General features: G+C 30.0%; 3 protein-coding genes and 1 pseudogene across 9 annotated transcripts; 2 read left to right on the top strand and 2 right to left on the bottom strand.

Moving 5' to 3' along the window:
- Nucleotides 1-12,761: 12,761 nt before the first annotated feature.
- Nucleotides 12,762-16,985, top strand: LOC114177538 (glutamate receptor 3.6-like; annotated as a pseudogene). Its single transcript, XR_014993569.1, has 7 exons — nt 12,762-13,134; nt 13,224-13,502; nt 13,577-14,922; nt 15,019-15,296; nt 15,408-15,439; nt 15,563-15,969; nt 16,258-16,985. The product of XR_014993569.1 is annotated as a glutamate receptor 3.6-like (transcript).
- Nucleotides 16,986-32,584: 15,599 nt separating this feature from the next.
- On the top strand, nt 32,585-37,661 carry LOC114177784 (glutamate receptor 3.6-like). Of its 5 annotated transcripts, none has more exons than XM_028063307.2 (9): nt 32,585-32,860; nt 33,023-33,085; nt 33,216-33,345; nt 33,430-33,735; nt 33,857-35,211; nt 35,290-35,567; nt 35,731-35,762; nt 35,866-36,272; nt 36,937-37,661. In XM_028063307.2, the coding sequence occupies exons 4-9, from the start codon at nt 33,468-33,470 to the stop codon at nt 37,414-37,416; spliced, it is 2,820 nt and encodes a 939-aa protein (XP_027919108.1). In that variant the 5' UTR covers nt 32,585-32,860; nt 33,023-33,085; nt 33,216-33,345; nt 33,430-33,467; the 3' UTR covers nt 37,417-37,661. The 5 variants fall into 5 exon arrangements, with proteins under 5 accessions (XP_027919108.1, XP_027919107.1, XP_027919111.1 ...); XM_028063309.2 differs by having other exon boundaries at nt 32,606-32,749; XM_028063306.2 differs by lacking the exon at nt 33,216-33,345.
- A 981-nt stretch (nt 37,662-38,642) lies between these two features.
- On the bottom strand, nt 38,643-46,773 carry LOC114178198 (serine/threonine-protein kinase/endoribonuclease IRE1a-like). 2 transcript variants are annotated; one of them, XM_028063959.2, is made up of 7 exons: nt 46,393-46,773; nt 45,722-45,965; nt 43,696-45,026; nt 42,912-43,084; nt 39,826-40,072; nt 39,212-39,515; nt 38,643-38,928 (listed from the first exon to the last, which is right to left on the bottom strand). In XM_028063959.2, exons 1-7 carry the CDS (start codon nt 46,554-46,556, stop codon nt 38,785-38,787), a joined length of 2,607 nt encoding a protein of 868 aa, XP_027919760.1. In that variant the 5' UTR covers nt 46,557-46,773; the 3' UTR covers nt 38,643-38,784. The 2 variants fall into 2 exon arrangements, with proteins under 2 accessions (XP_027919760.1, XP_027919761.1); XM_028063960.2 differs by having other exon boundaries at nt 45,730-45,965.
- A 15,260-nt stretch (nt 46,774-62,033) lies between these two features.
- Nucleotides 62,034-66,159, bottom strand: LOC114176051 (protein PIN-LIKES 7-like). Its single transcript, XM_028060956.2, has 13 exons — nt 66,038-66,159; nt 65,813-65,899; nt 65,546-65,619; nt 64,931-65,169; nt 64,677-64,756; nt 64,267-64,391; nt 63,890-64,011; nt 63,628-63,807; nt 63,262-63,381; nt 63,074-63,174; nt 62,916-62,968; nt 62,625-62,810; nt 62,034-62,494 (listed from the first exon to the last, which is right to left on the bottom strand). Exons 4-13 carry the CDS (start codon nt 65,066-65,068, stop codon nt 62,370-62,372), a joined length of 1,230 nt encoding a protein of 409 aa, XP_027916757.1. The 5' UTR covers nt 65,069-65,169; nt 65,546-65,619; nt 65,813-65,899; nt 66,038-66,159; the 3' UTR covers nt 62,034-62,369.
- Between the last annotated feature and the right edge of the window lie 5,930 nt (nt 66,160-72,089).

The following is a 72,089-nucleotide window of genomic DNA, read 5'->3' as shown; positions in this document are numbered from 1 at the left end:
TTTTTGTGAAATGCTAGCATAACGTTGCCCTTGTCTTCTTTATCTTTCTTTCCTTCTGTATTTTGATTTGATCCACGATGGGTTTTCAAGCAACCGATCATCCTTTTCCTCCATGAATTCCCATAAATTTAGCCCCTCTAGATAAGTTCGCATTCTTACCATCCATAGACCATAGTTTTAACCATCAAAGAGTTGAATAACAACTTGTGAGAAATTTCCTTCCATTCCAGGTCTCGTGAGAACAATGGCTTTTGATACCAGTGATGGGATATTTACAGATAAAAGATATATAAGAGATATATGTTGTATAGAGGAACTTGCTCTTTTGTTTTATTCATGTACTCTATGTATAAAGTAAAATGTAACAAAATATCAAATATTTACAATATGTCAATCTTAATTTTCTAAATCAAAAAAAAATAACCAAATGTATTTTTTTTATTTTTATATGAAAGATATTTCTAAAACTAAAAGATTTACTAAAAACTAATCTAAATAAAAAAGATATTAAGTAAATATTTTCTCAACATATCTGACAACTTGAAATGTGTTAAAAAGCTCTATATACTCAAATCAAACAATTGTTCACATATCATCGTAGATATCTAACCACAAAGAATCAATATAAGTTCATTACAATTTAAGTCATATATCATGGTGTCATCATATATCATCAACCGTACATACTTTTTATCTCAATTTATTTCCAAACATTATCATTCATCAATCTCAGTAAGTGTTCATGGTCCTATGAAAGGTCCAACTTTTCCAGCAAGTATACTAAGTCAGTTGTAGTGCAACAAGGTCATATCCACAGGGAGGAAGTGATAACTAGATCAATAGTCTATAGTTTGATTCAATGTTATGCAATGGAATAATAATGAGTTTTGGTTTTCATATTGATAAGGATAAACTAAATAAATATATGAGAGAGGTGATGTTGATTAGGACGTTGGGATTAAACTTAGCCTCTTAACTTCAACTGTATTGCCCTATAATTATCTTTATATTATGGTCTTTATCTTACTGTTCATGGAAGTACACGTGCTTGTAGAACTAACCACATCTTTGTGTCTTAGAACCTAAGGGTATCAGACGTAGGATTTCACAATCCAGGTGGAGGAACCCTTGCTTTGAAAACAAGACTCTTTACACCAATTGAGCCCGCATATCCATGTTTGGTATATGCCAAGGGTCTGGATACTTGATTAGATCTAAACACTAGACCATATGTCTCTGCATCTAGTATTGATGAGGTTCGATGATTGGCCAAATCACCACCGAGTGAAATACAAACTAAGTAACCAACACGTAAAACAAGAACACAATAGATACGTAATCAAGTGCAATACATAAAGAGTTTAGAAGTTACATTTAATCTCAACTATAGAAGAATTAGTTGTTCATGATGATGAATACAAGATGAACTTGGAGTAACATCATTTCTTCCATAGCTATATACATTATACTATAATAACTAAGCTAGTTTAAGAGTATCTCTCTCTAGAATAGTATAGAAAACCAGCATACAAATAACAGGGGTCATGTCTTGTATTTATAGAACTTTACATGTTGCTCTAGCATCCAAATCTTGAAGTTTAGCCATGGAGGTTTCCTTCCAAAGTGGGTTTTCTTCCCAAGCTTGGGCATCTATCTTTTGCATGTCAGCAATGGAGGTTTCCCTACCATGGAGGTTTTCCTGCCATGGAGGTTTCCTCTTCGTGCTCAGCTTCAAATCTGGAGCTTCATGTTTCTTAAAATGTGGCTTAAGCGCCAAATTTCGCTGCTCAGCCGCAAGCTCAAAGTTTAACTTTCTGAGTTCATCTTTTAGCTTGAGCTGCAACTTTTAGTGCTCAACACCAACTTTATAATTTACTTCATTTTACCTAGAAAACAACACAAAATATATTAAATTCCACTTTTTCTATTTTATCACTACATCATTCTATAATTATGTAAAATTAGGACAATTCTAATTATTTTTATAATGATTAGAGCAAGATAAGTGTCTAAATGATATGCAATTTAACTAATAATTAACACTTATCGGTAAGCATGATACAACAACCTAACTCATTTAAATAAAATCATAAACCAATCACATATAGGCATTAAAATTCAATTTGTGTTTTAAGAATACAACTTCTAACCAACTCAACTAATTAATGTAGACCATAATTTGCTCAAACATCATTATTTACTGAAATCAATCTTGGTCCCTTAGCTTCAAAGTATACATGTTTAAACTTATATCAATTTCATAAACTATCATAAAGAATAAAGAAATATATACAAATTTACTCTACTTATCTACTTATCTAAATTATGCTCAAAACTCAATTCACAAAAATTCTATAATTCACATGTATAATATGGTCATCAAATCAATATATCAATAAAAGTATCTGATTCAAAACATGTTAAACAATAATTTACTAGACAAAACTCAACAACATTCAAACTTCTTCTCAATCAACCACAATCATTATATAGAAACAAAACAAAAAAACCTAGCAAGTCACCTTTACATATATATAATCTATCTTATGATTCTATCAAAATCATAAATAACTTCCCTTACTTGTAGTCCTTTACTCCAATTAAATCTCTAGTTTTAGCATAAACTTACTCAAAATTTAGGGATATAGAGCCAAGTATTCAAATATAACCAAATTTTAGTACATGATAAAAGCAAGTTGAGAGAATCACTTCTCCATATTGGTCCCACTAAAATTGATGACAAAATCTTGAGAAAAATAAAAGAAAAAAGAATTCATAGAACAAATAAAAACTTACTTTGTTTAAAAATTTAATCAATATAAATGTTTAAACCACGATTTTTGAAAGAGGAAGGAAAAAAAGAGATGGAAGAAGAAAATGAAAGCCTGAGGCAACAAGAGCATAGTCTTAAAAGTAACATGTTTAAGAGTTTGTCATCCGCTGCCACGCATGTTGCTCACCACACACACAAATATATCTATTAAAGAGAGAGTTGTCTTGATATCTCCTTTACTCAAATTTTAAAATTTTTCATAAAGACAACTATTATAACCATTTTCCTAAATTTAAATATTTAGAAATATTTGTTTAATAATAAATAAACGTTAAATTTATAAATGTAAAGTATCAAAATTGTTAGTTATTATCAAGAAACTATTTTTCAAGTAAAACATTGTATTTTACCATTTTATACACGGACAGATATTAGAGATATAAATTTCAATTTTCTTAAATAAACTTTTTTAATTAAACAAATAAATTCTCTAAAACTTTGTTTGGATAAATAATTTCAGTTATTGTTCACATATTTGAATTTTGTTTTCGGGAAATTAAATTTCAATCCGGTGTATTCTTCTATGAACAATACTTTAGATAAATTTTTCAACCTGGATGACCACTGTTGACAGGTCGGAATTTGTTTTTTATACTTCACATGAACCATAGACAAGTCTATGTGTTTAAATGTAGTTTGAAAAAAAAATGTTTATAATTTAAAAAAAAATCTAATTATTAAAGAAAATATTGATTTAATTAATAAAAATGAGTCAATGAAAAGTTTGTATATTAAAGTATGTTGGAAGGAGTTGAGATCAGTAAAGTTTATTAACAAATTTGTTTTTTAAATAAAATCACAAAACTCTAATTAACATTAAAATATAAAATATCGTAAATGTAATTTAATTATGTGAATTGAATTAAAGTACGAAAAATAATTAAATTTTATGAATTATAATCATAAAAAAAAAAAGTTGATGTGTATTTTATGCAATTGATCGCGTTGTTGTGTGGAAGAATTTATTTTGACGATAAAGTTACAACTTTACAAAAGAGTCTTTTAAAAGTAATTTCTTTCTTAAGGAAAAAGTTATTTTACACAAAAAAGAAAAATACTTTAAATAAATCTTGTTTCTTTTGTAATTAAAAGTACTACTAACTCATTGGGTGTGAATGTGATGGCATTCATATTTGACAATAAGAACATTTATCTTCATATGATTCCCTAGATTTCACTACTCACATTAATAATTGAATCCTTTATTAAATATCATATCAAACTGATGATTTTTAATTAATTTTTAATTATTTTAAGTACTTAAAATATCTTTTACTTTTATTTAATTAACTTTTATTTGATTATATTATTAATTGAATTATGTATTTTTTATTTTTGTTTTTCTAGGTCTCTAAATCATCAATCAATCCTTTTTTCTTTAATCTCAATAAAAAATAATCTTATAATCTTATTAATAAAAATAAATAAAATAGAAAATAGTGAAATAAAAATAAAAATATTTTAAAAATTTTATAAAATAAAAATTCCTAATAAAAACTCAATTACAACTAAAGTTACAAGACAATTAAGATTTAATGAATTGATCTTTCGAATTACTTTCTAGTTTTAATGTATACTCTTAAATTGGGTATTACACATAATTAGTTCACAGCCAGACCTTTTGCTAGTATTTTATAAAACGATCTTAATTATATTTGAAACAACCAAAATCATATTTAGATGTGCAATAACACTACACTCTTAGATACAATTTATTTATAAAAAGGAATTGCACAAAAAAAGAAGATAAATTAGCATGTTTGCAAAGAACTGAAGATATTTAACAAATACAAACAAGGAGTTAAGACACCTGTTTCTCCTTTTACACCATGACTACTCATTATTTATATTATACACCTATCATTCTCTTCTTACACTTTTTAAAATAATATATATATATATATATATATATATATATATATATATATTTGTGTAATAATTTTTTCTTAAAAAATATCATGAGTTGAATATATTTTTAGTTTTTATATTTTCATAAAAATTAAAGTTTATTTTTATCTTAAATTTTAATATAGTTTAATTTTAAAATTTAAAAAATAAATAGATAAAATTCTTCTAATCTGTTTCTAAAAATTCTTCTAATTTAACTTTTATACAAATCATACAAATGATGAAATATTTCTGAAGGTGAAATTTGGATTAGGCAATTGTAACCTATAAAAAATGATTTTAACTTAAATATAGTCTTAGCTCTTAAAATATAATTCTGTTTTAGTTTTTGTTTCTATATTCTTTTTCCATTTTGACGTCTGTGATTTTTATTTTTTTAATCTCTGTAGAATAATTTTGTCTTCTTATTACTTTTTACTGTGCATTGGTCTCGTTGAAAAATATTAAATAATCACTGAAAAATAATGTATATTACAAGAACAAACAAAAGAAAAGTATTTAGAGAGAGCAAAAGAAAATAATAAGAGCCAAAGAAAAAATTACTCGCACCAAAAATTTGAAAAAAAAAACATGAAATATATTTAAAATAATTATTTTTTATAAAATATTTGGACTTATTTAAATTTTGGATGTAAGCTAGATTAAGCTCTTTTTAATTAAAAAACAAAATTTACTATTTTTTCTGTTTATTTTTGAATTATCATTCATTTGATTAAACGTGTAAGGAAAATTATATCTTACAAACCACGTCAAGACAACAAGGTTAAAGCTACTTGCTGCCTTTATTACTTTTCATAAAAAAAAAAATCACTTTTTCACTTTTTTAAAAGAAAAAAAGTGACATGTATTAAAGAAAGACGTTTTATACAAATAGTCTTCTGTAAACATTAAAAACTTACGATGTGATTTGTTACTTATTTCTCAAAATTATATAGACTTTATTAGTTTTTCTTTGGCCCTTAGGTATTTATTTATATAACTCAAACTTGAAATATTAATATAGGAGCAACATATTTTTTTGGTTACCAGGTATAGTACAATGAAAATGATAAAATATTAGATTAAGCCTTTTTTTTTCTAATTTCTAATTTGTTTGTTTTTGTTATCGAATTATCATAGCTTGTTGTCTTGATCAATATAAGATAATAAAGGCTTTCACTGAGGGTGACGATGACATGAAAAAAAAATAGAAAAAATAGTTTACTTAAAGTTTAAAAAAACAACTTACCTTATGCCACAGAAAGAAAGAAGTTCACAATATTCCTTCTCTCCCCAACTAATCAATCATTATTGAATTCTAAGTTACCACCCTTATTTGTAAGTAGCAAAAGTATATTGTAAAATTTTATTTTTTTTAATATAAATTTTAAATGAATAAAGAAATAAATATTTATAAGTAAAGGGCAGAGTTTATTTTATTTTATTTTATTCATAATTTCATCTTTTTAAAAAGAAGTATACATTTTTTTCTAAGTCCAGAAAAGATTTCTATGGTTGTTACTCTGTCAAAATCTAAAGTAGTCAACTAGATAACAAACATATTTGACCAGTCAAAATGAAATTTTGGTAAGTGTTTAATTCATACTAAAGTTTGTTTTTCTTTTTTTGTTTGGATGTTTGGTGAAGGGAGATGTTATTGATGTAGTGATTAACAATGAATGGTGATAGATTATATGGAATTATATGGATTGTTGATAATTCACTGAGAGTATTGGAAGAAACTTAACAGGCAATTTTCACTCCAAGTGTATTTATATAATGTTTAGATCTTTTAAACGTGTGAAAGATGTGATGATTCGATTGTAAAATATTTTTTTTATTGAATTTGTTCGAGATATCTTTGAGGTAGATTAATCTAATAGTTGACATGTGTATGATCTTTAAATCATCATGAGAGGAAGTTTACTTTTAAGGATTTTTTAAAGAGTATATAAACAAAAGTGATTTTGAGATGAAAGTATTTCCTACAATAATATGTATTTATAACCATTTTAGGCTCAGGAGCCAACAAGTGAATGGATCTCATTCTAAAAAATGACAATTCGAAGGGGACAATCTCTTGACCTTCGACTTGGGTCAATCTATCTCGACCTTTAGTTTAGGATAACCCGTCTTCGGCCTGAAAGGATACATTTAAACCTTCGATTCATGCCGACCAATCTCGACCTTCGACCCAAACCAAGTCATCTAGACCTTTGATCCCCGACAACTTGTGTTGGTCTTCAGTCTGGACAACATGTCTCTACCTATAGTCCAGGACGACCCATCCTAAGCATTAACCTGAGACGGCTTGTCAAGACCTTCGACCTGGGATGTCGAACATCGACCTTTGACGACACATCTCGATCTTAGCCTCGATTTGATTAGTCTCAACCTTTGGCCCGGGTTGAAACATCTCAACCTTCGAACTTGACCAATTTGTTTTGGCTTTCAGCATGAGATGGCTAGTTGACTTTTGGCCTCGCATGGTCACATTCGACCTTTGACTCGAGACAACCCATGTTGGTCTTTGACCTGAGACGACACGTCTTAAATTTCAACCCAAGATGGCCCAAAGACAACTCATCATGACCTTCGTCCTAAGATAACACATCGCGACCTTTGACACGAGTAAGCTCGTATGGGCTTTCAAATCGTGTTGGCCTACTCGAGCTTCGACTCGAGAAACGCGTCTCGACCTTCAACACGTGTCTCAATCTTTTATCCAGACCGACCCGTCTTGAACTTCGATCCAACTCGGTCAATCTTGACTTTCGGTTTGGCTCAATCTGTCTCGACCTTCGTCTCAGGCCAACATGCCTTGATCTTTAGGCTTGGCTGGACCTTTCCTGGCCATCAAGTATGACCAACCTGTCATGTTGTTCGGCCTGATCTAGCCTGTCTTATCATTCAGAATGGGTCGACTCATCTCGACCTTTGGCCTAAGTCGGCTCGACTCGATCGTCAATCCTTGATTATGCCTGTCTCAACCTTTTGCCTTGGTTGACTTGTCTTGACCATTAGGTCTGGCAGACTTGTCTCAATCTTTTGGCCTAGTCCATCTTGTCTCGACTTTTAGCCCAGACCGGTGTTTCACGATCTTTCACTGTGGTCGATTGATCTTTACCTTCACATAGGCTATCCTATCTCAATCTTCGAATTATGATGGATTGTTTTGGATTTTGGCTTGAGTTAGTTCATCTCGAACTTTGACCTAGCCGACTTGATAACCTTCGTCCCATGTTAGCTCGACAATAACTTTTGTGTGGGTCGACTCGGTTCAACCTTCTATTTGGACGACTCAAACTTTAGTTCAAGCGGACTAAGGTTAACCTTCAAGACAAGACAACACAACTCGACCTTTAACCTAGGCTGAAAGTGTTGTTTTAAAGAATTACCTAAAGTTTTGTAACAGAGTCAAACTCACTTTAGACCTAATCCTAACCCTCTTTGATAGGAGACTTTTGGAGATGATTTTTCTTTAGGACAATGATAGTTTAACCCACTTTTTTTGACTCACTTTTAACCCACCACTTCAATCACCATTAGATCATCACATCACATTACTTGAAAAAATCAAAATAAATGATCTAATGGTGATTGAAGGAGTGGGTTAAAAGTGGGTCAAAAAAATGGATTAAACTATCTTTATTCTTTTCTTTATCCTCCCTCATTTGGTGGTCTTTTAAAAGAGAACTTATTCTAGGATGGGTTTGAATTGATCCAATGGACCATAGGTCAAATTGACAAATCTATGTATACATTGTTTCGTATTTTCTTCTTTGTGTGCTTTTTTTAGGGACTCTTAGGTTGGATATCGTTCAAATGGTGACACTTCGCTACGTAACGTGTAGTCAGAGTGTAATGTTTACAATGACCTCTCACCATTGATTGATTGATAATTTGGACGCTTGGTCAAGTTAGAAATTGGAGGAGGTTTATATATAATACTTTAAGTATATATGAATGGATTATCACGGTTGCATAACGTATATTAGTTTCTAGGTGAAACATGCTTAAACAAATGAGTCATTCCTAATGTGTCATAAGGTGGTTAAGCAGTTCATTGGGAAATGTGGCTAATATATTGTTTTCAATGTTTTAATCTTTATTTGTTAACTGATAAAATGTTGTTGAGGAATATTTTTCATCTTATATAAGGTGTAACTTGCATTGTGAATATTTATGTTATATATATATATATATATATATATATATATATATATATATATATATATATATATATATATATATATATATATATATATATATATAATCTTAACTGTGATACCCCTTTTATTCTCTTTCTCTTCTCCTTTGCACTTTCATAGAAAAACCACCCACCAACTCAGAAACTCTTCTTCCTTCCTTCCTGATCTCTCTCATTTCTCTCTATTTAGAGGACTTAAGCTTCTAGTCTGGTTCATCCTCCCTTCCTGTTGTTGTAAGCGAGCCTGAGACCTGAACGAAACCTCCTCCTCCAGCTGAATTTTCTTTTCCTCCATGTAAGTTAATTCCAGCTTCCCCAATTCTCTTCAATTTCGAATTCTAGAGCTCCATTCTTGCTAAGCCAAATTAAGATCCTATTCTCACTTTGTGAACCTGTATTTCAGCTCCTTAGGTTGTGCAATTGAGGTGCCCCCTGTTGAAAGTGTTCTTGCTAGTTAGTGATTTCTAGAGGTAAGGGAAGCTGACTGTTTTGCTTAAAATTTCATATATAATTATCTTTGATACCTTTGATTGCATGAATTTGTGTTTGTTCGATGCTTGGATCACCTATTTGTGTTGAATTAGGGTTGTTGGCATAAATTTCATGGATTCTGCATGTGGGAACAGATTGGAAATCTGGTATTTTCCGCTTAGGCGAGCAACTCTCCTCTGAGCGAAAAGGCCAGAAAACCCACCCATGTTCCTGCGCGAAACCTCGCCTAGGCGAGCTGGCTTCGCTTAAGCGAGAGTCACTCTCGTCTAAGCGAAACAACTTAGCCTGAGTGAGAATTTGCCCAGATTTCAATTTGCCTTTGTTTGGAGTCTCGCTCAGGCAAGTGTGAACCGTCTAAGCGAGATAGCCCTCTCGCCTAGGCGAGATCCTCTACCTTGAGCGAGAACCACTATAGAGTTATGATTAATTCTCTATTTTAAATGGATGAAGTTGTATTTAAACGAGATAATGTGGTATTTGTTCATATTATGTTTGGTTTGTTATGAATGGTAGTCTAGGTGGTGAAATTGTATGAAATTGGAATATGAGAAGTGTGGTTGAACTAGGATTTCAAGAGAAATTCTAAGGGAAATGTTTTAGTATATGTAAGGACATGAGGACTCAGTTTTGATTGGTATCATGACGCTCCAATAACCATTAAGGCTCATGTAGAGTGTAATGAATTATGTCGTGAAGAGTAGTAGAAGGTCCTAGTCTGTGGACCCGATCTGTCATAGACGCGAAGGGGACTTATCTTGGGAGTGGTTGGGTGATAACCCCTTGAGCCCAAACTCTGCAGAGTTTGGGAACCTTCACAGGTGCAAGCCAACAAGAGATCCAATGTCGCTTAAATAATCTGGATATTGAGTCTAGAGTCATGTATTTGTGTTGTGTTGTGGTGGTTTAAATAATTCTGATGGATGTGAAAATACTTGCTCATAATTATAATTGAATTGCATGATTTCTCTTCTTTTAGTTAGCTTACCCTTCTTGTTTATGCTTGTTCTTCTTGTGTATGTCCTCTTTTGCAATGATCACCTATGAATTGGTGTGAGCAGAGAAGAATCCAGGTGAAGATACTCCCCTCTTGGACAAGAGTTGACCCATGGCTAGAGATGTCTGATAGTAGTTCTTGTTCATGCTTTGGAATAGAGTTTTTGGATGTATATGTTATCTCTTCCTTAGTATAGGCTACACTCATAGTTTGCGACTTATACGGTTATTTTGGATGACTATATTAACATTATGTATGGCCTATTATGACTATCTGCTTTGCTTGATCATGATATAATGTTTTTTTTAATAGCTTAAAAACTATTAAATGGGATGTTACATTAATTAATATATGACATTTAATTACAATATTTTTTTGTTTTACAAAAGAAAACTAAAAAAATATTAAAAAATTAATAAAATGTTCTACAATTTTATCAATAATATATATATATATATATATATATATATATATATTTCTTCCCCCAAATATATTCAAATGTAATAATATTTTCCACTATAATATTCTTAAGAGTAGTAAATTGATGTCTATAGATAATCTATACTCCTTTACATTAAATTATATTTAGACATAATAACATTTACCATAAAGAAAATTCTTTATTTCTTCAAAATACTAGGAGGGATATAATTAAAGATGTCAAAATGGATAATCGATCGACTCGATCCATAACAGGTTGATCACTTAGTGCGTCAACCTAACCCGGATCACTTAGTGAGTCAATCCAACTTGGCTCACTTACCAGCGAGCCAACAAAAAAAATTTGAACCCAGTTCGACCCACCATGGGTTGGCTCATGAACTCACTTAATTAAAAAATCACTAGTGTAGTAAGGGCTTTCGGCCCTGGTTGTTTTTGTTATTCTGCCTCGGTTTTAGAACCGAGGCATATAAGGACGAGGTAAAATGGAGATATGATTGGTTTTGGGTGTGTTAACCGAAGCCATAAAGCGTTTTTCTACCTCGGGTCACGCTTGAACCAAAGCCATACAACTCGCTGCAGAACACTGGTACTTGTTCGAACCAGCATCCACCATTGCAGAAATGCGAGCTCCATTCTCGCACCAAATCTTGTCCACCACACTTCGTCATCCTGCATCCACAAACCAGATCTGAAACTGCACCTGCGACTTCTTCACCATCCATGCCCACGTCGCCAGAAGCACCACCATTCTTCACCATCTTCTTCCACTTCCATCACATTTCCACCATTGCAGCACGCACCATCGCAAATCTGAATCATCAGCATTCAACCATGAACCACCACGATTCTGTCGGAAACGCGTCTGGGAGAGAACCATGGAGCAGCAGCTTGCGGACTTGCGACCACAGATTGGGCAGCGGAAGCGCGGCCGCCATTGGTCACGGTGGTTTGAGCGCGACTCGCGGAGGCGGCAAGCTCTGGTTCTACGAAAAAAAAGGTTGAGGGGATGGTGGAGGTGCACAGGGCAGGGAGAGAAAAGAGAGAAATGGAGTGGCAGAGAGAAATGGAGAGCATGGGGAAGAAGAAAAAGAAAAAGGGTTCGCGTTTTGAACCCTAAATAAGCTATATGGCCTCGGTTCAATTAATAACTGAGGCATATGATTGGTTTTGGCACTGGTCGTTTGTCACCCGAGGCCAAATATGCAAATTTTTTGCTTCGGGTCTCCATAATCGAGGCATATGCTAGCTTTTAGCCCCGGTTTTTTATCAATCGAAGCCTATAACCGTGTTTTGCTTTGGGTTTTTTCTGAACCGAGGCATAAAAGTTGTCTGGAATTGCAAAAATGTCACCGCACCATTATAGGCTTCGGTTTCTGGACAACTGAGGCATATAAGACGAGTTAAAATGTAAAATTTGCACTAGTGAATACACTTTTTTATTTATTTATAGTCAAAACTAAATTTTAATTTTAATTAAAATCTAAATAAAATTTAATATAATCCAAATACAAACCAAAATCACAAAAATACAAATTATCTATGTGTTAACTAAACAAATAACCTAACGTGACCCAAATGTAAAATCCAACTTAACAAAAATCCTTTATTTGCGAGTTGGTAAGTGAACCTAACTTCCCATAATTTCAACTTAAATGAACCGTGTTCTAGGTGAACTAGATTAAAAATCAATCAATATTGAAATTGGTAAACAAATTTCAATCAAGTTCGGCTCAAATCCATAGTGGACCGTATTGGCGTGGGGATTCAACCCACTTTCAAAGTTCTAGATATAACTTATGATATTTCGGTCCCTTCCCGCCCATCTAACCCCTAACCCCTTAACGCCTAAAAAACTTTATATACTTACTCTTTTATTTAATTCTTGGTAAACTATTTTATATTTGAGAACAAAAATATAATTGTATTAACGTTAAGTAGGTGTAGAACAAAGATGGGAGAGTCCATGAATCATTACCCTGCATATAAACAGTACGTATTACAGTGTTAAAGGTGTTCTGGATGAGTTGTTTAAGAAGAGTGTGACTTCCGGATTAGTTTGTAAGGAAGGTGAAAATGGTGAATTAAGTATTAACCCACCTTGTAACCCATGATTAATGACGGAAATTAAAGTTATGAATAGTACTATATATTTCAAAAGAATTTGCATTGTTGAGGAGAACCAGAAGATTTCAAGGCACCAAACACCTCATGCATGACACTTCCTATAAAAGCATTAACGCCATGCCTCACCTGGGGACAGCAAGGATATTCCATGTACTTCCTTTTCTTTTCTTTTCTTGTAGATACACAAATACTAAAATGTTACTAATATTTTTGCTTTCTTTTCCCCATCATGTTGGCAGTGAAAAAATATAACATGAGCAAAGTTTGGATTCTTGCCCTTCTCATCCTCTACGGTGGCTTTCCCTCAAAAGGAACCGGCAATGTTTCTACAAGACCAAGTGCCATTAATATTGGGGCAATTTTATCTTTCAACTCTACAGTTGGAAGAGTGGCTAAAGTTGCCATACAAGCAGCAGTGGATGATGTAAATTCCAATGCAACCATTCTAAGCGGAACAAAGCTTAATATCTCAATGTTGGACACCAAATTATCCACTGGATTCCTGGGAATCATTGCTTGTACGTTCTTCACTTACACATCATAAACATATTTCTTAGTCACTATCTTAGAGTTTTTCTTTTTTTAATTGCAGCATTGCGGTTGATGACGAGTGAAACTGTGGCCATAATTGGTCCCCAGTACTCGGTCATGGCACATGTGATTTCACACATAGCGAATGAGATGCAAGTGCCTCTGCTTTCATTTGCAGCAACAGACCCTACACTGACCTCAATGCAGTTCCCATATTTTGTGAGGACGACGCAGAGTGATCTGCGTCAGATGGCTGCTGTGGCAGAAATTGTTGATCACTTTCAATGGAGAGATGTCATAGCCATTTTCGTAGATGATGACCATGGAAGAAACGGAGTAGCTGCCTTGGGAGATAAGCTGGCAGAGAAACAACGTAAAATATCACACAAAGTGCCCTTTAGGCCATATAATATCACCCGAGAAGAAATAAACAGTGCTTTAGTTAAGATAGCAGCTTTAATGGAGTCAAGAGTGATAATCCTTCACATATACCCTTCTTTTGGTGTAGAAGTACTTCATGTGGCTCAATCACTTGGCATGATGCAAAGTGGTTATGTGTGGATAGCCACAGACTGGCTAACCACACTACTAGATTCAGACCCATCCTTGTTCACATCTCCAGCCATCAATGACATCCAAGGTGTTGTCACCCTGCGCATGCATACACCAGATTCAGACATAAAGGACAAATTTATTTCTAGATGGACCAAACTGAGCCAGAAAGAAAATCCTAATCAGGATCCTTTTGGATTAAACATCTTCGGTCTTTACGCGTATGACACTGTTTGGGCACTGGCTTATGCACTTGATGCACTTTTAAAGGATGGAGGAACTTTGTCGTTTTCAAATGCTTCGAGTGTAATAAACATGTTAACTGGGGACATCCTTCACCTAGATGCTATGAGGGTCTTCGTCAGTGGCAGCATGTTGCTTAAAAAGATTTTAGAGTCTAACACAAGTGGTTTAGCAGGCCAGATGATGTTTGACTCAGATGGAAATTTAATGCATCAATCGTATGAAATCATTAATGTGATAGGCAGTGGAATTAGGAGGATTGGTTATTGGTCAGAAACCTCTGGCCTCCACACTGAGGAAGCTCCTACTCATTCCAATTCTAGCGAAAGACTATACGATGTCATCTGGCCTGGTCAAACAACTCAAACACCACGTGGTTGGAGTTTTGCCAGCAATGGAAGACAATTGAGAATTGGGGTGATAGTTAGAGTTACATTCCCTGAGATTGTGTCAAGAATTGAGGGCACCGATACGTTTAGTGGTTATTGCATAGATGTGTTTACTGCTGCAATGAACTTGTTGCCTTACCCAACACCATTCAAGTTTATTCCATTTGGTGATGGTAAAACCAACCCGTCACATTCAGACTTTCTTCAAATGGTCACAATTGGTGTGAGTATTCACGTTTTCTTAATTTATCGTCTTTTTTGCATCATGTTACTTTGTTAGTTTTAAATTCCTGCATTGGAATTGCTTCTTTATGTGTAGGCATTCGATGGTGTGGTGGGGGACCTGACCATTAGTACAAACCGAGCAAAGATAGTGGATTTTACACAGCCATATATCGAGTCTGGGCTAGTTGTTGTTGCCCCTGTCAAGAAGTTGAAATCCAATGCTTGGGCTTTCCTGAGACCATTCACTCCAATGATGTGGTTTGTGACAGGAATGTTCTTCTTGGTGGTGGGAGCTGTTGTGTGGACTTTAGAGCGTGGTACAAACGATGAATTTAGAGGCCCCGCAAGAAGACAATTTGTCACCATTATCTGGTAACTAAGTTTGCAACACAGTTTTAAAATATGGTTTACTTAACTACTTTGATTGGTTCATCGTATGTCACTTGCATACTGTTGCTGAATCTTATTCATCTATCTCTGCAGGTTTAGCTTCTCAACCCTATTTTTCACACAGAGTAAGTGGTTGGAGAGTTCCTTGTTTTTTAGTGCTTTAATGCCATATCAATAACAAATCTTGAAGGTGAAAATTGGTGTTGTAAATTAAAGTCTTACATCTAACGAGGTCCCCTTGTATGCAGATGAGAAGACTGTTAGCACTCTTGGTCGTTTCGTACTAATCATATGGCTGTTTGTGGTTTTGGTACTGACCTCAAGCTACACTGCAAGCCTGACCTCCATCCTAACTGTGGAACAGCTTTCATCCCAATTTAAGGGAATTGAAAGCTTAATAGCAAGTAATGAACCCGTTGGTTTCGTGAAGGATACATTTACTGAAAATTATATAACTGCGGAACTACACATGGACAGATCCAGGCTTGTTCCTCTGAACTCCATGTTAGAATATGAAAAAGCCTTAAAAGATGGACCAGCTAGAGGTGGCGTTGCTGCAATAATAGATGAACGTGCATACATGGAGCTCTTCCTAGCAACCAGATGTGAATTTAGTATTGCTGGTCAAGAATTCACCAAGAGTGGATGGGGTTTTGTAAGTATAAATCCATTTTTCTTCTCTCAACTTCACCATATGTACAAAACTCGTCATTCAAAGTAGTAAGACAGATGGTTATAAACATATATGCATATATTCCTTTCTGTATACCTCATATTTCAACATCTCATAGCTCATTATTCCTCCCACACACTGCTTTTGTATAGTGACTATCTCTATCCACTTTACTACACCATGTGTATCTTAGAAGTACTAAATTCATAGTTATATATGATGATCATATTGTAGCCAGGAAGTTGAACAAGTTTTAAATGTTGCATACAGGGCTTCCCAAGGGAATCTCCCCTAGCAGTTGACATGTCAACTGCCATACTAAAACTATCAGAGAGTGGTGATCTTCAGAGAATTCGTGATAAATGGCTAACAAGAAGGGCTTGCAGCTCAGAAGGCGCAATACAAAGCAATGATCGACTTGAGCTGAAAAGCTTTTGGGGGCTTTACCTGCTGATTGGCATGGCCTGCTTCGTTGCTCTCCTTTGCCATGTTATTAGATTGATGTACCGTTTTAGCAGGCATTTTAACAGTAACCTTGAAGGCTCATCATTCTCTTCTCATCTTCGATCGTTCCTTTCCTTTGCTAACAAAAAAGAAGCAGAAGATACAAGCCAAAGGCAGGACAAAAGGAGAAGTGCCCTTGTAGAAAGGTAGTAGTGCATGAAGATGTATCTTATGATGACTCGGGTGTTTGTGTCCATTTACAAAATAATGTCACTCCCTAAGGTTAAGTACCAAATCATGTGCTAAATCTTGGACCACGTTTAACTTAATTGAAAAATGCAGTACAAAAACTTGTATCACTTGAACAAATAGTACCTGCAATCATATCTAAATCATCCTTCTAAATAACCTTAGCTTTTTGTATTAGACGAGCCATGACAGTTAGCAATATTATCAATGTTATTTACTTGATAAGGAAAAAAATATGACAATTCCAACAATTTTTGTAGTAGTTGGAATCCAAGTGTGACGCCTAATAGAAATGAGAAACTGAACAAACGTATAGAGAAAAAATTATATATTTATTGTTTTCTTTCTCCTTTGTTGCGGCCAAAAATGCCCAAATTTTCTCCGACAACTTTTGTTGGGTTCATTTGATTCAAACTTCGAAGTTTGAAACGTTTCCTCAAGGTATATGTCTTAAAATATTTGTATTTCCGTATATAAAACATAATGTAAGTCTTTTTCTCTCATATTCAATTGGAAAATTTGTACATTTCATTGTAATTGACATAAGCTCACACCAAAAAAAAAGTAAGATATGGTGTAACTCATGTTTTCAAAACACAAGGAATAATCCATTTCTAGCATTTGTCCCAAACTAGAAAAAACTTGGACATGTAGGTGCTGCTAAAACATATGAAATGTATTCTTTAGCTATTAGAGTTTCAATCGCAGCAATTCTTTTTCCTTTGAGATTAGCACTTTCTCCATTACAAATGATAGTACAATAGTAGGACAAATTGATTTACTTGAAAAGTCCACCATTGTGAATCATATAATTTCTGGGACCATTGTTTATAAGTCACAAACAACAAGTTGTAGTAAGTAAAAGTTTCTCAAATTGTTCCCCATGCTTAACAACTTGGACTTATTGTACTGTTAGTTATTTTATCTTACAAACGTTTTAAGTGACCAAACCTTATTTTCTTCTCATCTTTATTTAATGTAAGATCTTAATTTTATACTTGAATTCCAACATGTCTAAGAGCTCTACAATTAATATTTAAAACAAACCTTATTCTCTTCTTCTAAAGAGAATAATTTTTATTCAAACTTCTCCACAGATTTTCCAAAAAATTTTCCACACCCAGTTTGTAAAAAGTTGTTTACCAAACAATTTGATTTGTCTAACCACCTAAGAAAATTAAGTTCAAGATTTACATTATTTCAGTTCCTTGCAACGTATCCCATGCATCTTTATATAGTTTCAAGATTAAAAATCTTTATGCATACATCCTCATGCAGCATTCCGAGTATACTGACAAATATTTTCCCATCCTTTACCGATTCATCGTTATGACTCCTAATTTGGGTACAATTGAGCCCAATTGTTTGTTGAAAGGGATATTTTTGTTTTTTTGATGGTTTTTTCTCTCAAAATCTGTTACCTTTTTCTCTAGGGAGTTTTTCCCTACACCTCCAAAGAGTTCTATTACACTTCCAAAAGAATTTAAATTTCCTATAATACCTTTCTGAATCCTTTGACTATTAAGCAGTAAAAAGTTAAAAAAAATTCTTAACCGGCTTTCGAAACCCGGTAAAATTCTTAACCGACTTTCGAAATCCGATAAAATCCTTAACTGGCTTTCGAAATCCGGTAAAATCTTTAACCAACTTTCGAAATTCGGTGAATAGTGTCAAACGGATTTGAAATTGTGAACCGGTATTTAAAGTTCGGTTAAGTGATTTAACGAAATTCGAAATCTATTTTCTTTGTATACCGACATTCGAAATCCGGTTATGAAATTGTTTAAATCAATTTTTTTTTAAAAGCGACATTCGTAGTAATGTTGGTGATTTTAATTTTCTTATTTTTTTATTTGATTTGTTTATAAAATTTAACTTCAATTGTTTTATAATTTATGTATTAATTATTTAATTTTAGATTATTTATATTTTATATAACTACATTAAATAAAATTTTATTAATTTAATTTTTGTAGGTATTTGCCTTTATAATATCTAGATTAATTTTATTTAATTATTTTCAAATTATTTTTACTTATTTATTATTTGTTAGTGTTTTTATTTATTTATTTAATTTATTTATAAGATTTAATTTCAATTTGTTTATATTCATATATTAATTATTTAATTTTAGATTTTTATATTATATATAACTACATTAAATAAAATTATATACCGATAATGGAAGTCCAGTTCAATAAACTGATTTTTTATTTAAAATTTATATTTATATACTGACATTTGAATTTCGATAGTCGTAATGATAATCACAAATTTTATTTTATACAAATCGAAAATGGAAATCTGGTTTTTATTTTAATTTACTTATTTTTTTGATTTTGATTTTTAATTTTGAAATGCTTTGTATTTATTTTCAGAAAATGGATTTGGATTTCCATTTTATCTTGTTACTGGTTTCGATATTCGTAATGTTATAATAAATCTTTTCAATTTTTAAATTTTTAACTTTTTTATATTTTTTGTGATTCATTTTATATTTATTTAATTTATATATTTGTTTTACAAACTTTTAAAAATTAAGAATTTCGTGAAGTCTTTAATTTTTATTTTGAAATTGTTTTTAATACAAACCGACTTCTAGTCGTAATGATAATCAGTGATTTTATTTTATACAAACCGAAAATGGAAATCCGATTTTTATTTTGCTTTACTTATTATTTTTGATTTTGAAATTTTTTGTATTTATTTCAAATATATAAAACTTACAAATAAACAAATAAAAAACTCATTCATCAAATAAATAAAACTTTAAAAAAAGTGTAGAAAATGATGAATAAAAAAAATTACAAATAACAAAATTTATAAAACAATAAAGTAATAAAATGAATAAAAAATTAAAACAAAAAATAATAAAAATAAATAAATAAAAAACTCAAGTTCATAACTAAAAAAATATTAAATATTAATAAAATATATTACAACAAAACAACAATTTAGTAATATTAATCTAATTGAAAACAAATTTTTTATCGGATTTCGAAAGTCGGTTAAGGATTTTACCGGATTTCGAAAGCCGGTTAAGGATTTTACTGGGTTTTGAAAGCCGGTTAAGGATTTAACCGGATTTCGAAAGCCGGTTAAGGATTTTACCGAAAATTTTTTTTAATTTTTATCGCTTAATAGTCAAAGGGTTCAAAGGGATATTATAAGAAATTTAAATTGTTTTGGAAGTACAGTAGAACTCTTTGGAGGTACAGGAAGAAACCCCTTTTCTCTACCTCAGACCCTTTCAGGTCAATGGAACTCTCCGTATCATGTTAATAACTTCACTAAGCATGAAAGATGTAAAAGAGAGGAGCAAGTTTTTGATATTGTATTTTTTCAAACAAATTTTTCACGCTTTTGTAATTTTACAGGAGTGTATATATGAAATTTCTATTTGCCACACCAAACGGGTAAATTGTGGCTAAAAAGTATACATCATATTTATAGATTTTAAAAAGCAACTAAATAATAATATAATATCTTTATTTTATATTATATTATATTATTTATTTTTTCATACGTGGAACTTTACTCTATTCCACCTTAATATATCAGAAAAATATTTTTTCCCCATTTTATTTCTTTTCCATTATATTTCAGTCCAGCCTATCAGATTTTAATTCTCTTCCTACCAATCCAAAATAGGAAACACTATAAACATGATCATTGTCACCTTTTGGGAATAAACAACCAACCTCCTTCAACTCCTTCACTGACTAATGTTCCTTCAAATTTAATTTTTGTTCGTATGCTTTCAATTAATGAATTAGTCCTCAAGAAACATTTGAAAGTTGTTTCAAAAAACATATTTTTCATTTTTTATTTTTAAAATAATCCATCATAATACCTATTTTTACCATTTTAATTTTTTAATTTTTTTATCAGTAATAAAAAATATTAATTGGAACACACGACAACAATAAAGAATTACCCTGTCCTGTTGCTTAACTCCAGCTTCTTTTTATATAATTCAGTACGATAAAAACCTTAAATAATTACCAAATTTAATAATAAAAAATAATTAATGACTATAATAACTAATTTAGATATTAATTTATAAATTAAAAATTATTAATAGTTAAACTAGTTTCAAAAAATTATAATTAATTTCTAAAATGATAACTAAAATATTTTTTATTATGAAATGGTCTCTAAATTGATCACTAACATTAACTACTTAGGTTTTGGCTACCAAATCAATGGTCATCAAATTAGTTTCTAATTAGTTATTTAGAGATCAATTCATAATAAAAATTAATTTAGTTACCAATTTAGAGATCAATTATAATCTTTTGAAACTAGTTTAGTTATCTATAATTTTTAATGAATAAATTAATATTTAAATTGATCACTTTAGTGACTAATTATTTGTTATCAATAAATTTGGTTGTTTTTTTAGTGTTGGTAACTCTCATTTCATTTCTTAATTCTATAATTTATCTTTTAGTATAGATAAAGATATACATATCCTATAAAAATGGATTAATTATAAATCTATTTTTAGATTCAATAGAAGGTGTTCTGGTGTTGTTGTACTTAGGGATGGCAATGGGACCGGGCGGGACGGGGACGGGTTTCACTATCTCATACCCATCTCCGCAAAAGAAATTCATCCCCATTCTCATACTCAAACCCAACGGGTATCAAAGTTTTATCTCATCCCCATCCCCACCGGGTAACGAGTATAATCTCGTACCCATACCCATACTCATTTCCTTACTACATCAATATAAATTTTAATTAATTTTTATAAAATAATAAAAAATTACAATAAAGGAAACATAATATTATCAACTCTTTAATATTAGGAGGATGGTTGTTTCTTCGATATCAAATACTTTGAAATAAATTATAATTGTTTACATTCTAGATTGGAATACCAAATAAAATTTCATGACAACTAAAACATTTATTAAATTTGCAAACTGCAAACATTAATGAAACCTAGTTGATAACATTTAAAAATATTTTTTTTAAAATTTAAAGGAAAACAAATATTCAAATTAAAATATATTTTAAATGTTTGTTTACTTCAATTTTTTAAATTCTAGTTAATCTCTTTTTTTATACATTAATTAAAATGATAATACATCATTTAATCAAAATGACGCAAATAACAAATAATAAACATAATAAAAAAATTAACATGGATATTGTATCTTTTGAACTCCAAAATATATTGGATGATGATAAAAAATATTCATGACAATTACATTAAATTTTGATATTGTAGCAAATAAAAGTTATTTATACAATTATAGTGAAAAATTACAGTATGACTGATATAATGAGTTAGAAAACAAAAAATAATTAGATAAAATATTGAAATAGTATTCTACATGACGAAAATAAACAAGAAATAAAAATATTAAAAAATTAAAAAATGTATGTCTTAGAAATAATTTGAGAAACTATTGAAAGAAATCGCACAAAGGAAAATAAATGTATAATTAAAAGTATGATAAGATGAAAAATACCTTAGATATCTAAGAACATTTTTCAAATATCAACATATATATATACTCAATGGTTGAGAAATAATTGTTTTAGCGAAGCAAAAGAGTTCTTCAAATGAAACAACAATTAATAAAAATAAGTAAAGAATTTTTTTTATATTACCTAGTAAATGAAAGGTTTATGCTATTAAACACTTAAATTGAGAGTATTAAACATACTCATGTGAAAGGAAAATATACAATAAATAAAAATATTAAAAAATAATAGAAATATTCAAATATGAGACATAAAATTTTTTTAATTGACATATATCATTTTAACATAATTACATAAATGTTATGATAAGATGAAAAATATATTGGAGATGAGAATGAGTTTCATGATAAACCAAATAATTAGAATAAATAAAAAATTGAATATATATATATATATATATATAGGGTTACTTAATTAATTGTGAATATTTTAATAATTTAAATGATGACGGAGATATGACGGGGACGGGTATTATAGCGGGGATATGTACATCCCATAACCATCCACATACCCAATTGAAAAAGTCGGAGATTCCCCATACCTATACTCATACCCAGTCAATGCGGGAATTTCCCGTCAAAATAGGAACGAGTTCGGACAATATCTACGGAGACGAGTTTATTTATCATCTCTAGTTGTAATTCAATGTTGTCCATCATATTTAGATTAAGTATGGTTAATTATTTAATTAAGAGCGATTATAATATATACAACGGATAGAATCCAATACTTGAATATATTAATCGATTGGTGGCTCTCTCATGAACCATATTCTCCATATCGTAGAAAGTGCCTACTGTGTGTCCATCTACCTAATAATTATTGCTAAAAGGAATAAAATATCATAAAAGTATTTTTTTTTTATTTCGTCGATTACACTAAAATATCTAATGAGACTTCTTTGCACATTCTTCAGCGTACTTTTCTATGTTGCAAGTTGCAGGATTCGATGCCATTGTGATGAGCACAAAAGAAAGCCACCCAAAATGGACACTGTGCCCCAACAATTGTCTTCAGAAAGGGGTGAGTTTTCAAACTACAACAAAATAAAGTACCAAATTTTGGATAAACATAAACAAACAATTGGTTGGTACGGTAACTAGTTTGTTCAAACGTGAAGACATCAGCTTAGATATTTGTTTTAGTATTAATTGAGTGTCACAAAATTCTACAAAAACCAATTTTTAATATTGGTAGTTTTCTTGTATTTCATGATTGAGTAGATAAAGAATGTGGAATAAAAAGAAAAGTGAAAAGTTAACATTTTTTTTTTTAAGGGAAGAAATTTCCGAGTTGAGATCACAGCTACTTTAATATTTAGGAGAGTAAAATAAATAAATATTTAATATAATATTTTTGTATATCAGAATTATTTAATATAATTTTTTAATTTTTGTTAATATAATTTTTATCTATAACTATGTATAAAGGGGATTCCCTCTTTTGTGTCCATATTTCATAATTCCAACTTTACCCTTTATAATTTAATTATTTATTAAATTTTTAAAAGTTAACGGTTACTTTTACAAGTTTTTATAAAATTATTTACTTATCTCCTTTTTCTTTTTTTCTCTTATTATTCATCAACAGTTATTTTTCTCTTATTTTCTCCGTACATTTTATTTTATTTTTTATAAATATACTTTTATTTTGTTTATTAAATTAATAACATTACAATATCATCAATTATTAATATAATTCAAAAAATGCGTACACACAGGCGCGATAGCGCCTATGTTTACACTAGTATTTGTTAAAAAGGATAAATGTAATGTCTTTTTGTCAGGTGTCATTTGCATTATCACATTGTATACAAATAATAACGTAATAATATAAATAAATGTGTATTAAAAGTAATTTAAGTGTGAATCAAAAGTCTTACATTTAATATAATAACCAAAATTAAACACTAATATCATATATATATATATATATATATATATATATATATATATTTATATATATATAAAACCACAAATGTGTTATTGTCTAACATAATTAGATAATCCAATATGGATAAATTATTCAACATGACATCAACTCTTCATTCACATGTGTCTGTGAGTACGAACTTAAATAAAGAGATTATATTAATATATTTTAGCCAATATTGACATATTAGATAATTTTAACAAATATTAAGATTGTACTAAATTAATAAATAAACACATAATGTTTGAGACGGTGTTTGGTATTTTCAATAAGCTGTGTGTATGAAACATCACTTTCTTTCTTTTTATTGTTTTAATAGCACACTCGTCCTATTATCAATATGGTGTCACGTGGATTGAGGCGCACTGGTTTTTCAAAAATAATTTATTTATCAAATAAAGAACTGCAAGTTGGTATTAATATATTCGTCTTCTAACTTTATCGTTTCCTCCTCACTTTTACGTTCAGACTTGAAGATGAGGCGATTATTAATGAGTTTTATCTGTGTGAATTCTTCTTCTTACATCATTTCACATCTTCATATTATTAAATCTTAGCATATTTTGTAATACGGAAGAAATAATAAGGACTAATCTTCCGTTATTTTCAGTGTCATATGAGAGCTTTTTATGTGATTTTTAGTTTCAAATTTCTATTCTTTAAACTTTGATAATATAGGATAGGTATAAAAGAACAAATTTGATTACTCAATACAAAGTATAAAATATATGTGAAATTTATAGAGTTTTTTTTCCATCACAAAGTAATTCTCATAATAAATGTTTTACATATATGAGATTATGGTATCAAAATTTATGCAACAATTATAAAATTGATTAACAAATGAATCACATCTATTGAATTAATTGACGATGTGAATATCTCATATTATTCCACATATAACATTTTTGAGAAATTTTCAACATTCTCTCACTTTGTCCATTTATTACACTAGTGTAGTTTTTATTTTTTAACTCGCGTGATATGTTTCGGTTTTAAAGAAACCAAGACCTATAAAATTGTGGTGGGAATTTTGAAATTTTTGCGAACTTATATGTCTCGGTTGCTGGAGAACCGAGGCCTATACATGGTATATGCCTCGGTTGTTTTAGAACCGAGACATATAAGTTTGCTAAAATTTCAAAATTTTTATTTTTTTTATTATTTTATTTTACGCAGAGGTTTATGTCTCGGTTGCTAGAGAATTGGAACCTATACATGCTATATGCCTCCGTTATTTTAGAACCGATGCATATAAGTTTGTTAAAATTTCAAAATTGCCATTTTTATTATTTTATTTTGCGCAAAGGTTTATGTCTCGGTTGTTTAAATAATCGAGGCCTAAAACTCTGTCTAGGGTTAAATTTCGAAGAGTTGCAGAGGCTTCATTCCTTCATTGCGCCGCTTTTTTTTCTTCTTCTTCTTCTTCTTCTTCTTCGCATATAAGTTTGTTAAAATTTCAAAATTGCCATTTTTATTATTTTTTTTTGCGCAAAGGTTTATGTCTCGGTTGTTTAAATAATCGAGGCCTAAAACTCTGTCTAGGGTTAAATTTCGAAGAGTTGCAGAGGCTTCATTTCTTCATTGCGCCGCTTTTTCTTCTTCTTCTTCTTCTTCTTCTTCTTCTTCTTGCATTTTTGGTGAAGTTCATGTCGTCCTTGGGTTCTTTATTTGTAAAGTTTGAGTTTTTTTTTTTGCAGTCATTTGTGTTTAGGTACCCTTTGTGGGATTGATTAGCTCTCCAAAACGAGTCCAATATTGCATCCTCCTTCATCATCATTGTTGTTCAACTTTTCTGGGTTCTTTTTTTTTATTATTATTGGTTTTATGCCTCGATTTTCTAGAACCGAGGCCTAAGATTGAAGTTTATGCCTCGGTTGATAGCCGAGGCCAAAAACCAAACCCTTTCTACCTCGTGCAAATATGTCTCAGTTATTATCTATATTTTTCTTTCCCTATTGTTGTTTTCACCTATATCTATATTATTATTATTATCTTGTTCATTCAAAGAGTACTCACTTCTATTTTTAAATTCATTTTTCTTATCTATTTTTACAAATTTATCCATAGCTCCTTTTTGTGATACAATTAAAGCATGTGTTCTCATCTTCTTCTGGATTTTTGAATAGTCTGATTCAAATTTTCTAGTTGACATATTTATATATTTTTATTTAAAATAAAAAGTTATAATATATAAAACACTACTAAAGATAGGTATATAAAATGAATGAGTTAAAACAATAAAACTTGGTTCTGATTATCAGGAAAGTAAACTTGATGGTAGACTTGTAATGTCTTAAGTCTCAAGTCTCTTTCTCATCCACAAGTCTTAACTTTTTGAAAAACCAACAGAGTTTATTTTAAGATTAATTATTAATAAAAATAATCTAAAAATTTATTATTCTTTTCAACTCGATAGTAAGTTTTTTTTTTCCTAAATTTGAATTATCCTCTTGTCAACTCGATGGTAAGTCTTTTTTTTTTCTTAAACTTAAATTATCTTTTTGCAGCAAACCCAACTTTGAATTATGCTCCAATTTATTTATTATCTACAAAAAAAGGCTAAACCTTAATCTAATTAATAATTTTGTAGAAAAATTTCAATTCCTCGTTAAGATGTATGCAAAAAAGCTCTTGAAACCAATAAATTTAAAAGTACCAAAAAATAAAATTGGGTAAAAGAAACACATTTCTATTTCTAATACAAATTCAACAAATAGAATAAAAACAACAACACAAATATAAAAAAAACACTAACCATAATGGATGAAAAGATTGGTACACAGACAACATAAGATTCAAGGAATGTAAACGGTCAAAAGCCTAAAAAGGACTCTAGAATTGAACAAAAAAAAATAAGGAGAAACAAGAGGAATCACAGAGAGATAAAAGGAAAAAATAGAATCAAGATCAATTATTAGAAAGTAAACTAATCATTCTCGTAAACAAAATTACAATTAATTTAATAAAGCTATATTAGTAATAAAATATTATTTTTGAGACCTTTTTTCTTCTTAAACATATTTCTATAATATTGTAATTAAATAAATTTAAAAATATTAGTGGTAAAAAAATATTGTTGAGGCTTTCTTTCTCTGGAGACCTAAAGCGAGTGTTTTACTTGTTTTACCTTTGAGCCGACCATGGTGTCGATGCTCTAAGACATTTGTACCCATAACAACAACGACCAATAATAGGTTAACACCACCTCGTTAATTGCAATAGATTCAAAACAAGACAAATGTATTTAACCTTGTTTTGATGCCAAATGTAAAACTAATGCGAAAAAATGAATAAAGACTAACATTTAGCCATTGTCAATGTCATAAAAATCTCTTGATGTGTTTTTTAGTTTCAAACTTTCACCCTCTAAACTTTTATGTATATTGTACAAGAGAACATATTTAATAATTAAAAACACAGAGTAGATGTGAAATTTATAAAATTATATGAAGTAATTGTTATAATAAATTTATGCAATAATTATAAAATTGATTAACAAATAGATCACATATATAAAAATAATTGACCATGTGAATATCTCATATTATTTTATATATCACATATTTTGAAAATTTTCCAACATGCCCTTCTTACCAATTTTCCTCTTCAATATCTCCAAACAAAATGAGATATATATATTTAATGTTTGTATACCTAGTAATATCTAACAAAGTTAAGGAATAATAACAATAATTATTGCACACATGAAAAAAAATCAGTTGACGATAATAAAGTATAAAAAAATGTTTAAGTATAGATGTTTTTTTCTTTTCAAAACATCGTTTCTATTATATAATTTCAGTCCATGCATGTTGTTTTACCGCCCTCATTCCAAATAAAAAAATAATTGAGATGTTGGAAAGCTCCTTAGTAGATGTTACCTTAAGTGACAAACTTATTAAGTAAAGATTATTGCTAGATGTGTAAGGTATTATTAATGTTACTCTTTAAGTTTTCAATTTTATTTTTTTTCCAATTTTCAAAAATAAAGTTTTATAGTTTTGTTTATACCATTTTCATTTTAGAACTAAATTGATTTATTTTTTTCAGGGTGCTCATTTTTTTAAATGATTTCTTTTGTTAAATTTTAAATGTGGTGAACTCAAAGTTGTTTCCCATTGATCATCCATTGACTTCACTTTGTTTGATCACGTTGGTTTCCATTTTTGTTGACAAATATCTAAAGATTTGATCACGTGCGTGCCGAATTAAATGATAAAACTATTCATAAGATGTTATCACCAGAAACTATATAGGGAATTTTGAATATTTATTATATTTCTCAAATACCATTTTAATTTATATGAATTCTTTTATCTTTTAATCATATAAATGTGTATATTAATATTCTCTTACATTTACGTTAGGAAATAGATACTCTTAACAAATTAAATTGAAGGTCGTAAATAATGTAAGTTGTGAAATCTGGGTAATTTATAGCAATGCAAAACAATAAAACAGCAATAATCATTGAACACAATTTCGCCTTTAGTCATATCTGACAAAGGTTGTACATACATTGGATTATGGAGATTAGAAATAAGTTCCAAAATTAGAAAAGTGCCCTTAGAATTTATTTATTTTTCTTTCAAGTTCTTCCATGACTTTTGAAATAAAAAAAAAAAATGATTTCAATGTTGTCTAAATGATTCAATGTTAGGCAAAAACAATATACGATGAGATCAAATTATTTGTAGATACAAAAGATTTATGAGATCCTGTTGATCTTAAAGAAGAATTTCAAAGATCAAAGTGAGGATGAAGATGTTTTGATGATACTGAAAATTTGAGTTTTAGTGCTCTCTTTATATTTTATTTGTGGTCTTCATATAGATAAGGAATTTGCTAATTTATTTTGTTTCGACACGTATAACCTATATTAAATAGAGAGAATGTTTTTCCAAAGAAAAATCAAACTTCAAATATTTTTCAGCATTTTTAATTGATTACATTTTTATATAATTGGTTAAACGGTTTTTAAAATGAAATAATCAATTATATAGCTTAAATAATTGATTAAAATAAAGAGATTTATGAGATCTAAATATTTTTAAAGAGATCAACAAAATAATTCATTAAGTGTTTTCATAAATGGTTAAACCAGTTTTAAACATTTGATGAGTGTATTTAATAGATTAAAAAAATTAATAATTTCCTATTTCAGGAAGAGGTTGCAATTTTTTCAAAAAGTTAAGTTAGAATAATCAATTAAGAACTTTATTTAATTAATTAAATGTGTCGGTACTTTTTAGATTCAATGTTTTATCTCGATTTTTAAAATTTTCAGACAAGTTTATATACATTCACAAGTGATTTTAAATTTTTTTTAAAGAATTCAAGAAAAGGTTCTCCTATTTCACGTGATTACTTCTAATGTGGTGATCAATTTCGACAAACTCGTTCATTTTGTATTTGAAATGTGTTTTAGATTTGATACTTATAATGTTGACTTGCTAGAGGGATTAGAAAAAAAAAATGATAAACCAAAACAAGATAGAGATACAGATAAAAAGATATGATCCAATCAAACAATTTTTATAACAAACAATAAGATAAGGTAAATGAGGAAAGAGATTATCCTTGTAAAATCCTCAAAATCTATTCTGTTTTGCTTGTAAAATAGTTATCTTAAACTGTTATGTTCTCTTTTTGATAGGTTACAAGTGTTGCTTTCTCTTTTATTTTCATGCGATTTTGTTCTTTGCTTCTTTTGATGTGTAAAAAGGTTGAAGCACAAGAAAAGAATGAGATAAAATATTGTTGTAAGAACTTTAGTGTTTCTTATTATGTTTTTTCCATACACATATGTGTTATTTATAAATAGAAAAGTGAGACACATGAGTCAATTACCATCAATATGATTTAAACCAGAGTAATTTCTAATCAATGAAATAAATAAAAAAACTATTTATGTTTATACATAAATAGTATTTAACTTTGGAATTAAAACACTATTAACAAGTGATATTTTATTTTAATTATTATTTTTTAAATTATACTAGCATTTCTAACAATCCCCACATAATTAAAAAAAAAAACTATATTATCTCTTAAAACAAAATATTATATTTCAGTATAAAGAATCTTCTGAGTTTGAGCTTTACACCTAGTACTTATAAACTTTCACCCAAGAAAATGTAAAGGCTTAATTGTCTTAAGTTACATCGCTCTGATTTAAGTAAATAACACATACAATGTCGATATTCATTATAGGTTCTAATCAGTGGTTGCATGTTACGACCTTGTGCATTAATCTTGTTTCATGAATGTCACTTAGAGACTTTGTCCATATCTCACAATGACAACCCCACCATCACACTCACCAGGTAAACCCAATGGTGGTTTGTGACTCACACCCCTATAAAAATTGTCATCGGGTTTATTACCAGGTATTTTACAAATAAACATAATAATACATATACATCAACCTTATTATTGTCACAATTTATAATACACCTCACCATATTTAGGAATAAGACATAACATTTAATCAAATCAATTGGTTTACTTTAGTCAACAATAACTTCGTTATTATCTATTAAACTTCATACCATGTGATCGTCATTCATGAGGAGATAGTTGTTCCAATAGTATTTTTGGATTGTTGTGTTTTCGATAATTGTCGTGTTCTTACAACAAAAGTTCAAAAGGAATATTTTTTGAATAATTAAAGAGTTGATTGGATAAAACATATATCATCTTTAATATCAAAAATTGATATCTTTTAGTTGAGTGTGTTTAAGAGTTGATATTGTTGTAAATTTGTAAGGTTATTTTTTCATAGGAACTAGTTTTTCAAAGGTGAAAAACTTATACTAAATGTAAGATTAGTGGTAATATGAAAGAGTATAAATTTTTGCGTTTTCCTACTATTGTTCTATTTTCTTTAATTGTATAATTATCGATTTTAATTATAAAATTTAATTGCATTATGTTTTATAAATTAAAAACATTTTAAAAGGAATTTAAAGAAAATCTTTTGTAAACAGAGTTTCAAAACTGATTTACTACTCCTCTTGATATAACAAAACCAAACTTATTTTTCTAACAAATCTTTTACTATTAAGGAGAGGTTTTTCATGACTTCGATAACTACGAAAACTAGGATGAAGAAAGAAGAAAATCGGTGCATATAAAAATGAAAGAAAACTACTAATCATATTTTAAGTGCAGTGCAGGTAACATTATCACATATCATGCAACTAAACTAGTAGTGTATTATTTTTTGTCGATATACATAATTTAATTTGTCACCAAATAATTAATTATATAATAAAAATATATGTATAAATATGAGATTTATTTTTTTAAATATTATTTCTTAAAATATAAATATAAATTTTGTGTGACTTAATTAATTGCTAAGTATTCTTAATTAAGTCCATATCAAAATATTTTATTTTATTAAGGCCTCAATTACTTTTGCTATTAAAGAGATAACTTGATTGTTACTTTTATCTTCCAATATTTTTTAACTCATTGCTTCTGTCGTTTCTTTCTCTTCTAATTTTCTTCAATTTATCCGTCAACGCATTCTTAAAGAGAAAAGAACAATAATAAATTAAAAGAAAACAAATAAATTATAATTAGAAAAAACAAAATTAACAACAAAATTATCTTATTAATGATAAAACTTTAATAATAAAATTATTAAATAAAAAAATTAAACACCCGATAAAACAAAAATATTTTAAAATCTTCACAGAAATTTGATTTAAGATTTATAAAAAATAATTAATTAATTTTTACAATATTTATTAAATATAAAATTAAAGAAATAAAATATGTATACAAAATAAATTTTTAAAATAATTGTTAATTGTTAAATACAGAAGAAATTTATAAAATAATAGTTAAAGATGAATTATTTATAAAATAATTAATTTTTAAAATAATAATTGAAAGTAAAATTGGAATAATAAAACGTGTAATTTCTTTATATATATTTATATATTTATATATATAATTTATATATTTATAATAACATATAAATAAAATAATTTAAAAAATTATTAGAAAAAAAGGCCAATAAGAGGTGAGAATTTTATTCTGTTAAAGAAACGTCTTTGTAATAAATCTGTAAAAGTATATGCCTCTAAGAATTTTTTCACACATGATGTTGATTTTGGTTGGAAGAATAGTAGTTGGATTGAAGTGATGTCCTGTCCCGTTTGAAAGTCACTGTCCCGTTTCTGAAAGCAGTGAGAGTCTGTATACAGTACACCCATTAGCGGGCCCCACTAGTCATTACCATTAAATGCCAGAGTGGTACCATTCCATTTCCCTTTCACATTACATATATAGCAACATTAAATTTCATATTCGTAACAATTAGTAAATATTTTTTAACAAATTATTAAGAAATTATAACAATTATTGTACAACTGAACATATCGCATGAAAAACACACACACGTGGATTTAAAAACACATGTAAAATGCGAGATTCGACCATAATTTTTCACTAAAACTGTGTCATTAATTACATGGAGAGTAATTGACGCCAGTCGCAGCAGAAGTCTTACCTTTCTCTCTGTCTTTTCGGTCACTAACTTAATCTGCCTTTCCCGTTTCATAATCATGGTGGTTTTTGGTGGGAGGAGCAGCAAGAACAGGAACAGGAATGGGATGAGGAGGTTGTCCTATGAGAACTTTCCTTAAGATATTTTGTCCTGAGTGTCCTTTTTGGCTTTATGCTAGAAAGTTAAGTAAAGGAAAAAGTAATATCATAGGAATAACATTCTCAGGTGAAATACCGTTTAATCTTATGAACATTATTTTCACTCTCTCCCACACTATAATTTTCTTTCAAGATCTATCATCCATGGTCTCACTTCAAAGTTGATTTCTTTTGTCTTTGGATAAATGTAAAGTTTATATTTTTATTTCCAAATTGAATCAAACGACAGGTTTTCTGGACTCGTTTGCTGCTAAATATAGATACCAGCTATCGTCTTGTGAATCAAACTCAGGTAAATTGTGACCCCTTTGATTAAAGTTCTGTTATTCACATGCTTTTACTTGCCCTTGCAATCAGCTACCTTTTTGCTTTAATGGGTGGAACTTTATTGTTTTATCCTTTCATGGTTGGTTGCTTTTTAGATGTGCTTTGCAACTCTGTGCTTGTGTTTTTGTTTTGGGTTACTTGGCCTGGGACCAACATTGCGTGCCAAATAAGTTCTTGATTGAGAAGTGCAGTTTATTCTTAATGTTTTGAAAGCCACAGTTTTGGGTATGAATGTTTAGCTTTTTACTTTATAAGTATCTCCCCTTTTTTAATTCTCTGAAGATGCTGCTTTACTTGTGTGTTGAGCAGTGTGATTGATACTGGCTTCGCAAAAGGCAAGCGCAACCATGATTAGAGTTGAGATTGTGGTGTTGATGGTTCTCTTCGAAGGGTTATTTTCAGCTGGAGCTGTATCAGATAATTCCACAATACCTGCTTTGGTAAACATAGGAGTTCTCTATTCTTTCAATACCAGTGTTGGTAAAATGGTGAAAACTGCTGTAGAGGCGGCGGTTGAAGATGTAAATTCTGATCCATCTATTCTTGCTCAAACTAAGTTGAAGCTCTCAATGCAAGAAGATACCAAATACAGAGGGTTTTTGAGCATTGCAGAGGGTATGTCGGAATATTCCCATTTTTTCTGTGTCAAAACTTCAAAAATCTTTTTCTGTTACACAAGTTAGTTCAAAGTTTGGCAGATTATAATTCTTGTTTGACATAAACTATGTTGGTACAGCCTTGCAGCTGATGGCGACACAAACTGTGGCTATAATTGGCCCCCAAACCTCTACAACAGCTCATGTCATATCTCATATAGCAAATGAGCTTCAAGTTCCTCTGCTATCATTTACAGCCACTGACCCTACCCTTTCTTCTCTTCAATTCCCATTCTTTATTAGAACTGCTTTTAGTGATGTCTATCAAATGACTGCAATAGCAGACCTTGTTAACTACTTTCAATGGAGAGAGGTTATTGCAGTTTATGGTGACGATGACCATGGGAGGAATGGAATGGGTGCATTAGGGGATAAGCTTGCGGAGAGGCGTTGCAAGATTTCATTTAAAGCACCTATGACTCCTGAGGCAACTAGAGAGGAGATTACTGATGTACTTGTTCAGGTGGCCCTGGCAGAATCCCGGGTTATAGTTCTTCACACAAGTACTGCTTGGGGCCCAAAAGTCTTGAGTGTGGCAAAGTCTCTGGGGATGATGGAAAATGGCTATGTCTGGATAACAACTACTTTTCTCTCTACTTGGCTGGATATACGTAGTCCTCTATCTCCAGATACAACCAATGACATGCAAGGGGTCATTGCACTGCGTATGTATGTACCAGATTCAAAGCTCAAAAGATGGTTTATTTCTAGGTGGACAAACGTGACTACTTCTGGAAAGAATGGTAATGGTACCCTTGGTTTGAGTACTTATGGTATCTTTGCATATGATACTGTTTTTGCTCTTGCTCATGCACTTGATGCATTTTTCAAACGAGGGAATCAAATTACATTTTCACATGATCCAAAGTTATCTCAAATACGTGGAGACAACATGCATCTTGATGCTGTGAAGATCTTTAACGAAGGAAATCTGCTGCGTAAACATATTTATGAGGTTAATATGACTGGAGTATCAGGCCTATTCAAGTATGATTCTGATGGAAACCTTGTTAATCCAGCGTATGAAATCATCAATGTGATTGGAACAGGAACACGGAGGATTGGTTATTGGTCTAATTACACTGGATTATCCATTGTTCCTCCAGAAACACTTTATTCAAAGCCACCTAATCGGTCCAGTGCAAGCCAAAAGCTACTCCCTGTGTTTTGGCCAGGGGAAACAACCCAAAAGCCCCGTGGTTGGGTTTTTCCAAACAATGGAAGGATGTTAAAAATTGGAGTGCCAAAAAGGGTTAGTTACCGGGATTTTGTCTCTCAAGTACAAGGCACTGACATGTTCAAGGGATTCTGCATTGATGTATTTCTTTCTGCGGTGAACTTGTTGCCCTATGCTGTCCCCTATAAATTTGTTTCATATGGGGATGGTGACAGCAATCCTAGTAACACTGAACTTGTCCGTCTTATCACAGCGGATGTGAGTATCATTACAATAACTAGTGGAGTTTGGATGTTTTATGGGTACTTCTTAGACCAGTTTTTTCTTTGCATACAGGTTTTTGATGCTGCAGTAGGTGACATTACAATTACAACAGAAAGAACAAAGATGGTGGATTTTACTCAGCCATATATTGAGTCTGGTCTGGTGGTAGTAGCATCAGTTAAGAAGACGGATTCCAATGCTTGGGCATTTTTCAAACCATTTACGCCAATGATGTGGACTGTTACAGCTATATTTTTTCTATTAGTGGGAGCTGTTGTTTGGATTTTAGAGCATAGGCTGAATGATGATTTTAGGGGAACTCCCAAACAACAAATGGTCACAATTTTGTGGTATGGGAATCTGATCCTTCTGTCTCTCCTCCCTTTCTCATGTTCACTATATTGAATCTGCTATTTATGTTGCTGATGAATAACAATCGTATCAATGTTACATTTTCACTCTGGATCAACTTTGGATATGTTTGTAACTTCTACTAATGTGTTTATTTGGCAGGTTTAGTTTTTCGACCATGTTCTTTGCTCACAGTAAGTGCCAATTTTTTGTCTTCTGTGATATATATGGTCCCAATCCCAAGTATAAGTGGTGACTACATTGGGTTTATGAAATACTCTTTTCTGTACTATGTAGGGGAAAATACAGTGAGCACTCTTGGTCGCTTTGTGCTGCTTATATGGTTATTTGTAGTTCTAATAATTAACTCAAGTTACACAGCTAGCCTGACATCAATCCTCACAGTGCAACAACTTTCTTCACCTGTTAAAGGCATTGACAGTTTAATAAATAGCAAAGAGCCTATTGGCTACTTGCAGGGTTCATTTACTCGAACTTATTTGATTGAGGAAATTGGTATTGATGAATCCAGACTGGTTCCTCTGAAAACACCGGAAGAAACTGCAACAGCACTCAAAAATGGTCCCCAGAAGGGTGGTGTTGCTGCATATGTTGATGAGCGTGCTTACATAGAACTTTTCCTTTCAAGCCGGTGCGACTTTAGCATTGTAGGTCAAGAGTTCACCCGCAATGGTTGGGGATTTGTAAGTTATCTCCTTACCAATAGTCCTAATTTTCTTTATTTCTTTGCCTTCACAGTGAACTTTGGAATGTGCTATTTATTTTCTGTTCATCTCTTCCTAAAGGAAGCGTAAATGCATATTTCTCTTGACTATTCTGGTTGAAACTTTGTTCCGCTTTAAACATTGTTCATTAACTCATTCAACCATGAAGCACTGGGATAAAACTTTACTGCCAAATCATTATGTACAAGCTTGTTCCTGACTCCTCATTTTTGTGGTCTAACAGAAATGCTGCACTGTCAGAGTCTAAAATAAATGTCCTACATTGTAATATATGCATATCTCACTTTAGATATATCCTAATAAATGTAGCTACTTTTCAATGTTTTCACCTGAAATTTCCTTCCATATTTGTTGTTATCCAGCCCCTTTCCTAACTCAACTCAAGAATATAACTATCCATGTTTTAGTCCTTGTTATTTGAAACCTGTAACCTTGCAACAAAGAAGTGTAACCATTAAGGGGGGGTCATGGAACCTTTACTTCACTAGCTGGAGCATAATCCCTTACCTATGAACTCCTTAAATTAGCTAAATTGTAGGAAGTAACCTATTCTAATTTCATGTTTTGTTAGCACTGTAATCTACACCATGATTAATTGTTTGTTGGCCTTCATTTTTCTTAGGCCTTTCCACGGGACTCACCATTAGCGGTTGATCTTTCAACTGCCATATTGGAGTTGGCAGAGAACGGAGACTTACAAAGGATCCATGACAAATGGCTTTTGAGCAGTGCTTGTTTATCACAAGGTGCAAAGCTTGAAGTGGATAGACTCAAGCTGAGAAGTTTCTGGGGCCTGTATCTGGTGTGTGGGTTGGCATGTGTGCTTGCTCTTCTCATATATCTTGTTCAGACCATGAGACAGTACTCCAAGCATGGGCCAGAGGAACTTGAGTCTCCTGGCCATGGCTCAGGATCTTCACGTCTGCGCACATTCCTTTCCTTTGTAGATGAAAAGGAAGAGATTGTTAAGAGCCGTGTGAAGAGAAAGAAGATAGAGGGCATGTCCTACAGGAGCACAAGAGAAGTAGGATCATCCATCACCTCCAACAAAGGATATTCTCAGGCATCATCAAACAGAATTGATTCAGCTACTGAAATCTAACTGTTGCATACTTGTTTGCTCATCATAATTTTGTAGCTTCTTGTACTAATCATTCCCCCGTTGCAACTGCTGGGTTCCTCCTACATTTTTGTGGTTTTCCTTTTTAGTACATATAATTAATTGTAAGATATATCAATTTGTGTGGGACTGTAATATAAGCGTGGGGACAAGTTGACTTTACAATTATTGATGGTACTTATAGTTGTGTAGGATACATAATCATTAATGAAATCATTTCATTTTTATTTATAGTGCAATACACCAATTGTTGGCTTTCATTTATTAGCATAGTAGCTGGTCTTAGACAATCTTTGTTACAAGAATGTTCTACGTGATAAATGAAGAGTACAAAACCCTTGGTTATGTGGGTAATTTCTTCCGGCACCCCATGTTTTCTTCCTGCACTCCCATACTTTGTAAAACTTCAATTATTATGTCTGTTCAAATTATAGTTTTGAATTGTATAATAGGTAGATATTTTAGATTACACAATACGTGATATAAATTTTAAAAAAATTAGGATATAATTCATTTTGAATTATATAATCTATAATACAAATTAATATTTTATATTGTATAATCCATAATATAAATTTAAAAGTAAATCCTAAATGTAAAATACATTTTGAATTGTATAATTCATAATACAAATAATACAAATTTACATTCTAAATTATACCGTAATACAAATTTGGAAGAAAATTTAGAATATAAATTACATTTCAAATTGTGTATATGTAATACAAATTTACATTTTAAAATGTACAATTTATCATATAAACTTAAAAGATAATTCAAAATGTAAATTGCATTTCAGATTACATAATTCAATTTGCACAATGACAATACCATTAATGCTTTGTGAGAGAAGAATGAGGTGCAATGGAGAAGGAGGGAAGAAAGTAAAGACAAATTTGACTTTTCACTTTATTTTAGAGGTAGAGGAAGAAATTCCCGTTAATGGTCGGCTTTTTAGGCCCATGTATTCTGCCCTACATAAGAAGATTCTTTCTTATATTAAAGGAATGTTAAATCATGCATAACCTTCAATTAGAATGGACATATAGATGGTACGTTTCAATCCTGGGTGAGTAAACATAAAACAGTGTGACCCTAGTTGTCTCCGTTAATTCATTACAATCTTTACTATGCGATCTTAGGATGAATGATTCAAGATTCAACTATAGTTAACTGTCCAAATGTTTCAATTAAATTTATTGCAACAATAGGTTAAAGATAATTTTGATTAGCTTTTACTCTTTTAACTTAAGAGACAAGTAACTTTAGGTTGGACTAATACACGTATATACATGATTACATGTATAAAATATCAACATAAACAGCTTCATGCTGAAGCATGCCAAAGCCCTAATCAACACATCTAAAATATCTTTGAAAACATTCTTCCTCCTTGCAATAATGAAGGATAACTTTATACACCTCAATCAAGAGTCTTGGGTATCTATTTGCAAAGTATTCGTAGAACCCTTCGGGAACAGCTCCTACAAGTTCCTGAAAAATCAATAAGAAATTAGAAGCCATATCATGTCCCAAAGAGTCAAGGTATCCAACTTATGAACGTCTTTTTATCCTTTAATTATTTGGTATCTAAACTTATGCTTAGAAGATCATATATATGTCATATATTAACATAGATGGAAGTTCAAATTTTATATATTAGAGATTATTATCATCACATTAAAAATCAAATAGAGGAGCTCATACAATTTCAGTGAACAGTCATAAAAAACCGAAAGAACAAATTTATCTGATAAATGATGAACCAAGAAAGAACCTGGATTTCTCGAGGCAATTCTCTGTAATGATTTAGTTTGTTTCTCATAACTCGCAACAAGTCTCGGACACTGTTAAAATTATACCGCCGATAATGACCGATGTTAGCAATGAAAGCTGGTTCCATCCTTTCATCCCATTTTCCACCCAAGGCATCTGTGGCAATGCTTTCTAATGTCACCAAAAGATCAGAATTAGTCTCTCTGTTTTCCACTTCCACCCTGTCACTGGTGTCACGCAAAAACGAAAGTCGCATCTCGGAACTCCAGAAAAAAGGATGGTACAAAACTTCACTCGCCTTTGGCCTGGAAACAAAATAAGTCTTACATGAAATTGCTAGCCCGTAACCACACCTAATGCCAGAGATATAACAACCTTCATGGACCTCTATCTAAAAGCTTAAAGCTTTTAAGAGAATTTATCATTAGATATTGCCAAAATAGGGTACACTCTTCATCTTATGTTATTATTCATAAAGCTATATGTTTGGACTTTGAGACTTCACTGTTTTATACGACATACCAATTAGATGTGTCAAAAGAATGCAAAATTATGAATGTACATGAAAAATGTTTTTCCATTCTCGGGCAAACACACTGAATGAGAATGATTTACCTTAGATCAGGGTAAGGGTTTAGTAAACGGCTAATAAGATCTTTGGCTTCAGGAATGAACTCCACTAAGAAAAGGTCCATGCGATTTTTCAAAATATTGACATCCCGTTCAATACGTTCTCCAAACGGATGTCTTCCCCCAGTAATGCAGAAAAAGAAGACGCAGCCTAAACTAAATATATCTACTGCTCGTGTTTGACGTCCTTGAACAAGTTGTTCTGGTGCTTGCCAACCTGAGCTGCCACCACCTGCAATTAAGCCAGTAAACCTTATAGCACAAGAATTTAGATCGTGAATATTTTTATTGGGTGACTATTAATGATGGGGTGATAATCTTACTTGTCAAATGCATTATTTTAATTTGGACAACTACACACATCACTCTCCTCATTGCTATGACTCTCTACCCATCATAAACATATGCCCAGAAAAAATAGTTCCAATGTACATTCATATGTGAAGACCTTATTATGAAAAAACAAAAAATCATCAAGGTAAGGAAGAAGGGTATCAATCAATGAGAAAAGAATTGCAAATCCTCCAATCACCCTCCAATTTGGACAACTCCAAAATAGTATCCTCGGATTCCTTGAGCTTGACGAGGTGACAAACAACTCTCGACTTCTACAAAAGCACCTTTTTGAGCCAGGGACAAGGTATGATACCGACAAGTAAAAAAAGGCAGTCCCCTATCTGAGGATACAAAAATGTTACAGATGCAATATGCATTACAAACACTAGAAGAAAATACTCAATAGAAAAGATCAAAATGACACCAAAAGCCTAGCTTGGGAGACAATGGTAGAGCTCATAACAGGGTTGGGTCCCAAGATGAGTTTGATGTGATTTCAGTAACCTTTAGAGGAAGCAGGGGCCCGAAAGAGTTGGCAATGCAAGGGTTGATGAGAGAAAACACAATGAGGAACCCAATGTCCAACACAAAAGGAGCATGTTGTCAATCTAGTATTGGGCAACAAGGAGACATCATCCCAAAACCAAAAAGGGGCAATAAACCAACAAATAGAGAAAACAAAAAAGGAGTCACCAAATAGAAAAAAGAGAGGACGGGTGGCATCAATCCCTGGAGATTATGTTTGAAAACCACTTTTAAAGTGACTATCGGTATCATATTGAAAACAATTGAAGAGAAGGTTCTTATTGCTAACATTATGACCAATAATATGCCATATTTTGGGAGTTTTAGTAGTGCTATTTTGCTTTAACTTTAGTGGAAATTTTATTATACATTTTTACTAGGAGCTTATCTTTTGTTCCCAATGTCTAAATACCATATGTTGACATAAAAAGTTTTAAAACTAGCCAAAACGGGAAATATACATAGGAAAATCATTTGAGCCACTCAACACAACCTTCTACATCTAGTCAGCCCATATTACCTCAACACAACCAAGTTGACACCGAAACTACTGTGTTAGAAGGTGGAGATTTTACAAGTTTCTTAAGTTACGCAGCGTAGCCTGGGGTGGATTTATAGCATGCTTACGTTGATCCACAACACAACATTGCAACCATGTTAGAAGATGAACATCAAACAAGCTTTTTTATTTACACAACATGGCGTTGGTTAAACTTATAGCACATTCATGCTAGGTTAGCACAACCCTATTGAATCCTAACATTGCTCTATAGCGTCAAGATCAGCATGACCACGCAAAAATTTAGGCATGGTCATGCTCATGCTCGGTAAACAAGGCATTCCTAAATTTCCTGTAGTGCCTTACTAGGTTAACAGGGCTGTTGAAATTCTAACATAGACCTATTCAGTATATTGTAGCCCAAGCCTGCATTTTAATTCTAATTAAAATTTCTTGTGTGACATACTTTTACCTTTTAGTATACCTTTTAGCTTTATTTGCTTTGGATAAATTTTCTCAGCTTTCCTAGAAGAGAAAAGTGGTGAATCTCGGGGAGGAGGTAGTGTGGAATTCTTGTAATTTTTGTCATGCTCTCTCTCTCTCCTCATTACCCATTTTTATTTTCTCTTCCCCTCTACCACTCTCTTTCTCACCTCCCCCTCTGATCGCACCTCACAATAATTGAAGAGCCAGGGAGATTTATGTCCAATCAGATTTCTAAACAGAGTAAGTTTTTATTTGCTCAATAGATTCTTTCCTCTCAATTTTCATATTATTTTGTCAACAATATTGGTGAGATCAGGGTTGAGAAAAGTGAACCTCTCAATTGGTTTTATCACGCACTGAAATTCTGTTATGTTTGGATACCTTGCACTCTAAGTTGTGAGTAGCTTTTTGCTTGGATTTTGAAATGCTTTTGTTCTCGCCTAGAGTTGGTTCTAAACCAAAGAACAAATAATGAATGGATAGTCTCATTCAAAGTTAATAGTACTTTAAGCTAGAATAATCCACATAGGCTAATAGAGAAGTACTAGGTGGACAAGAAGTCTCAAATGTAGTTGGCGGAGCCATCTAGGAAACACTGAGAGATCATGGTAGGCAGTTATGTAAAGTGCAACAGTTGTCAATTATGTAAACATATGACAATCAAAACTTTCAAGAAAAAGTGACACTAGTAAAATCATAACTAGCCCCATAGCAATGTTGATTGTCATAAGTTTGTCAAACTTTGGTTTGCTTCCTAGCAAACTTGTAAAAAAGTAAGAAAATAATGACTCAAATAACATACAAGAACTAAGATTTGGGTAGCGAAGCGGAAATGAGACAAATATTACTCTACATAATGAGTTTAGATAGAATTGGTATAATAAATAATGTGATAAAAAATACTAAACAAATGTCTTATTTATACAAATAATTAGGTCAAGTAATAGAATTGATTCAATAGGACGAATTAAATAAGAAATCAAATTAGGAAACAACTCCTAAGATTGTTTCCACAATTAGATCACAAATTTAATGAAGTAAATTATAATCATATTGTAAAATATGCATAGGATAAGCGAAAACATTTTGAAATCTGTGAAGATATTAAGAGATGCCATCACCACCGTAATCTAAATATACACATCTCATGCTAGATTAAAGTAGCTATTCACATGAAAAATACTACAAAAATAAATAAATTTGTTATCTTATAAAGAATACTTACCAGTTGCATTATTACCCAGAGAAGACATATTTTCAACAAGACATTTGCTAATTCCCATATCAGAAAGTTTAGCACATAAGTATCTCTCCTTGGTTATTAGAACATTTTGTGGTTTCATATCTCGATGTATTATTCCTAATTCATGCAAATGAATGACCCCGGAAACAATGTCCCTGTAACGCAATACAAAAAATGAAATTCAGTTTAATAAAAATGGGAATAATATAAACTTAGATAGTCAACTTCCATGCATGAGCTTCCATAAAAGGAAGATTTATCTGCCTCGGTTCTCAAATGAACTGGATCAACTACACGAATCTAAGTTGTAACTGAATATGCTTATTCAGGCTTTTTTGCTTATTAACCACTACGTTTTGCTCCAACTGTAATTATAACTTATTAACTTTATTTTATTATTTTATGCCACCCTCGATACCCATTTCATCTCCTTGGTTTCTCCTCCTATTGCATTCAAAACAAAAAATTGTATTTTAGTCAATTCTATCTAATCTTCTACTTAATGAAATTACCTTACCCACATTTATCATCTGCCTTCTTCTTTGGTAGTTTTGTTTTTCCTTACTATAGATATATCCAAATTAGAACTGCCAAAGGCTTTGACAACCTTCACCTCATAAGATAACTTTTAGGATTGTGTTAGGCCTAGTCCAAATTCAAGATGGTACCAAAACCTATCACAGATCTAATATCATGCAAAATAAGATTTTTTTGTATAGTATATGCTTATTAATAAATAATCAAATCAAAAAGACATAACACAAACCTCATCAGTTTTAGTAATAGAGGAGATGGATAGCCATTTTCCTTCCAAAGACACTGTGTACTGTCCTTCCCCATCTCTATTTGGGACTTAATCAAACATCCAATATCTTGGTCTTTCCTAAACGCAGAGTTTACTGATATATCTGAATAAATTTGAACCAAATCATCTAAATTGCAGGTACATCGTTCCAAAGCAAGGTAAACAAAATCGTTATCATACTCCACCCCATGCCATCGAACAATATTCGGATGACGATCAGACATGATAAGGTTTTTTATTTCCTTAAAAGCTATGTCATGGTGAGCCTTGACAAGACGTTTGATAGCAACTGCTCGACCTTCGTATATACCCTCGAGCACAATGGTGCCATTGCTTCCCTTAGAAATCTCTTTGTTCGAAACAAATAATTTACCAACTCTTCGTCCATCAACATTTTCATTGACATGATTGAAGTGCTTCCATACTTCTCTATCATTATCTTTTTCTGTCCAAACCTTCTCATTCTCTGAATACATATGACTTTCCCTTTTATTGATAATGCCATTTTTCCTTCCTGATTTATGTGTTTTCTTTTTCTTAGCAGGTGAACATTTTAATTCAGACTCACTATTTTGGTCCTTCGGTGTTTCTTGATCCTTAATCACTAGAGGATAGATGAGTGAAATTGCCAAAAGAAAGATGGTAAACAATACAAGAGGTAACAGAGTTGGCCACTCAATTGTCCTGTTCAAATAAATTTCCCTTGGTGTAGTAATCTGGATGAGAGGTTGAGGGAGCATGATATTATCATCATCACCAGTGAATAATCTATCAATATTTGGCTGCAAAGGAAGCATTAGTGAAGGTTCAAATAGGTTCTTTTTCAGGCGGAAGACTTGTCGTATCTCTTGACATGGGTATGGCATTGTAAAATTGAGGCCACTATCGGAAACATACTCATCCTCTATATCAGAAGAGGAATGTTGGCATAACAATACAGCCTGAAATTCAGCTAATGCCATAGTCCACAAAACTATTCCCGAGCTCGGACTAACAGATTGAAGGGAATAATCTGTCCTAAAAATCTTAAGCAGCAGCTGTGGTGAATTTAGTTTCACAGGATCAGCAAGATCTCTATTATTTATGTTGGGGATATTTGTAACACTTTGCCTCCCATCACTCCAAGGTGCAGAAGCATTAACAGGATCAGGCATCGCATAGACTTGAATGATTGATCCAGTTATAGCATCAACTTCAAACAAAGTGCTTCTTTTAGATCCAAGGGTAACTGCTCCATCATCTGACAGGGTAGGAGTACGAGCTACATATTCTGTAATAGATTCTGAGATTCTCTGCAGATATGACAAACCAATCAACAGAACATGAAGTTCAGTATTCATAAGAAAATAGAGGCACTTGGACAAACATCACTTTGAAAACACTACTGGTCATATTAAATATTATAACTTTTTTAATTAAAAAGAAACAAAGAGCACCCTACATAATTGATGTATCCAAAGAAATTTTAGAATAAGTAATTGTTGCACACCGTGGCAGAAAAATGTTTGAATAATGTAGGGTACCACTAAAATTATCTTTCTATTTGTTTTCTTAGTTATAGGTACAAGACTGTAATATAGAAAGAACAAAACACATTATTACAAATAGAGTAGGAACAACCACGGGTCCACAACATGTCTTGAAACCAGCATGTCCTAAGAACAACCACAGGTTCATGATATTATTCAGGCACTTAGAAGATTCTACCTCAGGTTGTAAGAAAAAATTGTCAAAACTTAGTTGTTAAAAAAATCATTTTCCTTTATACTATTGTTCAAATGACATATCAATCTATGTTGTTTCTATAAAATGCCAACTCGTATTTCAAACTTGTAAATCATATCCAATAAAAACCAAAGGTAAAGTCCAGCTTCCAAGCAAGAGTTAAAGTCAAGAAATTTGTCTTAAAGCACCATTGACTTGCCTTCACTTAAGAAAAGCATTAAAACAACAGTCACAATGCTCAGATATATCTTAAAACAGATACCATTTTACCAAAGTGTCTGTCGTGCATGTACAATGACCAGTCATCCCCACATTCCACGAATCCACTCATTAGTGCTGCAGATGCATTTTCTTTATCAGTATCCCTTTTCACGGTAGCTCTATACGATTGGTAGATGGGCGATCCTGTCGAGAATGACCATATCACCTTCATGGAACCAGGAGATCTGTCCACCAAATACATAGTCCCATCGAGGGTCACAACCAGTGCCGTCGTTGCAACCCTACTATAAACGCAAACATTTTACCAAGCAGAATCACACTGTTAGAATGCCACAGGTCAATAGAAACAATTAACGCTATTACAAAACCACGATAACCTATAAAGCACGGAATCAACATGCACACAAAGACACGGATAATCTTCAAAACTGTACAACACAACCTTAGTTAAAAGATTACAACTTTTGCCTCAAGAGAGGAATCAAGATTACAAATGTGAACAGAAGTTATCACACGTGCAATAAAATACTATAATTTATCAAATCATGATGCTATTTTTTACTATATTAGATTATAAAAACAAACAAAAACAAAAAAGATTTCTTTTAAAGAAAGGGAAATAAACTTCAAGATTAAAGGGGAAGCAAGAATTTAAATTGCGCATAAACTATTTTCCGCAGATAAGAAGATGAGAGAGTTGAGGGAACTGACGGTGGAAGAGAGAGAAGGGATCGTGAGGGTCGATGAAGTCCATTATGCCCATCGCATTCTTCATTCTTGTGATGTTTGGGAAGCGTTGTTGGTGAGGTTTGGACGAGGCAGAACGCGATTAGGAAGGCAAAAAGAAAGGAAAAGCGAAGAGGAAGAAACTTCATTAGAACTAGAGAATTGGAGAGGGAGTGTTTGGGTGGCGAGAATTGAAGAGGAGGAAAAGGGGTTTATTGGGAGGGAAGGTAAGAGAGAACAGCAACAAGTAGCATGGAAGATTCCACGCTTCTTCTCCGGTGTTTGGATTCCCCAAACATCCATCCTCACGTTTGACTTCTGCGTTGTAACGTAAGAAAACTAGCTTTTTTAAAAGAAAGAAAACCAAGATACGGGTTTGAAGAAAACTAAGAAAACTAAGATGCGTTTTTTTTAAAAGAAAACATTACAGCACGCTTTTTAATCCGAAAATAATTCCTAATATATATCTTGAGCTTACCAAAGTCATATACTTCCCAACACTGTTAGTTTCAGACTAATGTGAAGCAAAATAAATTAAGTGACAATATAAAGTTGAGGAAAAGGAAATTGGCCAAACAAACATAGACTACAATATTTTGGTTGAAAAAAAAAAAACCTTAAATAATGATTTCGTGCTAGTTTTCTTTCGGATTTTTTATTTTGTTTTCGATTTGGTCTAATATTTATCAATTTTATTTAATTTGGTCATTTTTACTAACACTGTTAAAATAGTTAACAGATTGTGAACAATCACAGTCACGTGTGATTTTTTATTTTTTTACCTTTCTCTAATTTTTTTATTTAAAAAAATTTACGTGTCAAGCTCATATCATGTCACGTATCATTTTATGATTTTTTTATTTTTTTTTAATTTTCTTTTTAATTTAAAGAAAAAATGCCACGTGTCTTGTTCAGTTTTTTATATTAAATTTGGTCCTAACCTTTTGTTTTTAATTTAATTTAGAGTTAGAGATGGTTTAAAATTAAAACGAAAAATTTCAAAGTAGGCAATAACAACATTAATTTAAAATTTTAAGAGGTTAAAAATACTTAAATTAATGATGTTATTCTCTACTTTTAAATTTTTAAGAGGCGATTTTAAACCAACTCTAACTTCAAATTTAAAATATTTAATAAAAATATAAATTTTAATAAGAATATCCATATAATATTTATATACAAATTAAATTTTGTCGGAAATGAACAAAAATGTTAAATTTTAAATAAAAAATTAGGATCAAATTGAATATAAAAAATTTACCTTGACACGTGGCATAATATCGGCTTGACATGTGGATTTTTTTAAAATAAAAAAATAAATTTACAAAAATTAAAAATTAAAAAAATCACAACATGACATGATATGAACTTGATACGTGAACATTTTTAAATTTTTTATTTATTTAAACAAAAATCACAAAATAACACGTTACTGTTCACAATTCGTTAACTATCTTAACGGTCTTAGCGAAAATGATCAAATTGAACAAAATTGACAAATATTATGATGAGATTGAAAACAAAATAAAAAGTAAAACCAAATTGCAAAAACCAAACGAAAACTAGTATGAAATCATTATTTAAACAAAAAAGATGTAAAAAGGATTAAAATAATAGGGTTAAATATGTTTTTTTTTGTCTTTCAACTATAAAATTAAAATTAGTTCCTTAATACGTTTCATGATAATTTTTTAACTAACATTGAATCAAAATGTACCAAACGGGTAAACAACTCTAATACTATCCTTAAATACATTTGAAACCTTAAAAAAAGTTGACAAATGTAATTGAAAAGACTAAATCCACACAATTCTAAAGTTGAGAGACTAAATTAACTCAAAATTTTACAAAAAAACTAATTCAATATTTTAGTAAAAATTAAAAGATAAAAAATATATTTAACCTGAAATGAAATAATAGATCGTATTAATTTAAAAAAAATAAAAACATTCTACCCTAGACATCTATGCTAATGTCGTCGTCTTATTATATACTAAAAATCATTTATTCTTTTTTCTTTGAAGTCTATATTTTTCTTTGAAGTCTAGATAGGTTGTCCTTTTTTTTCTTAATTAGGTTTTTATTTTGAAAAATTTGTTGTCACTAGATTCTTTATATTAGTAGTGTACTAATAGTGTTAATTATGTGTTACGTAATACGTGATTTTTTTTATTTTTGTTTTTTCTATTTAAAAAAATGTCAGGTGTCGAGCTGACGTTATGTCACGTGTTACTATTGGAAAATGTGAAAATTTTCAATTTAGTCCTTATATTTATTATTTTATTTTAATTTTGTTCCAATTCTTTTAAAATTGAAGTAATTTCATCCTTATTCAAATTAAGACAAAATTTAACCTTTATATAAATGTCACAGTGATATTTTTAACAAGATCAAGTTTTTATTTTATAATGAACTTTATTTAAATATTGTTTCAAATATTTATATATCAATAATTTATAGACAAATGTTAGAGTTGGTTTAAAAATAACAACTTTGAATTCTAAAATTTTAAATAATTATATTTATTTTAAATTATTATAAAATTGTTTTCAAATTTTATATTTGAATTTATAAAGTTGCTATTTTTAAACCAACTCTAACATTTATCTATAAATTATAGATATATAAATATTTAAAACAAAATTTAAATAAGGTTCAATGCAAAATGTAAATTTAAATAAACTTAGTTTTGTTCAAAATATCAATTATAATAAAAATACCATTGTAAAATTTATATAAAAAACAAATTTGGTATAGGGATGAAATTGATTCAGTTTTAAAACAGTTTGGACCAAATTGGGATAAAATAACAAATACAATAACTACATTGATAATTTTTATATCCAATAGTGACATGCGACACTGCAACTGCCACATCACACTACCTCTGCCATGTAACACAATGTCAGTTTAACACGTGACCATTTTTTTTAATTATAAAAAATAAAAATAAAAAAATCATGTGCTTACACATGACACATAGTTAAAGCTGTTAGTACACCACCACTAACAAAAATGGTCTAATTGTAATAAAATTTTCAAAATAGGAACCTAATTAAGGGAAAAAAAAAGAAAGAAACATAGTTGAATGTGTGTATATAAAAAGTTACTTAATGGAATGTAAGTATTCTAAATATAAAAAATAAAAAGTGAACACACACCGTGAGTATTCTAAATGTTTAAGCGATGAGAGGAATATGACTAGTTAATTATACTATTTAAGCTAAACTATGTATAATAATAATTGAATTGTATTATAAAACAATTCAGTCTTAAAAAACTAAGCTCTTATTAAGTTAACTAAGTTAATTGTTAAATTATAACAAATAGTTTATTGATATGAAAGAAAAGGTTGAGAGAGCAAAGTACCACAAATAAGATCTTAATATTAGGATAACCTTGTGTTTGGATATAAAGTTTGGGAAGAAAGTCGGAAAAATAATGATTAAAATATTAATAAAACACGAAAAAAAAAAATTTGTCACACTTTCTCTTCAAAGATGAAGAGATTTGCGTGGAAAGTAAAAAGTAATATATTATAGGTAATAGTTAATAATTTATTTATAATTTTGAATATAAAGAATAAAATAATATAAATAATAAATAGTAATAATAAAAAAATAGTAATAAAAAAAATTAAGACAACATAAAAAGAATATTTCAATGCAAACGAATAAACAAATAAAGTGTAAGACAAAAAACTCATAACTATAGTATCGATTCTAATACCAATATCTTATTTATAATATTATTTATAATAGTACTTTGTTTATTTACTACAAGAAAATCATCAATTATAAATCAGTGACAAAAAATAGTTAGTCACTGTGTTGACCAATTTAGATATCAATTTTTAAAATAAAAAATTATGAGTTACTAAAATAGTCACTATTATAAATAAAAAATTATAATTGGTCACTAATTAACTAAAGACCAATTTAGAGACTAAGTTATTTTGGTAGCCAAAAGTTAAATTACTTAAAAAAAATATTTATAATAAAATTTAAAAATTATTTATATTTACTTTTAATATTAAAACAAGTGAACAAACACTTTATATATAAACGGAATTTTCTATTTTGGGTTCATATTTCTACCGTTATTTTTAATCAATCATTATATTTTATAATTTTTTTTTTAACTATTAGTATTTATAACATTAACATTATTCTACATTGTTATTATTTAAATCAATAATTATATTTTTTTAATTTACTCATTTGATTGTTATTCTTTACATATTAAGTCCTCATTTTAATCTCCTGACATTGATTTAATTGGAATGCGAACTTACGAAATTTTAAGAGTCATACTACAATATAAAATATTAAGAGTCATATAATTACTGTATGAAATATTATAAGTATTGAAAATTTTTAAGCATTGTGAAAATATGAGATATATATGATATATAATAGATATAAAAGATATGTTACAGAAAAAAACTTGTTATTTTATTTTATTCATATATATATATATATATAAAATAAAATGTAACATAATATAAAGTCAAATGATTTTACGTGATTTTTTTTATTTTTTCTAAAAATAAAGTTACAAAATTATTAATCTTATTATAAAATAAAACTAATAATACACAATAATATAGAGGAGAAGAAAAGGATGAACAAGAGGTTGGAAAACAACTTTTCTATATGTCTTATTATCGATAAAAAGAATCATTTCTATAGATACAACAGGTAATTCAGAAAAGATACAAATTAAATATCAAATAATTAATATAGATAAAAGTAATTAAACAAATATGAGAATTTTCTCTTTCTAAATGTAGATTTATATGCGATGCGGATTTAAATGATTGCGGACTTAAGCGCGAATATGTAGTGTAGTTAGAAATTTAGTATTAGCACTTATTATAAAATTTATTACACTTTATTATTTATTATTTTTACTTATGATGATTTATTTTAATATTAAATTATTTTTTTAATTATGGTAATGTGAAATTATTTTAAATATGGTAACATTATGAAATATTATTTTTAAATATAATATGTAAATATTTATTGATAATTAAAAAAATAAAATTTAATTGTAAACATTCATATAATATTTTATTTATGGTGTTTATTAATAACATTTGAATATATTAAAGAAATTATTTTTTTCCATAAAAATTAAAATATCTGTTTTTTTAAAATAAAATACATAACGATTTTGTTTGATACATAACTATTACAATTATAATTTTACTTACTTGCTAATATTAAATGTAATTCTTCTTAATTAATCATCATAAAAGTATTAAATCTGAAAAATTTAGGCAATTATGTTGTATATTTATTATTTTGGAAATATAACGGCAATGTGGTTTTCTGAGTAGAGATGACAAATAAACTTGCTTCGTAGGTATTGTCCGAACCCTTCCCCGTTTTGACAGGGAATCCCCGTAATGACTGGGTATGGGTATGGGGAGTTTCCGACTTTTTTAATTGGGTATGAGAATGAGTATGAGTAGGGATGTCAACGGGGTGGGTAGGGTACGGGTAGTAGTCATACATAGTCATATCTGTCGGGTATCCGTTATGCGGGTACCCGCCTATTTTTTTCATATCCGCGAGTATCCACGGGTACCCGCAAGTATTTATAAAAATATATAAAAAAAAAACAAATATTTAACTATAATTAGTGTTTGGATCAACAACCTTATTTTCTCCAATTGATTTATAAAAAACAAACAAATAAAAAATCACTAACAAATTATATAGTAGTTTATTTTTGAATGAAATATTAAAGAAATTACTAACTTCATCAATGTCCACATCTTGCAATATTGTATAAAGTTTCATGTTGTTCAATTTTAATTTGGAAGAGCCTTAAAACATAAGAAGTTCATTAAAAATATCTAACAATCACTTAATTAAAATGTATAAGTAAAAGTGTTAATTTCATTACCTTCCATGTTGGTCTATAATCAGTCTTGGAAACACATCAATGCCTCCATAGTAATTGGAAGTAATATACTCTGATGTGGGGCAAGAATCCGACCACCATTACTAAATGAAGACTCAAAATGTTTTTTACACACACACACACACACACACACATATATATATATATATAAGGGTATTTATGTAAATTAAAATTTAGCGGGTACGGGTATCTACGGGTACGGATACTATGATATCCGTACCCACCCCGTTAACATGCGGGTATCAAAAATATTCGTACCCACGGGTAGCGAGTATCCATTTTTAATATCGATTTCCTACCTGTTGCGGATTTTATCCGCGGATACCTGCGGGTACGGATTTTTTTGACATCCCTATGTATGAGGATGTACATATCCCCGCCATAATACCCGTCCCCACAAAATCTCCATTTCCGTTTAAATTATTAAAATATTCACAATTAATTAAGTAACCTTTATATATATATATATATATATATATACTTTCTATTTTTTATTTCTTCTAATTATTTGGTTTGTCATGGCATCTCCAATATATTTTTCATCTCATCATAACCTTTATGTAATTATGTTAAAATGATGTATGTTAATTAAAAAAAAATTTATGCCTCACATTTGAATATTTCTATTATTTTTAATATTTTTATTCATTATATATTTTCCTTTTACATGACAATGTCTATACTCTCAATTTAAGGTAATATAAAAAAAATATTTACTTATTATTATTAATTTTTGTTTAATTTAAATAACTCTTTTGTTTCGTTAATATAATTTTCGTTATTTTTCAACCATTGAGTATATATGTTGATATTTGAAAAGTTTTCTTATATCTCTAAGATATTTTTCATCTTATCATACCCTTAATTATATTTCTAAGACACATATTTGTTAATCTTTTAATATTTTTATTTATTGTTTATCTTCATCATGTAGAATAATATTTCGATATATTTTATCTAGTTATTTTTTATTTTATAACTCATTTTTAATCATACTATAATTTTTTCACTTTAATTGTATAAATAACTTTTATTTACTACAATATAAAAATTTAATGTAATTACTATGAATATTTTTTTGTCACTATCTAACATATATTGGAGTTCAAAAGATACAAAATCTATGTCAAAATTTTATTATTATGTTTATTATTTGTTCTTTGTGTCATTTTGATCAAGTGATGTATTATAACTTTTATTAGTGTATAAAAAAGAGATTCATCAGAATTTAAAAAATTGAAGTAAACAAACATTTAAAATATATTTTAATTTGAATATTTGTTTTCCTTTTATATTTTTTTAAATGTTTTTTAATTTTATCTACTAAGTGTTATGTTTTGTAGTTTGCAAATTTAATAAATGTTTTGGTTCTAATCTAAAATGTAAATAATTATAATTTATTTCAAAGTATTTGATACGGAAGAAACAATCATCCTCCTAATATTGAATATTTGATAATATTATATTTTTTTATCGTAATTTGTTTTCTTTTATAAAAATTAATATTGAAGTAGTTAAAATACGGGTATAGGTACGAGATTATACATGTTATCCGGTGGAGATAGGGATGAGACAAAAGTTTAATATCAGTTAGATTTGGGTATGTGGATGATGATGAATTTTTTTTTGCGGTGATGAATATGGGATAACAAAACCCGTCCCCGCCCCGTTGCCATCCTATTTATGAGTGAATAAAATATTTTGAGCAAGTTTTTTAAACGTGAGAAAAGTACTAAAAAAAAAAAACTGTTCTATTAAACAAATGGAAAAGTTCCATCAAGTACGCAACTTACTTTAACACAGATGGATACAAAATTTCTTTTGTAAGTTATGTATTTATTAAAGCAATTAATAGCAATTAGCTACGCTTATAACGTCTATAAATATGGACAAACCAATTGTTTCTTACACATCTGAATTGACCAAATTAAATCAGTTTCTTTGAGAGAGAAAGTTTTGAAGATTTCATTCATGGCTGAAAAATTGGCAAAGATATTGACTGTGATCTTGGTGGTGACAGTTATGGCTATGGAGGCACAACCTGTGGATTCTGCATTTGCAATCGCCATGGATCCTTGCACCCTCCCTGAATGCATTGCTAAATGCAAGAACATTCTGGGCCAAAAATTTATGAGTGCTTCCTGTGTCAAAAATGGCTCTAAGGGAGCCCTTTGCATTTGCTTAGGTTGAAATCTTCATTCAAAACCTTTGTTTTTTCCAGTACTATATAAATGAGAGGGGTAGGGTTTCTAACAACAACATTCAATTTTCATTATTTTATTATGTATTTTGGATATTCACTCCTTCTCTGGTTATATAAATTCAAGTTCTTACTGTTTGATCCATTTCTTTCTCCGTAGTTCAAGTTTGTCTCTCCTACTTATGTGTTTGTATATTTTCAGTTCATACGTTATATTTGTTATATGAAAATTAGAGTTGAAAAAAATACATTAAACATATCTGATTCCCGTCAAACACTTAATCGAGTTGGTAAAGTGATTGCAACAAACATATTATAATGCTTTTATTAAATCACAGGAGAATTTTAATAGGTACTCGTTAAATATAATTAATGTGTTATAAAATGTATAATTAAATGTAATATTAAATGAATATCGATATAATTATTATAAATGTAATTTTAATGAAAACAAATACTCATATGTATATACAATTTTAATTAATAATTTATTTAATGCATACTTATAAAAGATTTAAATAATTAAATAATAAAATAATTATATTTTAATATTTTTAAAAATTAAAATAAAATTAAATGTAAAAAAAGAAAAATTGAAGGAGTGACAAAAACTGTTTTTCTTAAATCAGGAGAATCTTAACCGGTACTTGTTAAATATAATTAATATGTTTTTTTAATTTTATAAAAGTATATAGTTAAATATAATATTAAATGAATATTGATATAGTTATCATAAATATAATATTACTTTATTTTAATGAAAAAAAAAATATTCATACGTAAATACAATTCTAATTAATAATTTATTTAATGCACATTTATAAAAAAATTAAAATAATTAAATAATTAAATAATTATATTTTAATATTTTAATATTTCTAAAAATTTAAATAAAATTAAACGTAAAAAAAATAATTTGAAGGAATGACAAAAGAATATTATGAAATAAGAGAAATTTTTTCATATGAAAGTGCAATATTTTTATTGTAGAAGTATTTGAAAAAGATTATAAATTTCAAAAAAACTTTTTTTTTCAAAAAATTAAGGGTTAAATATGTTTTTCGTCTCTCAAGTTTCAGTGAATTTTGGAATTAGTCCCTCATCAAAACTTTATATCAATTTAATCCTTCATCTTTCAAAATGTATGAATTTAGTCCTTTTAACAAAATTTTGTTAAGTTTATCTTACGTTTCAATAATTTATCTTAAGTTAACATTGAAGCAAAAATGTGTCAAACAGTGTCAATAATTTAAATACTATCATGAAATACGCTTGAAACGTCAGGTAAACTTAACAAAATTTGGTTAAAAGGACTAAATTCAGACATTTTAAAAGATGAAGGACTAAATTGGTCAAAAGTTTTGATGAGGGACTAATTCCAAATTTCGCTGAAACTTGAGGGAGCAAAAACATATTTAACCCAAAAATTAAAGATCGTACCTTTCAAACATTTCAAACTTCTAGGAAAAGACTCTTCAAGTATTAGAGAGTTATTTTTTGTCACTCTTTCAAATTAATTTCTTTTTTTTTTTATGTCTAATTATATTTTAATTTTTAGCAATATTAAAATATAATTATTTGATTATTTAATTAGTTTTTAACTTTTTATAGATGTGCATCAAATAAATTATTAATTAGAGTTGTATTCACTTATGAATATTTTTGTCCTTTAAATAAAATAAAATTGTATTTATGATTGTTAGATCAAAATTCATTTTCAAGACATATTAATTATTCTTAACCGGTGTACACTGATTAGTAAGACCCTTTAATATATTTCCTTAAAAAAGTTTAAATAATCACAATAAATGTAATTTTGTTAATTAAAAAAGTCATTGGAAAATTTTATAATAGTTTTAATTTTAATTGTTGCAGTAAATTAATATTGATTAATTCAAATATTTGTTTTGATTAATACTTTTTATATCAAATTTCGTGTTGTCCATGAGTTTTGTAAGGCCCGTTAAGATTATTCTTTATATTCCCGCTCTAAATTGAAGGGGTTGCCCTTGTAAGTGGGCCTTAGGACTGGCCCAACAGATAAAGCCACTCCTAGTTGCCCTAACTCACACTTACACTCTTTTCAGTGAACCTTGAGCTGCAGCCGTCAACCCCTCTGCTAGGGTTTTTGTTTCCGCTGTTACGTTGAGCCAGGAGGTTTCGTTGCTCCATGTAAGTGCCCTTCTAGTCCATGCTAGTTCCCTTTTATCACCTTTTCGTAATTTGCAGTTAAGAGCCTTTGTTAACTCCGTTTCTGGTTTTGTCCCACCCTTATCTCAGCCCTATAGTTCATCCTTAAAGCTGTTGTGCTCGTGGTCATGCCATCGGGGTCTTTGCTAAGCTTTCCAAGTACGGGAAAGTTAGAGTTTTTGAGTCTTGAACGATTTTCTGGCTGATTTAGAGTTTGTTGGGTATTGCATGAACTGTATGTTTGTGATGAATGTGTGAACGATCTTGGACTATTGCTTGGTTGTGGGTATGTGACTGTTGCAGGAAAGGCAGTGGCGAGATCTGTCAATCTCGCCCAGGCTAGAGTAACTCGCCCAGGCGAGACCTGCAGGAGCAACCAGGGTTTTGTGAACCCTCGCCCAGGCGGAGGACTCTAGTTTTGAGCGAGGCCAGTCTCGCTCAGGCGAGAGCCACTCGCCTAAGCAAGGAGGAGTTGAGGCTTTGGAACGCTGCTGCGATTTAGCCCAGGCAAGGGACCTCGTTGTTGGGCGCAATGTTGTCAAGATCGCGATCTAGATCGCAAACTCGTACGATCTTGCGAGTTTCTGTCCTCCAAACGAGCTGACGCGGTCGTCGGATCGGAGGCTTGCCGGATCGGAGCGATCTTCCGAGTTTGGTCGCCGGATCGGAGGATCGGAGGCGCGTCGATCCTGTATCGATCTTCCATGGACACATTTTAGGGTTCTGTTGTGAATAGGGCAACTAGGTTAAGTTTGATGGCTTTCCCTAATATTAAAAGTGGGCTGCTCCATGACTAATTAAAGTTGACCCGACCCAATTTAAAACCCAACAGCACTTTCCCCCCCTTTTAGGTAGGTTACTTTTGCACCTCGTTAGAATACCAACGAAGACCCAACGACTCACTCACGTTCGCGCGCCTACTGCGCTGTCTCGTCACTGACGTCGTCGCCGCCCTTCCCCGATGTCGTGGCCGCCCTTCTCGACGTCGTCTATCTTCTCCACCCACGTCACTCTATTTTTTCTCCCTCACGCAGGCTCTGCTTCTTCTCCCTCACGCAGGCTTTGCTTCTTCTCCCTCACTCTATTAGTATAAGGTGTTAATTAACATTGTAATTGTTTAGGTCCACACAAAGAAAAGAAATCGTTTACAACAAAAGATCGTGAATGATGTGGTCTTTGTAATGGCTAATTCAAGATTGAAAAAGAAGAAGGATGTTAGGAAAACAAAGGATTATAACATGGATGATCTTGCTTCTGATGATGAATGGACTGTGGAGGAAAATGAAGCAAGTTCAAGTTTGGATGCTTCATATGAAGAACTCTTACTTGAAGTTGGAGAGAATGAAGATGCTAGTAGAGGTGGTGGTGTTGCACCTATACATCATTTAGAGGTTCCTCCAATTGTTGATAATGATCAAGGTCCTAGAGGAGAGGACATTGATGAAAATGAAGATGCTATGGAGGACAATGATGATTATCCTACTTTTGATATGAAAGAATTTCTTAGATAGTTTGTATTAAACATTGAATAATTTATTAGATGTTTTATGCTTGGCCACCCTTATGAAACTATTTTAATTATTATGGATTCATTTTATGAATTATGTATGAGTTGTTTTTGTCATTTATATTTTTTTAAATGATGCACCTATTTATGAATATATTTTTTTTATCTACTCGTAACTCTTACGAGTCGAGTTACGATCCTCGAGTTACGAGTTTTCATCCCCCTTCCCGATCCTCTTACGATCTTCGAGTTTAACAACATTGGTTGGGCAAGGAGTTGTCTCGCTCAAGCGAGCCTGCGTAAATTTCCCAGCACTAGTCGCGATCTCGCCTAATTGAGGGTCTATCGCCTAAGCGAGAGTACCCCTCTCGCCTGAGCGACAACTCTTGGCTTTGAGCGAGATACGCTGCAGGTTGGGTGACTCTCTTAAATTGGTAATTTGATTGTTGGTTATGATGTGTTTTGTATGAGGTATGAAGTTTGTGAATTGAAAGGCATGGTATGGTCTGTGTTATAAATTGGATAAATGTGATTGAGAGATCTTGGCATGTGAAATTGATGAGTGAGTTGGAATTGAAGAGGCATGATATTGATATGAGATGAGGCTCTAGACTCATGGGGTGGTAATGACCAGTGGTATGGATTTAACATGTGATACTAATTAGGATTCATTTTCAGAGGTTGGTACAAAATTGTAATCATGATTAATGTTCTCTCATTGTTGATGTATGATTTTTAGTCTGTGTCAGTGTGTAATTTCTTGGAGTCTCTAGGTGAGACCTCCGGGGTCGTGCTTCAGTGGTCGGGACATAATTTCATGACCCCTCTTAGTGGGTGTTCATGGTGGTGCCCCATCTGTATAGTCTAGTAAGGATTCAAGGTAAGGTTGCATCCTAACACTCTAAGGAGTCAGTTAGTCTCACTTAGAGCGGACTGACTCTTGTGGTGAGACTAGCAAGAGGCCTGAAACTCATTAAGGGCTAACCTTGTGGTGAGGGAAAATGATTCATTGTAACACTTGTAACACATAGCTCGGGGGTGAGCAGCTCGGGGGTGAGCAGCTCGGGGGTGAGCAGAGGTATCCACCACAAGTGCAAGCATCCGCTGAATCCGACCAGACTATATGTATGCGGATGAGTCGAGTCAGGGTCTAGTGTATTGTTTGAGAAGTCAGAACATGTTTTGGTGATATATGAAATGCTTGGATTGGGTGATGATATGTATTTGCTTGATGAATTGTTTTACTCTAGCTTACCCTGTTTGTTGTATGGTTGTCTTGTATGTGGCTCTTCTTTCTTGCGATGATCATCAATTTAATTGATGGGGCAGATGGGCGAGGTTCTCGCGGTCAACAAGAAAATGGCGATTCCGCTGCTTAGCCATCTAGGCTGGACTTTATTTTCTTCTTGAGCCTTCTTTAGGACTATGGCCCATGTATTGTTTTATGCTTTACTACTCTATTCTCATTTGTTAGACTTTTATCTGGTTTCCCATTGGCATCGTGGTGTGCTCAGGTTGTAGGGGTTGTGTTAAGGACCCCAGGTCTATGCTACAGTACTATCTTTGTGTGACGTTTTCTTTAATTTCGCTTAATAATTAAATGAGACGTTAGAAGTTTCTATCACACTATTCTTTGTATTGTGCAATTGATTTTAAATGAAATTATATAAACACATTTCATTTGAAAAAATAGAGTTTGTGGACGATAAATATAATAAAAAATCTCTTTAAAGAGTAAAATAAATACTCGTTCTGGATAAGTCCACTTATAATATATTAAAAATAAAACATGTAATAAGTATTATAATATTAGAAGTTTTGTTTTATTTTCAAAATTAAATATTAAATATAATTAAAGAAATACATATAAAAATAAGAATTTAAGTTATATGTATGTGCTGTGTTGGTCGAGTTATCCGATGACCGAACTCAATTCAATCTAATTAATTCAAATTAATCCACTTATATATAGGTTGTGTAATGAATTTATTATGATTAATTCGAGATTTATTTTTATATTCGTGTTAGACAAATTTTGATATATTTTTCATTTTGTGTTTTAAGTTAGCTTGAAAAAACTTATTATTACTTCACTTATTATCTAATTTGAAGTTGTTTATAAAAATGGCGTTATTTTTTTTAATTACGTTAATATTTTAAAATCACAATTTTTAATAAGGAAAGAAAAAAATTTCGACCAAATTGCCCTTATTTAATCTATTTCTCTCATGTTTGAGTTGATTTTGATTGAATTTAAGATAAAAAAATACAAAAACTTAATCAATCAAATAATTTTTTAGTAGATTAATAATGGATTTGCTTAAATCCTACCAAATCCAACCCATGAATACCAAAAATTGCGTAAAAAAATTTGATTTAAATAATCTCAGTTAAATTCAGTTTCAAAGAGAATCGTACTATATTAATAATTTATATGTCTTGTTATCGGAAAATATTAACACTAGATGGATTTCCTAACGTTGCTTTCTTTCTACGCTAGTTAAACGTCACAAAACCTATTTTGTTGCTAATATAAAAGGACTACGTATAACTTTCAATGAAAATCAATTTAAAACCATTAATCTAGTATAAATAAAATAATTTAGTAACATATGTTTTGGTAAAGAAAAAAAAAGCTAATATATTACCAAATTTTTTTGTAAAACAAGTTTTTAATAGAAATTATAAGATTTTTTATTGAAAATTTATATAAAAATTAAATTTGATATAGAGATGAAATTGATTCAGTTTAAAAAAAATGAGACCAAATTGAGACAAAATAATAAATACAAGGACTACATTGATACTTTTTACATCCAATAGTAACACGTGGCATTGTCATTGTCACATCACAATATCTCTACCACGTGGCACAATGTCAAATTGACATGTGACAATATGTTTTTTAATTATAAAAAATTTTAAAAACCACATGCTAACACGTGACACATACTTAACACGGTTAGAGTACTAATAACGAAAAAAACCTCCTAATTGCAACGGATTTTTGAAAGATAAGTACCCAATTGAGTCAAATAAAAAAGGGAGGACCTACTTGAAATTTCATTACAAAAATTAGACTTCTAGAATGATTTAACCTATAATAAGTATATTCAAGGATATGGTATAAGAAAGAAATTTTTGTCTTGGAAATATAAAAGAAAATCTAATATAAGTTACTTAAATAAGTTATTTATTAATAAATAAATGTTAATATAAATTTAACTCCTCAAAATTAATTAATTAAAGAGAATTATTTATATAATATTTTTTTAAAATTTAAAAATTTTATATCTGTTTTCACTTTAAAATAAATTAATGAACTCACATACAAAGTTTATTGAGATTAAAATTTTATTTTTTATGTTAGTTTCATTTTGAATTGAAACATGATATTCTTAAGAACGCGTTTTGAAGAATGCGTTTGAAGAATGCGTTTGAAGAATGTGTTATATATAACTATGTATTTTTACAAAATTGTAAGTTTTTCAAGTTTAAAAAAGTTACCCCTATAAAAATATCACATTAACCTTATTAAATAATTTATAATACAATTAATAATTATTTTTTAATGAATCTCTATGTTATTAAACTAACCTAAATACTTCTAAAAAATGTATAACCAATCATCATTCTTAAAAAATCACAATTCTCACCATATATGACTTACAAAAATCATGATTTCTTGAAACAAAATTGAATTGTACAAAATGCAAAGAAAGTTGATGCGATGTACTTTAAATTCAATTAAAAAAAATGACTAAAATATAATAACATAAAATAGTTTTACAGAATAGAATCATTTTATACACCTTTTACGATAAACAATCGGTACGAAGAAATAGACACTTGTTTGGAGAATAAACCTAAAAGCTTGTATCCACTTCACACTCATCCTTATCAAGGCCATTGAACATGATCCGAATCTTTACCCTACCACCTAACTTCTTTCATAGATAGTGTATGGTGTAGTTCATTCTAGAACGTAAATTTCATGCAAAAATATCATCCTTCATGAACAGCTATCACTGAAACCAAATAGCTGAAAGGAACTTGCTGCAAAATTTTCTCAGCTGTATCATCTCCTTCGATGTGTTTGTTTGGATATCAAATCCATCTCTTATCTTAATGTTAAGAAAATATCCATATGAGGTACATTGACCAGAGAGTGAGAGCAATAGTTGCAGCACCATATGTCCACAAGATAATAACTGAAGACTCTTCGGTGCCTACATCAAATAGCTGAGCCATGGTACCTGCACAAGTATAATCTCGTTGTAACATAAACCAAACTTTATGTAGAAGTTAACCTAAACAAGATCTAAGTCATTAAAAGAGGTAAAAAAAAAAGTATATTTGTATGGAATGAATGAATTAATCACTCACTGATGTTCATTGCAGGTGGCAAGGCATACTGAATCACCAGCACATACTGAAACAAAGGGTCCAATGGGAGCAGACCAAAATGTGCAGCCGCTCTAACAACACAAAATCCAATGGCAGGTAGCAAGACTAGTCGAGCTATGATGATGCAAATCACGACCACTGGTTCGACACTTGATGACTGCATGCCTATAATTTTGGTGCACATGAAATTGAAAAACTAACTTCAGTTCTAGGATGTCTGAAATTTGCTGAATAGTGATACTATTTGTACTTAAGTTAATTTTGATATACCTTGTGTAAGGTTTCCTCCAAGCAAAACAGTGATACAAGGAATTGTACCATCCCTGAAATGCATGAGCTGGTTATGCCTTGTACAGTAAATAAAATTGACTAACATGCAACACTGTATAATATTGGATCATTGGTTTTATGAGAGAAAAGGCACATACCCTAGTAATTGAATGGAGTCTAGGATCACTTTTAGTGGAGCATCGACTCCAATTATTAGATTCCGTAGCCATTCAACCCCACCAAAGAGAAAACCTAAAAGCTGATCGTGGGGGTAAATTTCTCAGGATCATTTAAAGACTAAGGAACAGAGTTGAAAGCAATAGAAAAGGGAATGAAAGAAACTCACCGTAGCAATTGTTGGGGGTGACATTAGTTCTGCCAGGATATGACCAACAGTTTCCGTCATTCTATGCCATAAAGATGTTTCACTATTCATTGACACAGTGGACGCACATTGGTCTACAAGCTGCACATTTGAAATTTTGGATTCATTTTATAATCTGGCAACTTGTTGAGAAATTTTTATATATTGAGTTTGAGAAAAAGGAGAATTTGCAGTTCATAAAGGAGTGGATAGAAAGATTTTTTATGCTCACTCAGTTATTTTGTATAGGACCACCACTTACTATCATATTATGTTTAATAAAATGTTTTCATGCCAATATTTTCCTACACAAACATAGCAATGATATATACTACTTCATGATTTTACAATTTGATGTTCTGAGTCTCCGGCATAACCATCCTTTCGCTTGAGAAAGCCAGTTTCTTCATCAGCATCTAGGCCTTTGTGGGGAATCTTTAAGATCTCAGCAGCCTCAAATGCTTTATATCTAAAGGATGTGTTTCGCATTAGTTGGTAAGTATAGGTCCAGATGAAGACACCACCAAGCTACAATTAATAACAGATGCTAATATCAGATACAAGTTGAGATATGGTGAAAGCAAATGAAGGGTAAAAATGGATGCATCACCGCCAAAGAGCAAAAAGAATAAGAGAGAGCCCTCTTGCGGCAATCATCATGTTCACCAAATGGACCTCCTTTTTCATTGCAGATAGCAGGGATAATTACAATGGGAAGATTACCCATGTTTCCTGATCAAAGATGCACCATTGAAATGAGAACCTTTTTTTTGTTACATTTATATGAGAGACTTTAAATAAAGTGTTGGTAACACAATTATATGACTGTTTGGTAAGAGTAAAAAATGGAACCATTAGGTGAGAAGAGAAAGAAATAAAAAAAAAAAAGATCCATGTCTAGGCACATTGCTAATTCTCACAACTTCCTCACCATTCCTTCCAAATTTTACTCTTGCCGACTGTACCACAACTTTGATGCTATGGTACCTGATGAACAAGAAGCAACAATGAGTCCTTGCAGTTTCAAGTTTGGTTTTAGTATTTTTACAATTATCCATCCCAGAATCCCTCCAAATAAGAAGGTAAGTCCAATGTTAACTGGCATAAACCACCTGCATTAATGATTAAACAAGACATGGTTAGCTTTTACCATAAACAAACAAAAAGAACCATACCCCTTTCTCTTTTCCTTTTTCAAAATCATAGTTAGTTTGTGTATGCTATATATATGCTTTGTTTATAGTGTTCATAGGAGAAGACCCCTTTTAAACTCTAGCTGAGAACCATCTTCTTCCTATTTAGAGAATAATTTCTTAGGCTTTCCGTTGCGAATCAAGAGTGAACAAAAAACACAGCATGCAGAGTTTATAAAAGCAAAAAAATTAGTCGTGGTGTACCATAATATCATTTCGTCAAGGGACACATTCTTGGCGAAACTGGCAAATATAAGTGAAGGAGTGAACGCAATGAAGACAAGCTGCTCAAAGGGTACACAAAATCAAAGAAAAAAAATGGTTGGATAAGAATGAAGCAGAGTTTGTCCATAATTTGTTCACTAAGAAAAAATAGGATGGAAGAGCATTGCAGAAATAAGTATTCATCACAATTTTAACTCAAACCTCATTGATATTTAATTCAGATAGTCTCTTACCTTGTTCAAGGATTTTCTAAAGTCTGGTGAAAGAAGATTATTACAATTTTCTGTTGCCATAAAAACTCCTACTGTACTGATAAGTAGGACTTCAACAACCGGCGCAGAAGCCACCTCCAACAGTTCCCAAAATCCCATCCTTCTCTTTGCCTATATTGATCTGAGTTCCTTCTCTTGTTCAATGTTATTGTTTTCCTCTCTCATTCAGTTCTATCCTCTAGGATGAATAGAAGGTAGATCTTGAAAAACAGAATAAACATAAACACACTATTCAGTGACAATCAAGAAGCAGTCCAGAAAAAGAAGATTTAAAAATATTTTTATTCTTCATCAAACTGCGAAATTAGAATTCGTTCCAAATCTTGTATACCTTTTACATTTGTCGGATATAAACAACTCATACTAACACGAAACTCTTTTTGTAACGTGAAAGAACTATATTTATTAATTTTAAATGAAAGTGTATCAAAGTTAAAGAAGACAGACGCTGTACGAGGAGGCTAAGTCCATATTTGGACCACTGTCAACAGCAAGGGCCAACCATGAAGGTAACATCAATTTTCAGCATTCGAGAAGCAGTGGAATTGATGACATTTAACAATTTTTATAACTTACGGGGTTTGAGCATAGAAACAATGGCACTCATAATCTGTCACAGGAGTAAGACAGCCACGTCAAGAAAACTCAACCTAAAAAAGTGAAAAATGTGTATGTGTTAGTGAGACATTTTTATAGGAAGGGTCTAAATAAGAATAAAAATCCAGAAAAAAAAAAGAGGAAAAAGAGTTAGTATAATTTTCTCTTTTTAAAACTAAATGTTTAGTACCACATTTTGATTTCAGTCACAACATGAACAGGTTCAAAGAGAAAAGAATTACTGACCAAGTGTTTTCATCTCTGCTGATGAAACCAATCCCTTGAAAAGCAGCAGCAGCAGCAGCAATTAATGTGTAACATATTTTTCAAAACCTGTTCATAACATATTTTAATCCAATGAGAATATGAGAAATTAAGACTCCTCTCACAAACCTATTTATGTTTTCATATATATATTCAGATAAGACTACATATATAATCTCCATTACTGAGATATGATATGATGCATACATGTGAAAGGAAGAGTGGTTGTATTATTAAACCTGTGAATCAGAGAGAGACTAAGAACTTCATTGAAAATAAGAGCAAAAATGAGTTTGAGAAGAGAGAAAGAGAGAAAGGAATGAGAAGAGTGTGCTATATATGATTTATTGAGCAATCAGTGTTGAGTTGTTCAAATGAGTAGTGTTAGATGCATCGTTATTTGCGCGTTGCCTCAACCATGCTTTCTAAACATAGTTAGATGAGTTTAGTTTCAACTTTGATGTATCTTTCTTCTTTTCATTCACTTTTCTCGTTCTTTTGACCACATCAACCACACAAGTAGGTTTAATTAGTTACGTTACTCTTGTAAACTTCTTCTGTCTATTTCCAACCTTTGTCTCATGCTATGAGTAATACTAAGTTTTATTTTTACAGATTATAGTTTGTTTTCCGTAGTTTTTTTTTTTCGTTAGCCTAGAAATCTATTAGTTCATTGCAAATATATATATACTTTAATATGAAGTAAAGGTTTTGTTTCACTTAACATGCTGGTGTATTGGGATTTTAGTGAATGTACGAAGATGATGAAGATAAAGTGAGAGGTTGAAGAGAGTTTAAATTTTTATTGAATTTTTTATTTAAGATAAAATTGTCATTTCAACATTCGGATGAGTGTAGATTGAAATTGTTGGAGTGCAGTGAGAATTGCCCTTAAGTTCGCGTGGCATTGGCCCAGACAGTGCAGGAAGTAAGCCATAGATTACTGGCTCTGGCCCAAAAGACCTGTTAGTTTTCTTTTCTTCCTTTTGTTAACTTCTAGATTTACGAATTAAAAATATTCCTTTTGAAAAATTAATGCAATATAATTTTTACTAATTAATTCATGTATAAATTAATTTATTAGTGAGAAATTCCTTTAGTTTTTTCAAGGGTTTATAAAAGAGTTGCTCAAAATATATATTCTTTGCTAGAAAGAGGTTTCGCCACGTTTTGCCACGCTTCAATATAACCTCTATTATTATTATTATTATTATTATTATTATTATTATTATTATTATTATTATTATTATTATTATTATTATTATTATTATTATTATTATTATTATTATTATTATTATTATTATTATTATTATTATTATTATTATTATTATTATTATTATTATTATTATTATTATTATTATTATTATTATTATTATTATTATTATTATTATTATTATTATTATTATTATTATTATTATTATTATTATTATTATTATTATTATTATTATTATTATTATTATTATTATTATTATTATTATTATTATTATTATTATTATTATTATTATTATTATTATTATTATTATTATTATTATTATTATTATTATTATTATTATTATTATTATTATTATTATTATTATTATTATTATTATTATTATTATTATTATTATTATTATTATTATTATTATTATTATTATTATTATTATTATTATTATTATTATTATTATTATTATTATTATTATTATTATTATTATTATTATTATTATTATTATTATTATTATTATTATTATTATTATTATTATTATTATTATTATTATTATTATTATTATTATTATTATTATTATTATTATTATTATTATTATTATTATTATTATTATTATTATTATTATTATTATTATTATTATTATTATTATTATTATTATTATTATTATTATTATTATTATTATTATTATTATTATTATTATTATTATTATTATTATTATTATTATTATTATTATTATTATTATTATTATTATTATTATTATTATTATTATTATTATTATTATTATTATTATTATTATTATTATTATTATTATTATTATTATTATTATTATTATTATTATTATTATTATTATTATTATTATTATTATTATTATTATTATTATTATTATTATTATTATTATTATTATTATTATTATTATTATTATTATTATTATTATTATTATTATTATTATTATTATTATTATTATTATTATTATTATTATTATTATTATTATTATTATTATTATTATTATTATTATTATTATTATTATTATTATTATTATTATTATTATTATTATTATTATTATTATTATTATTATTATTCTTAAAGTTTGAATATGATCTATTTACCTATAATTTTTTTTAAGTCCAAGTTTGGTATGATCCGAAAGGTTTTTCGTAGAAAATTATGAACCAGCTTAGAAACCTAATTAGTTCGTAAAGCAAACTCATTTTGTTTCATAATATTATTTTTTTAAAAAAAACAAGTATTAGAGGAAATAATTTTTTTAAAAAATTAATAAATCATTAGATTAACAATGATCAGACACAACATACACCAATTTCTCATCCTTTCAAAGGATAAAAATTGAGAAAAATAAAACTATAAGCGAAAATAATGAAGTAACAAAAAAAGTAACATAAAAAGGAAAAACTTCAACAAAAAAGTATTGAACATTTGTACCTTTTTATTGAAGCATCATATTACTAACAAGTATATTTGATCACTTTCTTTTTTCAAAAATATCAATTTAATCTTGAAAACTATCTTAATTTTTTAGTAAAAAATGTAACAGTTTAATTAATTTAAATGAAATTGAATTATCAAATATATTATCAAATTTTATTTTTATTAATAAAAAATATAATTTTAAAAACTTGATTGAAAAGTGAACTACATATTAACAAAAAAAAGTATATTCATTTAATTTATTAACTCTATAATAATCATTTTATAACCTATATCAATAATAATTTATAATTAAATAAAATTATAAGACCTTACACTGAGTTTTGGAGAAATTGAGATCCCTAATTGAAATGGGTTTGCGAAAATTTTCGATTTAGCTTTGAACCAAAGAATTTCACATCCTCTCAACACAATATTGCTTCAATTTTTGTTGGTAATGTAGAGAGAAAGAGAAAGGGAAAATAAAGATGAGGTTGAACGTGAGCAACCGCGGACCTTAGAAGGCTTGTACGGTCATGGCTCCCAATTTTTTATATATTTTTTAAAAATATTTTTAAATAGGTTTTTTAAAATTTTTAGATTGGTTTGTATTTTAATGTCAATAAATAATAAAATATAAAATTAAATATAATACAAAATAATAAAATTTATTAACATATTTTTTTCTCTTTTATTTTAAGTTTTTATATATTATATTCGGTGATTATTCTTGCATATCTTTTTCTTTTCCCGTTTTAAAAGAAAATAGAAAGTTAGATACAAATCTATTGACTTAGCTCTCATTTTTTATCTCTTAATAATGAAATTAATAATAATGAAACATTAGTTTGATATTTAGTATTTTTTTCATATTATGATTTTTTTTTTGTATATTTACTTTTTTAGGAAGAAAAAAAAAGTTATGCATTATATATTTTTTCATAACCATTTTTTAGATCTGACTTGATTAATATAGATTTTGTTTAGTAATTATGTCTCAATTTTTTATTAGATTTTGATATATTATTTTTTAGTCTTATTTTTTTTTTTAAATAGGTATATTGATGAAGAATAAAATAATATATTTATTTTTTGTAAGTGATGAGAGGAAAGATAAATGTGAAGATGAAAACAATACAAATTTACTTGTTCACCTATCTTTAAGCATGATATTAAGGATTAAATTGTTCAATTAGAGGAACCTTTCTTAAAATTCAAGGAATTATAGGTAGGAAGTTCATATTAATCCTTCAGAATTATAAGTGGAAAGTTTCATATTAATTCTTTGAAACTTATTATAAGACAACATTATCAAATATGAAAATATCCAGTGAAAGAGATGAAATTATAAAAACTTATTTAAATGGGTTTCATAAGTACAACTCCAAAACTATCATTTATTTGAAGGAAAAATGTATAAAGAGATTTCAATACTAAATTATATGTACTTTTGTTATATTAGTGACAATGATTAAATAAATAAAATTTTAAGTATATTATTTTGGTCCCTTGAAAAACTTTGATCAATATCCACCACTAAATGTGAGAAAGGTAACAATGAGGTTTAGTGATGGCAATGAAATGGAAAAGAAAAGTGTTCTTGTATGGAATCGAGTTGCCTCAAGAGTCTTCAATCCTTCGATGCTCAAGTCTGTAATACTTCTAGTTTAGGTGTGACTAAAAGATGAATACAAAGAATAGATCCCTTACCTTGGACACTGAACCCTCTTTTATATTACCTTAGTTTAATCATGACTTAATAATCTTTGTAACCGCTTTTATTCTCTTAGTAAATACCAATAAAACCTTATGAATGTCCTATCGTAACAGTAATGTTGTTTCATTCCATTATTCCATTATGCTGCCCATATTCTTAAATGCACTCTTACATCCATGTATCCCATTTGGGATATACACCTATATGCTTGATCCCTTTATGTATTGGGATGTACCTCTATATGCCTGATCCCCTATGTACTGAGATGTATGTCTATACTCCTAAACCCATATGTACTAGGATGTACACATGTATGCTTGATCCCATATGTACTAGGATATGTACTAGGATGTACGTTTGTACCTATAAGCCCATAGGTGAATTAGATTGAGATGTACCTACTCCTTGTTGAAGTTAGCATATACTCATCTTTAGGTGGGACTAAGATGTACTCGACTCCCCTATACAAAGAGAGAAAGAATAAAGGGAAAGAAAAAAGAAAAAAAATTATAAAAGAAAAGAGAATTAATATATATATATATATATATATATATATATATATATATATATATATATATATATATATATATATATATATATATATACATACACACACTAAAGGTTAAAATACCTTTTTGTTCTCAATTTTCGTCAATTTTTGTCAAATCAGTTCTAATTTTGTTTTTATGCTCAAATAGGTCTAAATTTTCGTCAATTTTGTTCAATTTGGTCATTTTTTGCTAATACCGTTTAAATCATTAATGGTAATGAACAATGTGTTCCATGTGCCACTTTGTGGTTTTTTAAATATTTTTAAATTTTTTTTTTTTTTTAAAATGTCCACATGTCAACCCAACGGCGTGTCACGTGTCAGAGTCAATGTTTTATATTCAATTTGGTCCCTATATTTGTTATTTTTATTCAATTTAGTCCTAATTTTGATTAAAATTAACCAATTTTGTCTCTATCGAAGATGAGACAAAAATTAATTTTTATATAAAAGTTATAATGATGTGAATTTTAATATATTATATAAAAATATTTAATTAAAAATGTGAATTTTAATATAAAAGATAAATTTGATTTCAATTTGGAGAGGAACAAAATTTGTTCATGTTAACAAAAATTATGACTAAATTAAACAAAAATAATGAATATAGAGACCAAATTGAATATAAAATATTGACTTTGAGACATGGTACACTACTGGGTTGACACGTGGACATTTAAAAAAATAAAATTAAAAATTAAAAAATTAAAAATAAAATAAAATAAACCACGAAGTGAACGTGACTGTTCATGGTTGTTAATAATTTAAATGGTGTTAGTGTCAGTACAAAATGATCTAATTGAAGAAAATTGACGAAAATTAATACATATTTAAGCACAAAAACAAATTTAGAACTGATTTCACGAAACTTTACAAAAATGAAAACAAAAAAATATTTTAACTTATATGTCAACCATATGTTCAAAATATTTAATCCGGTCGGCATAACTATTAGACACAACAACTAAAAGTTAATGTATCTAAAAGTTGATATAAAATAGTGCATAACAAAACAAAAACCTTTCACAATAGTTATATCAAGCATGTTTCACGTTAAAAACCTCAACTCTACAAGTCAAAGTGAGTTCAACATAACGTACACCTAAAATGTGTCTTGGTGGCGTAAAAACTCTCCTCATATTTTTCAAATATGATGTCTTGATATACATAATTTGGACCAGTGAAACGATCTAAAGATTCCTTTATTTATTACTAAGCCAAAGTTCGTATTAATATATCATCTCATACATGTGATTTAATTAATCCAATCCTAACATATCAAATTATATTTTTAACTATTTCAGTTCATCAGATTCAATAAAAGATAATAGTTTGCTTTTTTTCTTTCTATCGGCGATAATAGTTT

This window comes from Vigna unguiculata, chromosome 3 (assembly GCF_037176805.1).
Source record: "Vigna unguiculata cultivar grain cowpea cultivar isolate G323 ecotype 2 chromosome 3, ASM3717680v1, whole genome shotgun sequence".
Taxonomy (NCBI): Eukaryota; Viridiplantae; Streptophyta; class Magnoliopsida; order Fabales; family Fabaceae; genus Vigna; species Vigna unguiculata.
Note: the sequence above shows the minus strand (reverse complement) of the source record. Positions and strands in the feature narration are given on the sequence as shown.

What these genes read in the sequence shown, in the direction of transcription:
- LOC114177784 (XM_085670268.1), top strand. Translation starts at nt 33,468, where the DNA reads ATGATTAGAGTTGAGATTGTGGTGTTGATGGTTCTCTTCGAAGGGTTA. An exon ending in GACCATGTTCTTTGCTCACA is followed by an intron (nt 35,763 to 35,865) that starts GTAAGTGCCAAT and finishes TGTACTATGTAG; the next exon opens with GGGAAAATACAGTGAGCACT. An exon ending in CCCGCAATGGTTGGGGATTT is followed by an intron (nt 36,273 to 36,936) that starts GTAAGTTATCTC and finishes CATTTTTCTTAG; the next exon opens with GCCTTTCCACGGGACTCACC.
- LOC114178198 (XM_028063959.2), bottom strand. Translation starts at nt 46,556, where the DNA reads ATGAAGTTTCTTCCTCTTCGCTTTTCCTTTCTTTTTGCCTTCCTAATC. An exon ending in ACAGACACTTTGGTAAAATG is followed by an intron (nt 45,027 to 45,721) that starts GTATCTGTTTTA and finishes TCATATCTGCAG; the next exon opens with AGAATCTCAGAATCTATTAC. An exon ending in TCTGGGTAATAATGCAACTG is followed by an intron (nt 40,073 to 42,911) that starts GTAAGTATTCTT and finishes GCTTAATTGCAG; the next exon opens with GTGGTGGCAGCTCAGGTTGG.
- LOC114176051 (XM_028060956.2), bottom strand. Translation starts at nt 65,068, where the DNA reads ATGGGATTTTGGGAACTGTTGGAGGTGGCTTCTGCGCCGGTTGTTGAA. An exon ending in ATTCTTTTTGCTCTTTGGCG is followed by an intron (nt 63,808 to 63,889) that starts GTGATGCATCCA and finishes TATTAATTGTAG; the next exon opens with CTTGGTGGTGTCTTCATCTG. An exon ending in CACCCCCAACAATTGCTACG is followed by an intron (nt 63,175 to 63,261) that starts GTGAGTTTCTTT and finishes CCCCACGATCAG; the next exon opens with CTTTTAGGTTTTCTCTTTGG.